General features: G+C 39.1%; 2 long non-coding RNA genes across 2 annotated transcripts; both read left to right on the top strand.

The window, feature by feature from the left end:
* Positions 1–31,282: 31,282 nt before the first annotated feature.
* Positions 31,283–32,061, top strand: LOC131233896 (uncharacterized). The gene is made up of 3 exons (XR_009165402.1): positions 31,283–31,400; positions 31,501–31,567; positions 31,687–32,061. It is a non-coding gene; the product is annotated as an uncharacterized LOC131233896 (long non-coding RNA).
* A 16,057-nt stretch (positions 32,062–48,118) lies between these two features.
* Positions 48,119–52,359, top strand: LOC131233091 (uncharacterized). Its single transcript, XR_009165085.1, has 3 exons — positions 48,119–48,313; positions 50,358–50,429; positions 51,668–52,359. It is a non-coding gene; the product is annotated as an uncharacterized LOC131233091 (long non-coding RNA).
* Positions 52,360–72,089: the final 19,730 nt, after the last annotated feature.

The following is a 72,089-nucleotide window of genomic DNA, read 5'->3' as shown; positions in this document are numbered from 1 at the left end:
TTCAGGGAGCGTCACAAGGATGGCCGGAGAGCACCATGTATGAATGGGTTTGACCTTGCAGGCGAAGGAAAAGTGAGTTTCTAAAGTAGGATGACTCCCCAGATCCCTGGTTAGATTTCAATAGTAACGCATGGGGGCAAGTCTCTAAAGTAGGAGACTCTCCATTGATAGACTGGCGACCTTAGATTTGCTACCTCAACGGTAGCCTTGCACGCCCCTTGAACTCTAGAGAGTTACTATGGCCAACCCTATGCGTAAATCCTATCGAGTTCGCAACCCTAATAGCTTCACTGGGCCCCTCTGATGGATCATGGTTTGTGAACTCCCTGGCCGCGATAAGCCCTGCGAACTCTAGATAGTTACAGCGGCCATTCGTGTAAGACCAACTCCAACTACTTATGAGCCTAAACTGTGTGTGCAACTAACTAGAATTGAAAACTTAGTCTCACCCATTTTGGATATCATTTAGGCAATGTTATTCTAACCATTATGATAACTTATTGCTCAAGTTCAAAATGATGCAATGATAAGATAAATATATACCAAATGAAGATATGACATTAAAATAAATAAGATTCATATAATATATAAAAAAGAGCGAGTCATATTTCTTATTCGAAATGTACTCCTAGTAAACTTAACCGAATGTATTTACTATTGTTCTATTTCGAAGAGGATAAGCTTTTGATGATAATATGTTTGTTCTTTTGAAGAGAACAATGGTGCTTGTTTGTCTTTTGTCTTCTTGATGCCTTAGGAATAATGTCTTTCACAACTTGCAAAGGAGGAGGAGGGTGAAATGGCGCAGAATTATCATCTTCTTCTGAAAGGTTTTGGGATTCATGGGCACTTTGCAGCGATATTCCAAAAGCTATCCAACCTTCATGAGTATTAGCCAATAGTGCTTCATGAGAAGTGTGTTCTGAAGAAATCGTTACATAGAATTTACCAAAACAGGGGGAATGGTCAGTTTCTCTATAAAAACCAATGTCTTGGTCTTCTTGATAACTCCCTAGTTGAGGTGGAGGAATGAATATGGCATGGTCAACTGAATAATATCTGTGCACCAAATAGTACTAGTGGACCCTCCAACGCATCCAAGAATAGGAAGAGTGAACTGGGTATCCTTGACTCGGGAGTATAAAATGAGATCCAGTGTTAACACTTAAAATTTGCCTCCATATCAAAGCCCAGTTATATGGTCCGATGCCATAGTTCCTCATAGATCTGGTAACAATGTCATAAGTCACCGGCACGGTTTGGTCAAACCCAAACTAACGAGCAAACCTACTTAGATAATAAGGTTCACAGCAAAACATGCTGCCTTCTCTTAAGGGAAGAGTACTCGATCTGATGGAAACAAGGAATGATTGCTCACCATGAGAGATGGAGTCATTATCAATAGCTTCTATGCCTTCTGGATGACTAGTGAAAGGAAAATGATGAAAGTCAACAGGATCACCATCTTCTATTTTACGAGTGATCCAACCGTTTGATTTTTCAACCATCTTCCTCAGTTGGTAGTGTTGGAGAGGGAGCCTATGAGGATCTGAATATGCTTTCGATGCGTCATCAAAAGTCCGAGAGAAGTATATTCCTAGCCAACCCACAAAGAAATGCCAAGGAACGTAGATTGGGAAAGGTTGGAGTGATGAATCTATGGGCTTGGAAATTATATCACCAAAAGCACGATATAAGGAACAAAAAATAGAAGGAGCTAATGAATACTTTTGACCCTCAACTATAGCACCAGTAGCTACGAAAATGGATGGTCTGATGACTTGTTCTGAACTGGGGAATATTACCAAACTTAACCAATAAGCTAGGAAGGCAGCTAATTCACAAGAATGACTATATTCGGTAGTGTTTGTAATATTCTCATGAATGGTTTTAAGATTCTGATGATAATAGCCTGCAAAGCTATCAAGATAAAAAATAACAAGGTAATTTTAGAAGAAAGATGAAGATTTAAAGAGAAAAGAATTAAGAAGAGAAAAGTGCACCATAGTTTGCGAGAGAAATGGGCCAACCATTCAAGAGAAGTGATATGTTCAGGATGGGGAAAATTAACCAATTCACCGAAAAGTTCCAGAGTAGTTTTCAAAACCTTGGATTTGTTGTTTTCTGTAGAAGCAAGAAACAATTCTTCATTTAAAGGGATATAGATGTCAAGGATGTTGCCCATGATAAGAAGACCTTCTATATAACAAAGGTCCCATAGAGTGATGCTCATCTCACCTAGAGGAAGATGGAATGAGTTGGTTATAGGGGACCAAAAGTTAAGAAAGCCTTTGAAGATAGTTGTGTTTCCATAAAAATGCTCTAATGTGGCTATAATAACATCATAAAGAATAACTTGTTCTAGAATGACCGCATGTTTTCGAGCAACAGTGTCACGCCCCAAACTCGAAAAATAGGCTCACAAAATTTTCGATTGCCGAATCTGGCACTGATAGCCTCCGGCATTCATATGCCAGACTCCGATCCTGAGATCCTATAAGGAGAATTTTTCAGTATATTTTTTTTTTGTAATGGAGCATAACTACAAGCATAACCAAGTCACAAAACAACATCACCACATATCCACTATATCCAAACCTTTAAGTACAATGCGGAAAGGGAAATACATGGTGATTAAAAGGTTCCAAAATAGTCTGATACGCGCTCCTGCCTCAGCACTGCTGCAATCCAATGACACCTGCACGCAACAGTTGTGCATAAGCTTACAAAAGCTTAAAGGGTGGTGTAAGTGTGCACGCAAGGTAAGTGATAAGTATACAATATCAGAGTAATGCAGAAATATGCAGGTAAGTCCATGAATACAATCAGCTGTACCAAAGCTATGTGATGCAAGGCATGAATGCTATCGGCCATACAAGGCCATGCGATGCGAGGCCTATGTAGCCAAATGTCATATGTGAGATGCAAAGCAAGCATGCCATATCAAGTACACATATCAGTACAGTTTCTCTCTGGGGTATCACTAGGGTCTAGTACACTCCACACTGATTGCCACTTCCTTAGTCGCACAGCCCAGCGAGTGAAATAGACCTCACTATCCGCCTGACCAGTAGTCTATCAATACCTACCTGGCTCATCAATAGCGGACTCATTTGTGAGCTAGTCAAACTCAGTCTAGCTTATAACCCCCTCACTTGGGCGGATAAGGCCACACCCCCTTCCAACCGACCACGACATAGTGGGCTATGCAGCCTACTGGTATTCGGCACTCAGGTGCTCGTGTATCTACTTGGTCTAGATGTAGAAGCATCTCTTGGTCAGGGTATCAGATTAGTATGTAAGATGTGGCATTGGAACTACGACGATGGTGCAGTCGCAATGGTATAAGTCTTGGATTAAGCCAACTCAAATCTACGAGGTATATCTTAGGGTCACGTGCAAACGTTAATTATAGGTCGCAGGTTGTCGAAATTTGTTAGCAAGGATCGCTGGAGTCGACGAAATAGTACGGACTAAGATACGGGCCTTACAGCTCTCCCCATCTAATAAAAATTTTATCCTCAAAATTTATACTACCATCGCAGCTAACCATAACTCATAAGGGAAAAGGAATATATCATCATATATGATCAAAACACAATACAACAAACAATCAAACATAAAAAAGATGGGGATAGTGCTCTCGAATCTTTGCCTTGCCCTCCCAAGACGCCTGATCCACACTATGATGGCCCCATTGCACCTTCACTAAGGGAATGACCTTGGTCCGGAGGACCTGCTCCTTCCGATCGAGGATACGAATTGGCTGCTCAACGTAAGAAGCGTCCTCAAGAACCTCCAACGGCTGCCAATCAATAACGGGAACGATGTCTGACCCACACTTCCTCAATATAGAGACATGGAAAACATTGTGGACGCCAGACAACTGAGATGGCAAGGCAAGCCGATAGGCCATGGCGCTAATGCGCCCAGTGATCTCGAAAGGTCCTATGAATTTCGGGGCAAGCTTGCCCTTCGCTCCAAAATGAACCACACCCTTCATGGGTGAGACCTTGAGATACACATGGTCCCTAACGACAAACTTCAAGGGATGATGCCGACGATCAACAAAACTCTTCTGCCGGCTCTGAGCTGTGTGCATCCTCTACCTGATGATGTCAATACCTATGATGTCTACTGCACAAGCTCGGGACCTACGAGACGCCGTTCTCCAACCTCGGTCCAACAACTCAGAGATCTGCATGGTCTGTCATATAATGCCTCAAAAGGAGTCATGCCAATGGTCACCTGATAACTGTTGTTGTACATGAACTTAGGCAATCGCAAGTGCTCATCCCAGCTACCCGTGAAATTAATTGCGCAGGCCTGAAGCATATCCACAAGGATCTGGTTGACCCTCTTGGTCTGGCTATCTGTCTGCAGATGATATGCGGTGCTGAGCTGCAAATCAATCCCCATCGCTCTCTGGAAGCTTTCTCAAAACTGCGACATAAACTTCAGGTCTCGGTCTGAAACGATCGAAACTGGAACACCATGCAGTCTCACGATCTCATTAACAAATAGCTTGGCGAGCCGGTCCACATGTCAAGTCTCACGAATCACAAGAAAATGTGTCGACTTCATCAGGTGATCCACAACAACCAGATGGAGTCATGACTACGCTGAGTCCTTGGCAAACCCATGATAAAATTGGTAGATATGTGCTCCCACTTTCACATCGGGACGCTCAACAGTTGCAATAGACCAGGGGGTCTCTGATGATCAGCCTTGACACGCTGGTATGTGTCACACTCGGCCACAAAACTGGCTATCTGACACTTCATCCCCACCTAAAAATACTGACGCCTCATTTCACAATACATCTTCGTCGAGCCACGGTGGATAGAGAACCGCGATCGATGTGCCTCGGTCATAAGATCTAGACGTAACTCAGGAATATCCGAGACATATAATCGGCCTCTAAAGTGAAGTCCACCATCAGAACCAATCTGTCAATCTGACTGACTCTCAGATGCTACCTCTGCCCGGTAACTCTGCACTAACTCATTTAGCTGTTGAGCCTCGATCACCCTTGCGACAAGAGAGGATTGAATTGATAAGTTCGATAACTGCACAATGGAAGACTGAAAACCAAATTTGAAGTCGTACTCTGCTATATCATCGAGCATCCTCCACTCGTAAATCATCATGTGTGCCACCAGGCCCCATGGCTGATGGCTGAGGGTAGCCGCCACCACGTTAACCTTACTCGGGTGGTACTGGAGCTCAAAATCATAGTCCTTCAGGAGTTCCATCCAACGCCTCTGCCTTATGTTCATCTCAGACTGAGAGAACAAATACTTCAAGCTCTTGTGGTCAGAGAAGAGCTCGAACCTCACCCCATATAGATAGTGCCTCTGCAGCTTCAGTGCAAAGACAACTGTTGCCAGCTCCAAATCATGCGTGGGGTAGTTCAACTCATGGACCTTAAACTAGAGAGATATATAAGCCACCGGATTCCCATGCTGCATCAGGACAACACCCAAGCCAACTCGTGAGGCATTGGTAAATACAATAAATCCATCAATGCCAGAGGGAAGAGTGAGGACAAGAGCGGACGTGAGGCGGTCCTTCAGCTCCATAAATGCTTGCTCACAAGCGTCACTCCAAACAAACTTGGCACCCTTCCGGGTCAACCTGGTCAACAGGGCTGCAATACAAGAGAATCCCTCAATGAAACGTCGGTAGTTGCCCTTCAAACCAAGAAAACTGTGAATGTCAGACGCGTTTGTGGGATGGCCCCACTGACGCATGGGATCAATCTTCAAGGGGTCCACTGCGACGCCCTGCCTCATCACCACATGACCAAGGAACTTCACCTCATCCTGCCAGAACTCGCACTTCTCTATCTTCGTGTAAAGCTGTTGTGCACGGAGGGTCTGCAACGTAATCTTTAGGTGTCACTCATGCTCCTCACGGGTCCTTGAATATATCAGAATGTCGTCGATGAAAACCACAACAAACTGGTCGAGATACAGATGGAAGACCTCGTACATCAACTACATGAATATTGCAGGCGCATCTCAAAATGACCATAGCGCATCCGGAAGGCTGTCTTCGGGATATCCTCATCTCGGATCCGAACCTGATGATAACCAGACTGCAAGTTTATCTTCGAAAAGAATTGCGCCTCCTGTAGCTGATCAAATAAATCATCGATCCTCGGAAGTAGGTACTTGTTCTTAATTGTGACCTTGTTGAGCTCGCGGTAATTCATGTAGAGCCTCAACGAGCTATCCTTCTTCTTCACAAGGAGTACCGGTGCTCCCCACGGTGAACTGCTTAGACGTATAAAGCCTAACTCGTGTAACTTGTTCAACTGCTTCTGCAGTTCCCGTAACTCTAATGGTGTCATACGATACGGGGCCTTCGAAATAAGCGCAGTACTAGGCACGAGATCAATCTGGAACTCAGTGTGCCAATGAGGTGGTAACCCCGGAATCTCCTGGAACACATCGAGAAAACCACAAACGATCGACATCTAGTTAATACTCAAAGCGACTGACTCCTCAGCGACACACGACAACATGCAAGAAAGATGCACTCCTCTGAGCTCAGCAATAAACTGGAACTTTGGCGTATCGGGTATACAAAACGTGACTGTCCTCATGGAGCAGTCAAATATGGCGTGGTACTCGGTAAGCCAATCTATGCCCAGGATGACATCAAACTCAGACATCGACAATACAAATAGATCAGCAGGCAAAAAGATATCCCCAATCAGAATGGGGCAAGATGTGCAAAATCGGTCTATCACTGCAGTCTTCCCCAAAGGCGTCGACACCGACAAATCCTCACTGGCAGACTCCATCGACAAACCAGTCGCTTGGCAGAAATCATCAGCCACAAAGGAATACGATGCACCAGAATCAAACAATACATGTGCAATGCATGCAAAAACAGGGAGAGTACCCTCGACGACCCCTCCTAATGACTGAGGGTCCTGTTGGGTAGCAGAAAATCTGCCCTGGGGCCTACTGGGGATGTGGAGGTCCCCTCTGAGGTCTCTTCTACTACTACTGCCGTTGTGGTGACCTGATCTGTTGCCTCTGCTACTGCGAGGGAGGTCCCGGAGGTTGGTGCTATGGTCGCTACTACTACTGTGGGGACTGTTGTGGAGGCTGAAACAGTACCCTCAGTTACTGTTGTTGCGGATGGGGACACTCGTGCCTACGATGTCCTGTCCTACCACACCCAAAGCAAGTACCTGAAAACAGTCCCGGTGGTGATGTTGGGGGTGCCACTGGTGCTCGGAACGCTGGGCAGGTCATGCGTCGCTGCTGTGGACAATGTTGCTGCTGGTGGGAGCTACCGAAGGGCACCTTCCTCTTCTGATCTCCCCTCAGGTCACGAGCTCTCTGTAAACTGGCCCAATTTGACTTATAGATCTGGGCCCTCTCCATAATCTGCTCAAATGTCAGAAGTATGTATCCGATCATATGGCTCCTGAGGCCAGGATGCAAGCCGTTCTCAAAACGACAGGCCTTCTGCCCCTCATCATTAATAAGGTACGTCGTGAATCTCGATAGCGCGATGAAACGTGCCTCATACTAGGACACGGTCAAGTCTCCCTAGACCAGAGTCTCAAACTCTAATGCGCACTACTGTCGCACATGGTCGGGAAAGAACTTCCAGTCAAACCAGTCTACAAAGTCCTCCCAGGTCCACATGAAATCGGCCGCTATCGCTTGGGCAACAGATGCCCACCAATGCTGAACCTCACCCTAGAGAGGAAATACGGCTAACAAGACCCGCTGTTGGGTCGTACATCTCATGGTATCGAATATCTTCTCCACCTCAGAGCACCATATCTTTCCTGCAGTAGGGTCTAGCTCACCCCATAAACATGGGGGATCATGCTATTGGAAGTCCTTGAGAAGGGCACTTGCACCCTCCTGCTCTGCCTCGGATGGCGTAACAGTGGGACGCTTGCTCTGCCCCTGAAGAATAACGGTCATCGCCTATAGCATTTCCTGTAGCTGGGCGGCACTCATAGGTACGGTTGTATCTGCACTAGTCTCAGGTAGAGGAGTGGCATCCTCAGGCTAGAAAGCAGGAATATCCGGTGGTGGAGCCGGAATCGCAGGTGGTAGAGCGGGAGTCGCAGGTGGTGGAGTGAGATTCTCTCGGGTTGCCCTTGTAGTCGGTATGTCCTACAGGAAGGAACAATGGCCTATCAGCCTTGAGAATTCTTGAAGGCATAAACATTAGGGGTTTATGTCAAAAAAAAATTGCTAAGTCATTCAGACTCAGGACCTATTCATTCTAAGTTCATAGTAGATATGTGATGTGATCCTTAGGTATTCCCAAGTTATGCTCTGATACCAACTTCTGTCATGCCCAAACTTGGAAAACGGGCTCACAAAATTTCTGATCATCAAATCCGGCACTGACAGCCTCCGTAGTGCCCCATTCTCGGCTCCCCGTATTCGTATGCCGGATTCCAATCCTAAGATCCTACAAGGAGGATTTTTAGTATAATTTTTTTTTTGTAATGGAGCATAACCAAGTCACAAAACAACATCACCACATTTCCACTATATTAAAAACTTTGAGTACAATGCGAAAAGGGAAATACAGGGTGATTAAAGGCTCTAAAATAGTCTAATACGCGCTCCTACCTCAACGCTGGTGCGATCCAACGACACCTGCACGCAACGGTCGTGCATAAGCTTACAAAAGCTTAGAGTGTGGTGTAAGTGTGTGCGCAAGGCAAGTGCCAAGTATACAATATTAGAGTAATGCAGAAATATACGGGTAAGTCCATGAATACAATCAACTGTACCAAAGCTATGTGATGCAAGGCATGAATGCTATCAGCCATACTAAGGCCATGCGATGCGAGGCCTATGTTGCCAAATGTCATATGCAAGATGCAAAGCAAGCATGCCAGTCTCAACAAGTACACATATCAGTACAGTTTCTCTCTAGGATATCACCGTGGTCTAGTACACTCTACACTGACTGTCGCCTCCCTAGCTGCACAGCACAGTGAGCGAAATAGACCTCACTATCCATCTGACCAGTAGTCTACCAATACCTGCTTGACTCATCGATGGCGGACTCATTTACGAGATGGTCAAACTCAGCCTAGCTTACAACCCCCTCACTTAGGCGGATAAGGCCACACCCCCTTCCAATCGACCATGACACAGTGAGAGACGCGGCTTACTGGTATTCGACACTCGGGCACTCGTGTATCCATTCGATCTAGACATTGGGGCATCTACTAGTCAGGGTATTAGATCGGTATACAAGACGCGGTGTTGGAACCGCGACGACGGTGCGGTCGCAATGGTATAAGTCTCAGATTAAGCTTATTCAAATCTACAAGGTATGTCTTAGGGTCGCGCGCAAACATCGATTATAGGTCGTAGGTTGCTAGAATTCAATGGGAAGGATCGCGGGAGTCGACGGAACAGGACGGACTAAGATACGGGCCTTACAAATAACACGGGCCCAGGCACTATAAAAGTCTTGGGGATGTAGGAGACCCTCAACTATGAAATCATCTATCCTCCAAGTGGTACAACTGATAAACAAATGTTGACGAGCAGTCTTGAAGAAATGAGTTAGAAAAGGTTGATGAGAATCATGGCAAGGTTGTAGAAATCGCATTTTGTAACCATGCCAGCTTTCTGATGCGAATCCTTTCCTTTTATCCGGCCTTCTAGGATTCGGGGTTCTCTCACGATCCAATTATCTATGAAGACAAGGCGACTTTGGTGAGTAGAAGGTTCGCTATTAGGGATCGACTAATGCCGTCGAAGATTCATGGGATAAGAGATAATTTTATCCAAGTAGGGGTGGTGAAATTTCAATAGTTTTTCATTAATCTCCACACATGTCCAAATATGATGAGGGAATTGTTCGTGTATAGAAGGAATCAAAGGATTCCCTTTTCTCGAGGTTAAAGTCTTTGAGGGATTCATGGTGATAAGGAAGAGAAGAGTTAAGGAAATTTTAGCAGAGTTTCGAGACAAAGATTTATCACACCAAGGGCGAATGAGTTGCACGGATGAGTTGCGCACGATAGTAGCATGGATAGTCTACGCACAAAGAGAGTCTGATTCGAAGATGGAATTTTGGGATGATGAATAGTTGAATGGACTAGTATTTATAGTCTCAAGACACCGTCAAAGAGTTGGGCGAATGGGAAAGTTACGTGGGTGAGCGAGTTGTGTGGATCCACGCAAGTCAAATTCACAATGACAGAGTTTGATCCTTTAAATTGATTTAGAAAAATCAAATTTTGGATTAAGGGGGCATCTGTTGGGACATAAAAAATGATCAAGAAAATAGAAAGGCATGGAAATATAGAGAGAAAGAAAGAGATAACACAAGTTGCGCAGGACCTGAGTTGCTCATGACTTGAGTTGCGCGGAATATAAGTTGCTCTCATTCACGCAACTCGTCCGAGTTTCGCGTATCCGCGCAACTCATCTGAGTTACGCTAGGATGAGCAAGTTCCGTTGAAAGGGACTAACAATGCGAAGTGGGGTCCATGACACAAGAATCGAGGGATCACACGTGCGGAAGCCTATAAATACCCCCTCACCCTCTCATTTGATGGATTGGATGTTCAGGAGATCAGTCTCTCTGACAGGTATTAGGGGACGGAGAGAAGGGAAGAAGGGAGACTACACAATTCACAGTGAGTTGGGTGGGTTTGAGCAACTCGCTGGCCGTGCAACTCTGGTATGAGTTACATAGCTTATCTTTAGAGCAGTTACTATGCTGAATTTTTTTAAAGTTAATCAAGCAATTTTGATATTTCTAAGGGATCCCAGTAGGGGAAACCCACACAACTTGTCTCCCTTGGAGATTTGATAAATATGCGTCGGAATGCTGTCGAAATTTACATTTTGATTATACTTGATTTCATGTATGTCTTTTTCTCTTTGTTAAGAGATTCTATCTTGGAATCAGGGGAATAAGAGGATGTAATGAACTCATGATAAATGAAATTGATGAACATCTCCTTTGTTTTACCCTTATCGATATTAAATAAGAGATTCTCCAAAATCAAATGCATTTCGTTTCTGGTTGAAACAAAAGCCCCATGTTTTTAGGACCCGAGTATATGACCTGTATCCCAAAAATCCAAGTGTTAACTTTAAAGGATGGTCAAATTCGAGTATACATTTTTTCATTCATTTAGAGTAAGAAGATGAGCGTAGAGTGGACAAATCAATGTAAAGGAAATTTTCATTTACATTTGGAATATACAAGAAGCTGCCCATAATGACTTATACAAACCAATGCCCCCATTCTTACAATTACAAACTGAAATAATATTACATGTGAAATAAACTAAATTACAACAATCTTGGGATATGAAATCCTGTAGCAATCTTTAGTAATTATAGCCATGCATCCTTGTCAATTATAGCCTGCTCCTCATCAATATAAACATGAATGTCACCTGGGCCACCTGTGTTACCTGTACGGTTATATATTTGATGGATGAGTGACCAACTTAGTGTGAATTCCCCTCAAGAGTACATACTGCCGCATTAGGTAAGCATAGTTATAAAATAAAGCATACAAAACAATACATTATGCAGGTCTTATTAAATACATGGATGCGTGAATGCAGTCATTGCCCTAGGGATGCACATCCGTGCGGAAGTTGGGCTCATCACCCATCCAATCATTGAACCTAGAAAAATCATCCAGTCAGAAAAATACATACATCATCTACAATAGCAATAGATACTAGTCTGTGCCATGTATGCATGATTAGTTAACCCGTTATTAGTCCAATTACAACCAACCAATTTTAATAAGCTCAAAAGTCATTACGGGGGCTTGTCACCAGCGTAGGCCAACAGCTCGGGCATAGGTCCCACACCACCATCCCCAGCTCATGAGACTACTATCTTAGGATGTTCGTTGGAAACCCGTCGACTAATGGCCAATTATATTACAATATATGGGGCTTACAATCATATGGTTGTATAGAAATGGTACATCGAGCCACATAGGTCAAATACCAAAACCAAGCTACATAAGGTAAATGTCAAAATTGAGCCACATATGGCAAATCTCAAAACTGAGCCACATAGGGCAAATGTCAAAACTAAGCCACATAGGGCAAATTTTGAAACTAAGTCACATGGGGTGATTACTAAAACCATGCGATAAAGACCATCCTTGAAAACCACTTAACACAACAACTCATGGATGGTAGGCCCACATCAATATCCAATTCAAACTGCCATTCAACAACCACTAAGTCGGAGGCCCATTATAATCACAATTAATCAGATTACATCCAAAGTATGAGTGTATATTTATAAATGGGGGTTTCCCAGTAGTGTACCATTTTAAGTTCCATAAGCAAACCACAAGTAATCCACAAATATGAGAAAATATGCAGGATAATTATTAAGCATGTTATCTAGGATATCAATTTCAACAATTTACACATGTACTCACAAGGCACAATTCAAAGTTAAAATAAAACTATCACTTATGCTAATGGGAAAAATGGAAAGCTCAAGGGGAAGAAATCATCATCTTATGTTTTGAATTGTCCACCAGTATTTCTAAAGAATGCGTGTTCCCTAAGAATCAAAACCTACCAAAAATTGTAAGGTTATATACAGCTAGATTTGAGCTTATGCACTATTTATGGTCAAGGTCTTAACCTAGGGTTTATATTACCTAAGTTTTAGAGTTTCATCCTTGGGTTTAGTTCTAGGCTTGGATTTAGGATTTTGAACTCTAGTTGGTGTACCATTAACTATGATGTAAATTTAATAATTACAAAATGACTATTAGCATTAGTGTTATTATTCATATTGGCTAACATAGTAATAACAATTGTTATGATGATAACTAATATTATGACCTACTATTAATGATAACATTTAAGAGTGACAAGGCAATACACTAGTATTTAGTAATGATATTATTTTATATGTAATAACCGATATCAGTGTAGGTAAGTTACTTATGGCCAATCCTACTTAATAATTAGCATATTCATGGTAATGAAACTAATAGTAATGTAGGGTAATCTAATATGGGAAGGGAGAGATACTCTATCCCTGGCTAGTTTATAGTTATTACTAACCCAGGAACTTAGTGTCCTATGTTGGATTTAGACCTGCAGCATGCTACTCATGTTTAAGAGAAATTTAAATGTAAGGTTGGAAGTTGCCTAGCCCCAATTACTTGTTGGTTTCGATGCTTCCAAGCTTGATCATGAACTTGATTAAGGGACTTAACGGAGCTAATCATTTCCATACCTTTCTTGGTCGTTTGCTATTTTGCTACATGTGATGTGGACCATGGGCACCCTGTGATGCATCTAGAATGTTGGCTTTACCCAAAGAAAATCCTAGCCCTTTGATTTGTAGCACTTATAATGAATACAAGAATGATGCCCAGGGCATGGTCCATTCACTGTAAGTACTATCAGTTCAATGGTTTGAATTATTGCATGAAGGGTCTCATCTTACAAACTTAAGAAACAAAAAGATAATAGGTATGCCTTTGAACATAAATAAAGTGAGATAGGGAGCAATGAAACAAAAACCCAATAGGGCAACCATGATGTTGCTAGACATCTACTTCCTATATCATTCATGTTTGGCTTGGCTATGTTGTTACGGAACTCACCCGAGTTAGGTCTGAGGGTGCACGAATAACCTAGGGGCTGCAACTATGATCGTGGTGACTCACGCAGCTATGATCGTGAGAGTCGACTCAGTGAGTCGAGCCAATCTGACAGCAACCCATGGGGGTTGTAGTGGTGATGTTTGAGTCGAGTTTTCATCTAAGAGAACTCAAATGTGGCAAGATGGTCTCACCTGAGCTGAGGTCGTGCAAGATCATGCTGCTAGATGTAGCTTTTGCTACAGTGAGTAGAGCAGAATCGAGTTGTTGAGTTCAGCTAGGGACTCGAGTTGGCTTCCACGTTTGAGGGCGAGCTATCTCGATCTAATATGGAAACTGCTAACTGTTGGAAACCTGACCTCCTGGTGTAATGAGCCAGCAACAAGGGGCTCAAAATATGCACCTGAGTGAGCTCGAGCAAGTTGTACCAGCAGCCCAGTCAGGCTAAGTTGGTGTACGAACTGCACCCGCTCTCTCTCTCTCTCTCTCTCTCTCTCTCTCTCTCTCTTTCTCTCTCCCTATTCTTTTCTTCATCCTCTTTCTTTCTTTCTTTCTTTTTATTCTTTTTAGTTAGAGAAGTCCAACCACCTCTGGACTTGACCCAGTCGCGACCCAACCGAGTCGGGCAACGTCTTGGTGCAGTTGAGTGGCACAATGGTGCAGCCACGCCAACCCTATTTTCTTCTCCTTTGTCTTTTCTTTCTTTTATTCTTTTCTTCCAAGTCTTTCATGAGGTTTGGAGTAGACCAAATCTGTACGACAACAAGGTTGCTCCCCTAGGCCGAACCGAACTCGGTCTGGCTTCAAACGAAGAGGATGATCCGCCATTAATGACAGAAAACGATTCGAGCCTTCCTTCTTCATTCTGATTCTTCTCAAGTCTATGTATGTGTTTAGGAGAGCTTCAAGAATATAAAAATCAGAGGTCTGTGATGATTTGGGAGGTGAGTTCGGATAAGGAACAAGAATGGCTAGTTTTTGCAAATCGGCTGTGATTTTATTGTTACTAAGGTAGAAACAGGTTTGGACGGCTAAGATGTCATCAAATGGACGCTCCAGATCGTGCCAGACGCCACTCACATGGATGGATGAGCTGGAAGAAAAATAGCTTCCATTTTTAGAATTATTGTGTTTTTAAGACTTCCAGAATCGCTGAACCGCGTGAAACTTGTGGGTTTTGGTCTCACGCATATCCTCTATTAGATGGATGGTTTAGATCATCATTGGAGTGGTGATGGTGGGCCATGGACGTTCCAAATGGATGTCCATTCGTCCTTTGTTAAAGGCAAAGAGAGAGAGAGAGAGAGAGAGAGAGAGAAAGCTCTTTTCCCTTTTTAAGGCAAGCATGGGTCAGCCCTCTCTGACTGGGCATCCCCATCCATTACATGGTGAGTGCACATCTCTACCATGCACTCACGCTGTGAGGTGTGGTCCACCATGATGTTCGTGGTAAATCCACTCCGCCCATTCCGCTAGGTGGGCCCTATCATACCCTCTGACCAAAGATGGGGCAAATCCAAGCTCCAGGTGGGCCATACGAGCTAATTCCTAGCTCTAACGGTGGCTTCCCATTGATCTAAGGGTCGGATCATCCTGAGATTGAACGACAACGGTTAAAAAGGGTCCAAGGGCCATTTAAGCTAGAAATCAATGGCTATCTTATGCATTATATGACTTATTATGCTTTTATAAATTTAATATCATGTTACTATGCTTTTTAATAAATATCATTTGTCATTATTATTATTTTATCATTATATTATTATTATCATCATTATTGTTCTTGTAGATTTTATTCTACTTTTCCCTAAGTTGCTTATATGAACCTTAATACATGGGTCTTAATGTATGGTTATCTTCTTATTTTCACGGTTAGATCTTAAAAGGTATTCGACGTTCTTACTGTTGAACTAGGTGGTGGGCTGCCCTACAGATAAATTCAGGACCTGATGGATGATTTTATTTATCCACTATTGTGATTGAAGACATAGAAGAAAAGTAGGTTTATTCGATGATGGGGTGGATGATCCTTTGAACTAATAGTTGAAATGGGTGGATCGCCTAACGGGACATTTGTAAACTCGGTGAACGGTAAATTTCGTGATTCAGGATTGTATATCCGTAATTTGGCTAGAGTTGTCCATCAGTAAAGTTAGGATCCTAAGAAAATAGGTCTCCTTAGTGGTATGAAGATCCATCCTAGGAAATCGATGGGTAGATAGCTTGATGTATGGATTAGAACTATTTTCAACAGTTGGATTTTTAGACTAGAATGAACGTTAATGTCCACTTAAGCCTGTCTTGCATTTATACTAAGTCTGGTTATACGGTAACACCCACGTATTGGAAAGTACGGGGTGTTACATATATCCAGACCGTCCATCGAACTCCCTGGCCCGTGAGGCGGATCCAATCTCTAGTAGGCCACACAAGTGGACCCACCCATGATGTATATGTTGTATCCATACCGTCCAGATAGCCTGGATGGCAGGGGCCGCAGTGACATATGTGTATTATGTCCACACTGTCCATCCTGCTGGACGGTGGGACCCACCTCAATATTTATATTTTATAGCCAAGTCATCCATCCATGGGGTATACCTAGATAACGTGGTCATTCTGGCCGTCTAAATCAGGTGAGATCAACCTTGATATATGTAGTATACCAACATGATCTATGCTTTATCCCCACCGTCCGTGGACGTGGACCCACCAGTGATGTAAGTGTTTTATTGTCACCGTCCACACGTGGACAGCGGGATCCACAGGAAGTACGTGTTTCATCCACACCGTCCAGGGACGAGGGACCATAGTGATGTATGTTTGTCCACACCGTCCATGGGACGTGGACCCCAGATGATGTATGTTTTATCCACACCGTTTATGGGACATGTGACCCACATGATGTATGCATTCTATATCCACGTTGTCCATTGTGTGTAAGGCCCTTAGTGATGTATATGAGGCCCATGTGATGAGGCCCAATGTGATGTATTTGATACCCGGGTATGAGGCCCGATGTAATGTATATATGGCCCATATCAGCCCATTATCATATAAGAGAAGCCTATATGATGAGGCTCAATGTGATGTACAAGAGGTCCATGTGATGAGGCCTGATGCAATGTATATGTGGCCCATATGTGAGGCACAATATGATGTATATTAGGCCCTTGAGTGACGCCATGGGTCCCACTATATGTTTGGCCCTATGAGGGCCACTCATTGGAAGCAATGTTGGTTAAATGTCCACATTAATGGGCAATGATGGTTAAATGTCCACATTGTGACCTTCTCTTAGGTCTTTATTAGGCCCATTCTCATCATTCCGGGTCAACCCAAATCATTGGGCCCCATTGATGTTTGCATGGTCCATCTTTTCATAATGGGATATCCCAAGATGTTAGGCCCCCATGGGTTGTTAGTAGGATTATTTCTTTTATCTTAGAGTCCATCTAGGACTTATTTAGGCGCCTCTTAGGGCGTCTAGTAGGGTTGTATGATAGTATGGAGAAGGAACCCTTTCTGGATCCTTAGGAATTTAGGTAGGCCACCTAGTCCCAACCTTGATGTGAGGAGAGTTCATCATCACCGTAGACAGATGGATCTATGCTATTAGATTTGGTATATCCACAGTTGAGGATTGACCCTCATGTTATAGATCTATTGTCCATCTATGGACCCCACCTTGTGTATAGGCCGATTATCGATGCTGACTATGAATACATGCTAGTATAACATCATAATACAAGCCATTGAGATGGTATGAGGCCCATTATGATTGTATTAGGCTCATTCTCATTTCCCCTTAGTGAGTTAACCCAAATTGATGGGCTCCTATTATTATTAGTATGATCTGCCTCGCCTTATTAGGTTATCCCAATTCTTTGGTTCCCCATAGATGCTAGTAGAAATACCCAAACCTAGAAGCCCACTCTTAGGCCCATGAGTAGGCCATCTAGACCCATCCTGGTTAGGAGGAGGATGCATCAGCACCTCTGGCCATAGGTAGAAGAATCTATGGTATTAGATTTGGTATATCCACTATTGAGGACCGATCCTCATGTTGTGGATTAGATCTGCTGTCTTTCTATGGACCTTGCCATATATAGGCCAATTATTGATTACGACTGTGTTAGTATATGCACTGAGTATGTGTTAGTATAGCATTATGATTGTATAAAGTCACTGTAAGGTTAATTATTATATGGGGCCCATCATGACCAAGTGAGGCCCGTTGTGATTGTATGAGGCCATTGTGATTATATGAGACTCATTATACTGGTATGAGATCCATTGTGATGGTACGAGGCCTGTTGTGATTGTATGCGGCTCATTGAGATTGTATAAAGCTCATTATGAATGTTTAAGGTGCATTTGTGATGTAAGAGGCCTATCCTGTGTGAGGACCATTATATGTGTGAGGCCCATTGTATGTGTGAGGCCCACCATAGGTAAGTGATTATTGCATACCGCCCATTCACCTATACGGGCCATGGGCCGTCTTATACTGGCCCACTATAATGTATGTGATTATAATCATGCTTGGTATACTTCATGATACAAGCCCATACGCATCATCCACGGGCTTATTATGAGGAGTGATTGAGCATAACATATGCCATTAGGCTTATTGTTTATGGGACTCCCTAAGAGACGGAGTTATCCCACATGAGCATGCGGTACGTGCAGGTTTGATGCATGACTAGATGGTATGACCCATGCATCTTGCATTTTGTGATATGACCACCATACGCCCTAGTGACATTAAGGTCGTGGCCTTCACAAGCATATTATGGATGGTCAGATGGGACACCGAAAATGTTTAGTTCTACATGGTGTGTTATAGATGTCCCTGCATGAAATTCCCTAAACCCTCTTGGTACCAAAGGATGCCCCAACAATTAGATCGAGTGGATATATATGAGCGAATGAGGGCCGTAAACCAGTAGGCCGCATCTACCACTGTGTCGTGGTCGATTGGGAGGGGGTGTGCACTTACCTGCCTGAGGGAGTAGGCAATGTTAGGTTGAATCTGACCAGCTCATAAATAAGTCTGTTATCGATGAGCCGAGCCGATATTAGTAGGCAGATAATGAGGTCTCTTCCACTTACACAGTTGTGCACTTGATGGGGTGACAAGTTGGCGTAGAGTGTAGTAGACCCCGATGATGATCCTAGAGATGTATGGTACTGATACGTGGACTTTTTGAGCAGAAGATGCATACTCAACATTTTAATCATTCATTCATTCATTCACTATCCACTTGAGCTGGTGGTGCTTAATTAATTTGTTATGTGTACCTTCACAATGGCTAGGATTTCGGTTGGGGCGCGCAACCAACCTAAGATTAGGAGTTTACCACATTGAGTCTGGCTATCCAAATTTAATGTATGAGACTAGTTTGGATAGAAGTCCCTTGTGATGGACCCCATACCCTGTGATACTACGTACTATCATCCCAACTTTACACTCCAGCATAGTCATTTCATTCGCACCGCATATTGCATTGCATTCTCAGCACATAGCATTTGGTTTACTATACTTTTGTTTTGCATAGCCTAAATAAAATTGATGGTATTATGGACTCGCTAAGATCTACATATTACATTATATGGTATTATGTTTATGCATTTATATAGCCTAGATGAGGCTGATGGTATTTCATGGCTCTTCATAATTGCATATTGTATTGCATCCTCGGTACCTGATATTTGGCTCACTATGATTTGTCTTGTATATTCTGATATTGAATGAGTTATAGTCTTGACAATATCCCACTTATGTTGATATTTGTGTGCTTGACACTTGCGCACACACATACACTGCCCTCTAAGCTTTTTATAAGCTTATGCACGATAGATACATGTAGGTGACGAGAGGATGCAGTCGAGCTGAGGCATGAGCATGTGGCAGAGCTTCTGGAGCTTTTGACATTTATCTTGTATTTCCCCTTTATGTATTGTACTCAAGTTTTTGATATTAGTGGATATGTGATGATGATGTTTCCTTTGTGATTTGGGTAGACTTGAGGTTATGCTCCTTTATTTACAAAAAATTTGACACCAAAAATCCTCCTTGTAAAATCCCAGGATCGGAACTTGGTGTATGGGCGCTGGGAGCCGAGAATGGGGTACTACAGAGGCTGTCGGCACCAGATTCAGCAATTAGGAATTCTGTGAGCCTGTTTTCTGAATTTAGGGCGTGACAATCACTTCAGCTTTATTCATTTCTTTTGTATTATTATCAGTATTTATGCTACTGTTATCCTTCTTTTTCAGCCCTCCCTTTCTCTTGTATAAAATCTCCCTGCCGAAAATCATATTTATTTATGCTTTTCCGCTTCTTTCATTTTCTTTTGCCTATTATGATCTCACCTCTGTTTATCATCTTCTGAATTATGAATTTTAGGGTAAAGAAATTTTCTGTGGGATGTCCCAATAGACAGTGATAATGGCAGAAATTTCTTTCCTTCATTTTTTTCTACTTCTTTGGGCTGTTTAAACGGGGGTAATACTATTGTCCCTATACTTAGCAGTTGTTTCATCATGGGGGCAACATCTTCCTTCTCAAACCTAAATCCTTCATGGGAATTAAGAGATCTTGGTCTTTTATCATTGAGTCTGCTTCGGTAATGATCTAACTCTTCCCTTTTCTCTATTCTTTTCCTATCATGAGGAATATCATTCTTCTTTTCTCAGTTCACAACATTGGCCATCAGTCTACCATGCCCTCTTCTACCCGTGTCGTAGTGAAATGCTTGCATTTTCTCAGTCATTAGTTCCAATGCGTGGGCCATCGTAGCTAGATCATGGAAAGTTCTTATATTGGCACTGATGAGACCAAATGCAATTCTAGTCTCCATAGAATTTAGGCATATTTTCACTTGTTCTTTTTCTTCAGGCAACTGTCTGCATGAATCCCCCAATGTCTTCCATCGATCTATGAACTTTTCCACTGGTTCGCCCTCTCTTTGTCGTACAGAAGCTAGTTCTGTAATGCTGACATCACGATCTGATGAGAAAAAGTTTGACATGAATGCATCCTGCATTTGTTCACATGTTCGTATCAATTCTGGTGTTAGGCTTGAGTACCATCGGAAGGCTTTTCCTGTCATCAAAGAATCGAATAGCTGTAAGCATTACTGTGAGACATTAGAGAAGCTACCCATTGTCGTGATGAAGTGCATGAGATGCTCATTTGGGGACCCATCACCATAAAATTTTTAGAAATCAGGGTGCTTGAAATTTGTTGGGAAAGGTACATCATCTACTTCTCTTAGATGTGGCGTTCTATATCGAAATCTTTCATTGTTCTCACACTCTCTTTCTATTCTAATAGCCTCTACAGCCATTCGTCGTACTTCTTCTTGGGTTATTACTCCTGTCACAGGAGTGGATCCATATGATCCCACCCTTGGTAGGTGAGAACCTTCAGGTTGCTGTTCTTGCTCATTCATGGAGGCCATCATTGGAAGAACTGTGATCTGGGCCACATTGTATGCTAGAGTAACCAAGGCTTCTCGAAGACTTTTGCATTCTTCCATCAGTGTTCTTTATGTTTGTACCATGTCGGCTATGCAATCTTCAGTAGTCAGCTGTGGACCTTGATCGGTTCCTGCCATACATACGGCGACTTTCGCATTGTCTAAAGAGGCAGTCGTCTAAGTAGAATATCTGAGTATGATAGGGCTTATTGAGAGAGGGGCTTGATTCAGATCTTCCGTACTCCCACAGAATTTGGTCGACTGTGATGTTTCTTGCTGATGCGTATCTTAAGGTGAAACAAGAACTACATTATTCATTGGTGATTTGCCTTTCTCTTTTATCGTCCATCGAGTCTTCATAACAGGAAGTGCTAGGAAGTCTTATGATGTCAAAGAAGGAAGAGATTTCCCTGGGTATAGAGCGGGAGGAGCAAGTTCAGGATTATTTTTAGTTGTATTTTGTGTTATTGGTCCCCTAACTTTATGTGGAGATGAATTCATCTTGACAATTGTTGTATTTCGGGCCCTTGTTCCTCGAGATGATACAACAACCCAGTCATTATTGTTCTCTTAAGCTAGTGGCGAGGCAGTTATGACTCCAGCCATACCTCGGGGCTTGTCATTTTTGCTTGCAATAGATTAAGCTTCATGATCTATAAGTTGATTCGTTACGTATTTGACCATAAACCCGGTCGCTATGAAGTAGAAATTCGTCCTCTTCATTGCATTTGCCATCAATCGTAATTTGAAGTTTTATATTGTAACCTTCAAACAACAATATAAATCACAATTAGTATTTGAATGATAAAATATTCTATCTTAGAGATGAAGAGGAGGATGTTCCCGTTGAGAGTCGCCACTTTTGCAATGGTGAGACGCCAAACTTTGATAAAGTTCTCGAAACTTTGTCTTTGTTAATCTTAAATAAGACAATGAGAATCCCCAGTGGAGTCGCCATTTTACTTCGACAAGAAACAAATGTATTTGGTTTGGAGGATTATCTTACTTAATCATAACAGAGAGAACAAAAAAAAAGAACAATCATCATGTTTATTCATTCTAAGTTCATTTACATCCTTTATTTCCCCTTGATTCTAAGATAAAAAATTCAAAAATACAAGTATTGAAAGAGTTTGAATATCAAATCTAGATGTCAAATCCGACAGCATTTCGGCTTGTAATTTGTTCATCTCATTGAGAGGAATATTGCGTAGATATGTTCATCTTATATCTCCTTCTTGAGCTCATATTCCTATATGAAGAGAAGATTTAATTCCATCTGATCACTTCGTCGCATAACACCATGTTGTTTCGTGGTCCAGCACAAAGTCTTCCTCTTCCTCTTTCTTCCTTCTCTTCTCAATACCTTCGAAGTCCTCTTCTTGTTTGGAGCTCCAATCTTCCTTGTAATCGTAATATTTATAGGCCTCCACACGTGTGAACCCTCGATATTCATGCTGTAGGGCCCACTTCTCATTAGATCTCAGTCACCCAAATCATCTTAACAGCACCAATGTTGTACAGGAGCGCACAACCCATTATGCCTTTTGCGCGGTCCAGCACAACCAACATGGTTTACGCGGGTTCGCGTAATCACCATGAATTCCCCTCTTTTCTTCCTTTCCTTTACATTTTATCTCTGCATCTACTTTTAATTTTCCTTTTGATTCATCCATGAATCTTCATTTTTATGTCTCAACACTTATTTTTTGCTACTAAATCTTAATGTTATTTGCTCCTTATATTCATTGTGCTTCGTTGATTACTTCTTCCTTTGTCAACTTTTAACAAAAAGGGAGAGAAATATTATATATTTTTTGTGATATGGATATGAGATCATCATTTCTCTCGTTTATGAGCACACATATATTTGCATGCACTCTATGAACTATATTTTTGCAGATATGACTAAGTGCTCAGGGGGAGTGATACAGATGCATGATCTCAAGGGGAGTAATATAGTGTTGACTCAAAAGATTTGTGTTGTTTGAGATGTTGTAATATGTTATCTTGAGTTGTATTGTTGTTTTGTCATGAAACTAACAAAGGGGGAGATTGTAAGTGCTTATATTTAAAGCACATATTAGTTTTTCAAATTTCATAGTCCGGTTATGATCATAAGCTTAACTAAAGACAGGCTATCAACTCGATCAAGTACCTAAAAAGAATAGACAAAATCTCAATTTAAGATCATTCATGATTCGAAGTTTAGCACACTTCGTATGAGTTAACCTACAAGTGGTATAAACCTAGTTGGACTATAAGTTAGGTGTAATTCACTCATGCATATTCTAAATCACATTTTATGGTAAATACACTAGTTAGGCCAGCCCGACGTCCGGTTCGGCCAACCTAACTACTTGGACCAACCATGCAAAATTCGAACAAAATTCAGATCTCATAAGATCTTCTTTTGCGGTATGTTCGGCCAGCCGAATCTAACTTCGACCAACCCAAGGAAGTTCGGTTAAGTTTCTAACAATGGAACGATTTCAGAATCCAGGCTAGTTAGGCTAGCCAAATTGGGTGTTCGACCAGCTGAACCTGGGCTTAGGCTAGCCGAAGTTTTGAAATATTTTATCCTGCAATTTTCATATTCTGATTGGAACGCTATCTTTGGAGTTTGGCCAACCGAACTACACAAATCCCTGGCTATAAATAGAGGCTTCCTCTTACATTCCAAATCATGAAAATTCATATTCTTTTATTGTGCTGTAGAGAAAGATCCTTCAAGCCTCTTTAAGCTATTTGTGTTGTAATTCGTATTTTATTATTAGCTTATGCTATTCTCCTTTTCAAAGTTAGATTAAATTATTTTGATAAGAGTAATCCATACTTTACTTTGAAACGAAGAAGAATCGAATCTGCAGAAATAGAGTTTCATTCATTTCATTGAAAATCTATTAGATTCGTTTGTATTGTTTTGGGTTAAACTTATACATCGCCTTCATCAATATCCCAAGAAAAAGATCACTGCACTTAAGCTGCAGCTACGACTTCGACTCGCTAAATCGAAGATAAGTACTATTTGTTTTTAATTATTTCAGTTTGAGTTTTTTTGAGATAGCCTGGAAATCTCAGCAAGTTTGTTTGTGGTGACCCCATAAAATCACAAAGCGGGTTTATTTGTGGTGACCTCGTAAAATCACAAAGTGGGTTTGATTCTGATAGTCATGAAAATCGCAATAACTGTATAAAGTTATTATGGTGACCCTGAAAAACCTTGAAATAGTGAAAGCCAAAATTGCGAGCGTAGTAATTTTGGGAGTGGAGTAGGTTGCATTAAGCCATCAAACCACTATAACTCTTTTGTACATTGTGGTGATTGGATATTATTAATTATGTTATTGTGCTTTTCTTATTCTTTATATTAGTTTGAGTTTTTTTTGTTTCAAAGACATCGTGACATAAGGTTGTCCTACCTAAATCTTTTAAGTGAAAGGTTGTCCTACAGACTATTTGATATCAATGATTCAATGCTTTACAATATTGTATTTAATTAATTCATTATTCTACATTGTATTGAATTATTTGGCATTGTCCTATTCACCCCTCTCCTCCTTTAGGGCATCTATAGCTCGTCCATAAGCAACTTGAAAGGACGAGCTATAGATGTCCTAGAGAGGGGGTGAATAGGACAATGCCAAATAATTTGATACAATGTGGAATAATGAATCAATGAAATACAATATTATAAAGTATTAAATCCTTGATACCAAATAGTTCGTAGGACAACCTTACACTTAAAATATTTAGGTAGGACAACCATGTTTCATGACATCTTTGAAATCAAAGTATCAAACTAATTTCAAAGAGTAAGAAAAGCACAATAGCATAAATAATCAAATTCAATTACCACAATACACAAAAGAGTTATATTGGTTTGGTACCTCAATGCAACCTACTCCACTCCCAAAATTACTACCCTCACAATTTTGACTTTCACTATTTTAAAGTTTTCAAGGCCACATTAACAACCTTATATAGTTATTACGATTTTCACGGGCTACCATAATCAAACCCACTTTGTGATTTTATAGGGTCACCACAAACAAACCCGCTTTGTGATTTTATGGGGTCACCACAAACAAACCCGTTGAGATTTCCAGGCTATCTCAGAAAAACCCAAACTGAAACAATTAAAAACAAACATACTTATCTTGGATTTGGTGAGTCAAAGTTGTAGCTATAGCTTGAGTGCAATGATCTTCTTCTTAGGATATTGATGAAGTCGATGTATAAGTTCAACCTAAAAACAATGCATAGGGATCTAATTGATTTTCAATGAAATGAATGAAATCCTATTACTGCAGATTCGATTCTCCTTCTTTTCAAAGTAGAGCATGGATTACTCTTATCAAAACAATTTAATCTATCTTTGAAAAAGATAATAGAATAAGCTAATAATAAAATATGAATTACAACACAAATAGCTTAAAGAGGCTTGAAGGATCTTTCTCTACAACGTAATAAAAGAATGTGAATTTTCGTGATTTAGAATGTAAGAGAAAGCCTCTATTTATAGCCAAGGATCTATGTAGTTCGGTTGGCCTAAGATTCAGTTCGGCTAGCTGAACTCCAAAGATAACATTTCAATCAGAATTTGAAAATCGTGGGATAAAATCTTTTAAAACTTCGACTAGCTTAAGCCCAGGTTCGGCTAGCTTAAGCTCAAGTTCGGCTGACCTAACTGGCCTAGATTTTAAAATTGTTTCATTGCTAGAAACTTGACCGAACTTCCTTGGGTTGGCCGAAGTTAAGTTCGGCTAGTTGAACCCCACCTTGGGCAGACCTAACCTACTGCAAAAGAAGATCTTATGAGATATGAATTTTATTTGAAATTTGCATGGTTGGTCCAAGTAGTTAAGTTGGCCGAATAGGACATCAGGCTGGCCTAACTAGAGTGCATTTACCATAAAATGTGATTCAAAACATGCATGAGTGAAATACGCCAAATATATGGTCCAACTAGGTTTATACCACCAGTAGGTTGACTCATATGAAGTGTGCTGAACTTCAAATCATGAATGATCTTGCTATGAGGTGTTAAATCTTCTTTTCAGGTACTTGATTGAGTTGATAGCTTGTCTTCAGTCGAGCTTGTAATCATAACTAGACTACGAAATTTGACAAACTAATTGTAACACCCTGAAATTCGGGGGTCGAGCATAACTCAGCTCCCGAGTTCCAAAACATCACTTATGCAACATATTTAATGATGGATGTATGTTGACTGTATTAGTGCATAAAACATGGAATAGATTAAGTCAAAACACAGATATAATTCAAGGATAAGTGAATGAAGCAAGTGGAAGACTTATAGAAAAATATGTGTACAAGTGTAAATCCCAGAAGTACATATACAAGACAGGTTGTATGAAAGTGTTATTTAACAAAATTATAAGTATCAAGTTACATCATTTAAATTTCTAAAAAATAATCCCAGAGATCCCACGCATCAGACCGAGGCTCGCTAAAACCCGTCTGAAAACTGCATATAGGAGAAGCAGGATTGGGAAGCTAAGATACCTTCCTCATGTCACCATCCAAACAGTGATCCATTCTAGGGTCGTCAATCCTAGACATCTCATATGATCATATATTTGAGGTCGTAGCAAAGGGCTCGTCACCAATCAATGCACACCTTTCATGCCCTTACTACCACAGTTCGGCTCGTCACCTCATTGCGGTATCCAGGTACGCTCGAGGTCACTACAAAGGGCTCGTCACCAATCAATGTAGGCCGACAGCATGAATATAGTGTCCCATACCACCATAATTGGCTCACGAGTTTAGTTGCTCACTGGTCACTACGGGGAGGCTTGTCACCTCAGCGTATGCTGACAGCTCGACCACAGTGTCCCATACCACCATGTCCGGCTCATGAGTCTTAGCGGATCAAGGTACCATGGTTATTAGGATTTCACTGGTAAGTTCGGTACCCTAGATTTAAGCAGTAACATCCAATACATGGTGAACATACATCAAACAATCGGGTTACTTGGCGAACTCGACTAGCACGAGCGCACGTTGAATTGAGCGACATAGAGTGCGCAAACACTCCGCGTGACCAAACCACTGCCGACAACTCTAATACGGCTCGGGTTCGTCTAATACGTCCTACGTGGTGAAAGCAACCTCAACCACGGATATAGAGTCGATTACCGATTTCCTGGACTAATGCATAGTCCCACACACCTTACACTACAACAGATATTCATATGAAATGTAAAACAGTAATGGAACAACAACTTAAATCATGGTACATAAGCACTTGAGGAATATCAACTTAACATAAATGCAAGCACAGGTAGTGCTTGAATTTAAATAACTTGGAATGTAACTTGCATAAAGGAAATCATGCACATCAATAGGAGTGTTGAGAATCACTTCTCAACGCCCGCAATTAGTGTAATAAATTACACTTTAGATTATTCATGCATTTCTACAAACACTTAGCATACATGGAGCAATATACATGACGTATGTTGAAATACATGCATTTAGACAAGGAGTTGTCATACATGCATCTAGCATACATACATGACAAATAATCATGGAAAACATAAGTGCATATTTTATACGTATACGGTACTTTATAAATACACATAGAATACACAAATCTCAATATAGCACATGCATATCAGGAAAGCAACGTAAACACAACATTTGGCATGCGAAATCTCATTCATAACAAGAATAAATCACTAACTGGCATTGAAAGCCTTGAAAACCATAACCTATACACTTAAAGTCTGCACTTTAAGCCAGAAAAGAAACACCGAACTGATTTAGACGAGTTGTCTTCGTCAACGGCGATAGGATACCCTAAAACAAGGATAGAAATGAGATACAACAACACCAAGACTAGTCTAAGCTCTAACACAGGTTAGGGTTAGATTAACTTACCCCAAAATGAACTCAGAATCGTCAGAAGAACGATTCAAAGTGAAGGTTCAAAGATGAAGAAGAACAAGGAAGAATCCAAGATGATTCACCAACTTATCTCTCTCACTTTCTCTCTCTTTTCCACTCTCTTTCCAAGCTAGGGTTAGAGAAAATTCGTATGGAAAAGAGAGCTAGGGTTTAAGGACTATATATAGGCCTCAGAATGATGGAAATAACCCTAGGGACAAGGTATACTTAGGTTATAACCAAAGCATGCCTTTCTCGATCCAACGAAGCACTTCTGGTGGGCCTATAACCACGAAAGGTCAGACTTAAGCTCCTTGACCATGGATCTAGGTCAAGCTGAGTTTTCATACCGACCGGCTCTTCAGATCAGCCGTGATGGACCACACTCAATTCAACGGTCACGGAATCTCGATCAGGTCCACAAGCACTAGGATATGCCTGGGCTAACTATCCTGATCAGAGGGTGAAATTGGGTCAGATAGCTTAAAATCGTCGCGCAAGCGACATGACTCAGATTTCATAAAATCTTATTAAATTCCAACCATTCTCACACTCTTCACTCCGAGCTCAAGTAAATCGACCCAGAACATCACATGGACTTGATTTTCAAGGTGATGGTCAAGCCCAACTCGGTGACCGCAACAACCTAAGATCATCGCCATCGGACTTTCAACGCACGGTCCAAGTCTGATCTAGATCTTCCAAAAATTCCTCAGAACAACTGGATTTAGCGATGGATCCCAGGTTTCAGAGTAACGTAGCGCTAACTAATCTACAAGTTTAGAGCCATGCAGATACAATTTAAAGTGATTGATGCGAATTTCACAAGCAATCGAGTATAGCGCTAATTACCCCAAAAACACTACTTAAGGAAAGATTAGCACAAAAATTCCAAGGTCGTTACACTAATATATGCTTTAAGTATAAGCACTTACACAAGTATATCTAGTGTAATCATCAAATACAACCAGAAAATATTTCTTTTTACCTCTACTCTCCTTTCTAGTTGTCCGACTAAATCCATATGGAGAAGTTCAAGAGGTCTAGCTGTGGCTAAGGAGTTCGCTTTCTTGTGACTACTCCTAATTTGACATGCGTCACAAACTTTTTCTATCTTTTTCAGTTTGGGTAAGCCACGTAAGTGATTCTTTTGCTCAATTTATATAGATCTCTATAGTTTACATGTCCAAGATGTTTATGTCATAGTTCAGTGTCATTTGTTTGGACCATGTAATATGAATGGTTTGTTGAACAAGAGTTATTAATTATATAGCAATTTTCAGATGTTCTGAGACCATTTAATATTACATTTCCTTTCTCATTTATAATCTCACATCCGTGATCTGAAAATTTTACATCATGCTTATTATCACAGATATGAGATATACTTAAAAGATTATGTTTCAATCCTTTAACATATAGCACATTTTGTAACATCCTAAATTTTCATTGCCAGAGTTTATACTCGTGCCTGAGAAAACTGGGTGTTAATAATTAAATGAATCTGATGCTTTAAAAATCGCACCATATTTTTTTCATTTAGATCACATCCAATTATATTCATGAAGGTAACCATTCACGAGAATAAAATCGACTATATTTATTATTTCATTTGAGTAAAAGAATTTAATAAATTATCAAATGCCCTCTCAATGAGAGCTTGTTACATTATCGAGTTTGCAGTGGAAATTTAAAATTAAATCATAAAACTATCTTCTTATTCATTCGGTATAATCTTTCATAGGGAGATGGTCCTCTAGGTTTTCAACTTGTACATCACCTGCATCATCTGAACGATTGGATAGGGTCAATGCCCTACTCATAGTGATGGTTATCCTTTAAGATTAACAATAATTGAAGAGATTCATAAAAGTAATGTAAGGGTCACTACAAAAAAAAACGATCAAAGGCTACGGACTATTGTAATTTTTAGCTACGGATATAGACCGTAGCTAGATTGCTACAGCTTAAAACCGTAGCTAAAAATGACCAAACCGTAGCTAAAGGGTTAACACCTTTACACGTTCATACAACCTAGGATAGCCCCATAAGGGACTCTGCGAGGCCCATTAAAACGTGTGTGCTCCATCTAATGTGTCTATCCATTTTGAAAGAGATTGTTAGGGCAAAAGCCTAAAAAAGGAAGTAGATCGAATGATCAAGTGGACCACACGGTAGGAAACAGTGGAGATTAATACCTACCATTGATTGATGGTGTGGTTCAATTAGACCTTCGATTTGCGTAGATGTTAAGGTCATTCCCTATAAAAAAGATTACAAAATTAATGGATGGAGTGGATATATCAAATGCATCACAATGGACCCTATAAAGCCCTTGACAAGACCGTCCATCCAGAACCCATCAGACGTTCGAATGTGGAGGGGCTACGAAGGATGGTACAATAGCTACGGTCTATAGGGCTTTTAGCTATGGTTTAAAACCGTAACATGACCATAGTAGGTACAAATGCGGAATCCACCCTGCCTTTTTATTTTCCCCCTCTCACGAAAAGTTTCATTTCCCTCCACCCCTAGGAAAAAACCCCCTTCCCTCTCTCGATCTTCAGCACCCCTTTTCTCTCTCTCTCTCTCTCTCTCTCTCTCTCTCTCTCTCTCTCTCTCTTTCTCAATCTCCCACGCCCCTTGTGAATGCGTTAAAACTTCTTCAACCTTCTATAGAAACCCTAACCTCAGATTCTTTCTCTCTGAAATTTCGAAAACAGAAAAGAAAGAGAGATTAAATAAGATCTCTCTCTCACAAAAATTGGATCGGAGAAAACGAAGTAGTCACTGCAACGGAACGATATTGTCGATGAGGAGCAGCTTAGCTTCTTCCAAACATCCTTTAAACCTCACTTCTCCCAATAACAAACACTCCATGGTTCTCTCATCTTTAGGGTTTCTCTCTCTCTCTCTCTCTCTCTCTCTCTCTGTTTTTTTCTATTTCTAGCGTTTTAATTTTGATGAGGGATTTGCAAAACATCATATGGATATTCCACCTCCGCTAGATGATGCCGGCAACACCAGTTGTACACTTCAAAGCGATTTGTCTTCTCTTCAAGAAGGCCCTTAGCTTCCCTCCAATCCGACCCCTGTCAGCATGCTGAAGGAGAAATCTAACCAGGGCACCGACAGATTGGTGTGAAGGGTGAAGATTTTCCAAATTTAAAAATGTTTTTCAGGTAAGAATGTTTGTTTTTATTTATATTGAAGTCTCCACTTTTATCTCCAAATAATATTTCTTGGAGATTAGCGTGAAGTGTGAAGATTTTCTGTTTCCTTCTCATATCAGAAGGAATCCTTTGCAGTGCTCTCGATAGAAATTCATTCCCACATGAATTCCAATTTGGTTTCAGTACATCTACATTTCAGGTATACTTCACATTCCAAAAAAAAAAAAAACTCTATTGTTGTTGTTGTTGTTGTTTTCTTTTATAAAATGTTGTTTTTTTCTTTTTTATTTAAATTTTAGGTGGAAGGAGTAGCTCTTGAAGATGGGAGGGGTGTAAGCATCTGGGATACTTTCTGCTCTCTTCCTGGTAAATAACCAAAATGCCTTTTTCTTTTCTATTTTTTTGTGGGTATTTTACTATTTCTTCTCTTGGGCTTTTCTATAGTTATTACAATGACTGGTCTTAGATTTTTTTAATGTTTTTAGGGAAGATATTGGGTGGAGGAAATAGAGATGTAACAACTGATATATCATTGATACAAGGTATTTGCACTTTATTTGAATTTGAGGGGACATGAATTTCCTATTTGGGGCCCACTGTGATGTCTATGTGGCATCCACTCCATTAATGATCACAAGAATTGCAGTGTGGTATTGAATTTGTTGAGTTGCTAGAGGATGACCCAAATTCAAAGGCTAAAGTCTTAATATATACAGATGTATTCGAGCAAACCCCTCATGAACATGCCCGGTCCAAGAATCAAGTTCCACTCATCAGGTGGGACGTGGCTGTATGAGAAAAGTGAATCAAGTGCCACCTGAAGAGTGTTCCAAATCCCTCTTACAGGCGCTGCATTTAGTTACAGAGGGGCACATTAGATCCATGGTTCTTGAGTCGGTTATGGTGCTGTTGGATTTCTTAGGGATGTCTTTCGAGTCAATGACAAGAGATTGGATTCTACTGTTTTTAGTTAGATGTCTCTAGGTTGTAGGTCTGCCCATCATTTTCTTTCCTGTTCTTCTTTAGCTTTTTTTTTTTTTTTTTTGCTGTTGCTTGTTTGGCCTCGAGTTCTCTTCAAAAAAAAAAAAAAAAAACATTGTAATTATGGGCTGTTTGGGTTAGATATGGCCCATTTAATGGCTATGTTGCAGAGGGGTCCTTAACTCCTTACACATTTCAGTAAGTGCAACTGTGCAAATGATAGATTGGTACTTTCATGCAAATAATCATTGAGAAGTTTGGACTCCAATTGGGGGATTCAAGAAAATCCAGATTAATCCTTAATCTCGATTTTAGTAGGCCCCATACCCTCCCATTGCACCATTAGAAAAAACTAGAAGAATACTCTTCTTTCACTATCCCCCAAAATCGAGATTAAGGATTAACTCTCTCTAAACTAGGAATAAATACTAGGAAAACTAGTATGCGGATATAATTTGATGTACAAGTTTTTTTTTTTTTTAAATGAAGATTAACCTAAATTTTTTGCTTGAAAATAAGAAACTAAATATATTTAGCTAGAGATCATTAAGATATTATTCAGGTCTTGATACATCATGACGCCACCATTCCTCCAATGTTTAGCTAGAGACCGTTAATTGCACAATGATTCTATTCCATTGCTCCTACAGGCATGCATGTTTGTGGATTTTAATGCTTTGTGACGGACTAGAAGTTCTGAGGATAACAATATATGGGTCCCTTGGGTTCCAAAATATCATCTAAAATTACTGAGTGCCCTGATTAAGAAAAGAGCAATAGTTTGTCTTTTAGCCCATCAAAAAGGTGGCAAACCATTTTTGTCATCACATGAAGGTAATTAAACAACCAAAAGGTGCCCCACCTTCTTTGTAGATGGGGTAGATGCAGAGTAGTGATCTTTGCTTTAAAAGAAATAGTTGAGCATGTAAATTACCTTTAGAATGATAGTTTGGCAATGAAACAGCCAAAAGCTACCTTTTAGTTGTTGGAAAGAAAAAAGAAAAAGAAAATACCTGTAGAATGATAGTTTTACAGAGTTTTTGTGTGTGTGTGTGTGTCTGTGTGTGGCTCATGGTTGTTTTGCCTTGTTCCAGTCCAAAGAGACCAACGAGAGATGGGAAACCAACTACAGAGAGAATATCTTCCAACAACCATAATGTTGAGATTGCCAATCCATCAAGTGCTGATCAAAAGCATCGTAGGCGGTTACAAGATGCTTTGCCCCTTGAGGCTCCACTAGCACCTTACTTTAAGACAAGGCCTGATGTAGTCAACAAAGGATCAAAAAAGAAGACTGAAGAACCACCAGATGCCACTAAGTGATCTTCCAACCCAACTGAAGTACCCTGCTCTCAATCTTATTTCCAGGTTTTGTGTCTGTTTCTACACCATTGCTACAATCATCATCATCATAAGCATCTTAGCCTTTCTTCCAGCAATTAAGGATCGGCTTTCAAATGCTATATTATGTTCTTTGGAATCGGCCACAGTAGTCTCATAATTGCCATTCACGGTCATATAGTGAATGCTTTAGATGTAAATATTTTAAATTGACTCATTGAGTGGACTTGACCCAGCTGGACAACTAGTCGAGTTTATGGGTTTTTGAAATACATTTGCAATCCATAGGACTACGGTTAATATTATGAGAGGAATTACATGATCTTTGGTGCTGGGACATGCGTACACTCATCCTTTGCTACAACCTGTTGTTTAAATGTGCATGTCTTCCTTTCTCATGTTTGCTCTGTGGTCTGACAATTGACAAGTACTTCCTTATGTGACATGGATCCTACTACTCCCACAAAATATATTTAGTTTCCTATTTTCAAGCAAAAATTTAGGTTAATCTTCATTTTTGTTTAACTTGTACAGCAAATTATATCTGCATACTAGTTTTCCTAGTCTTTATTCCTAGTTTAGAGAGAGATAGCCTATAGATGAACAAGCCTATATATTGGCCTCATAACTATGGGCTCATATGGACCCATAGGACCACTATCTATGCTAAACAACCCAAATGTGTGGTCCTATGGATCCATATGAGCCCACGATGTAAACTTTTACTCAACTAATTACATCCACAGGCGTCATAGATGAATCAGCATATACAACAAAACTAACTGCATATGCTACTAGTGGATCCATAAACAGATCATACTGCTTATTAGGCCCCACGGGCTGATCTAACAGCCGTTGACTATTTGACCCAACTTTGATTGTCGTGTGTCTACTTGTATGAATGGTGGTCTAGATGCAACATTGATGCTCTATTAAGATCATGGGAAACAAACTCTACATAGGCTAGAATGAACTGTCAATTGCATGAATCTTCTACATAAATTTGTTTTTTAAGAGTCTAGATTCCTAAATCAGTTGGATCTTAACATAACATATTTAATTTTACCTTTTGTTGCTACTCTTACTCCCACAACCACAACCACTTCTTACTACATGGAGTATAATTATGTGCTAAAACTTTCTCATCCATGAGATTATAACACTTGCTAGTGGTACTAACACTTTCTCATCCATGTGATTATAGTACTTCTAATTAAGTTGCAACCCTTTAAGATAGCAAGACCACAAAAAAGACACTTAGCTAAGCAACCCATGTCAATTTTACCTCTCTTATGATCATGGGTACACGAAACAAGGATATATGATCCTTGACCATGGGATATGCACACTATCCTTGTTCTTCAATTCGCACAAGTAGGGCCCATGTTTCCATGGTTCAGATTGTTAATCTGATTGACCCACCACTGATGAACAATGCCCCAAAGTATCATTGGAAGATCCTACCATCCAATCTTTGACCTTTTATTAGATGAACATCAACCATTCTTCGGTTTCTATTATTAACTACTTATTTGCAAGCCCTCAACTGAAGGGCTGCGATTGTCTTGTTCTTCTTTAGCTTGCCTTTTGTTGTTGCTTGTCTAGCCTCGAGTTCTTCTCTTAAATTATTATTATTATTATTATTTTAAAAAAACATTGCAATTCTGGGCTATTTGGGTTAGATATGGCCCATTTAAAGACTATGTTGCAGAGGGGTAATGTATTATTATTATTATCATTGAATAAAAATTCTTTTTTCATGTTTCTTAGTTTAGTTTGATTTGGTAGCAGATTTGCAAAGAGGGTTTTTTCATGGTAGCTAACATTTGGCAAAAGGATTGTTGGTGTCTTTCTCACAATCCATACATACAAATACATGGTATTATTGATAGATAACAATTTCAAAAAATTACAAACATATTATAATTATATAATAACGAAAAAAAGAAGAAGATAAACTAATTTTTACCTCAATAGTTGTCTACATGTCCCATGCTTGTTTAACATGGCCATATTTATTTGAAATAGAGGGCTTCTTATATAGAAAACTAGGTGGAGTTGATATTTCGTTTCTTCTAATGACAAGCTACTTGAGTGTATGTGAAATCCAGTTAAGAGTCATCCTACATAGATTAATTGCATTTAACTGATCAGATGAAAAGCTATCTACAATAAGGCCAAGTTGGAAGTTAACTAAAGTCAATGCCGGTTACAAACTGACAGTATGAAGAAACTATTTTGTATAGTTTTATCTTGCTTAAAACCATCTTTCTTACTTTGTTGATTTTTTCCTTATGTTTTCTTCTTCTTTCTATTGAAACTCGACACCAATGGCTAAGAATGACTTTGGTGTTAGGCCTATCTTTATTTAAATTTGTTGTTGTTCCTCTTCTTCTCATGTATTTATTTATTTATTTATGTCATTTAAAACGGGTAACGGAAGCATCAGCCAATCCAAGCTATGCATATTCATCAACGGACTCGGATTGGGGTTGGAATTGGAATTACATTACTGTCAAGCATAATTCAAAAGCCTATAAGCTTAGCTTGACTTCATGATTTAATATTTAAGTTAGATAATTGAAAAATGTTTGGGATAACATGTGTGGATCCTGGTTGAAGGCATTACTCTCCCCACTAGAGATGGGAGTTTTGAAGTGCCATAACTTTTACTAATGGACAACTTGACCATGTGAATGACTCTACTCAATTCAACGACTGAGTTTAGCTGAAATGGTTTATCTATTCTACTTTTGCAAATTTAATTGGTATTATTATACCTATATTAGTTGGTATTTTTGAATAGTTGAATGTTTATTTTGTCTTTGGTTGTTACAGATTTTGCTTGTTTAGAAATGAGAAGATCATTGTATGCTCTCGAGTATTGTCTTTCTTTTTTATGTCATCTCGTCGTCGTCTTTCTCTATAATTTAGTTCTTTAGTTTCGGGGCATAGCTTTTTCATATGACTACGTTGTTTGTATGATCAAATTAATTTTCAGCCATGTGCAGTAAGCTTTAGGATCAAAGTGAAGCTGAGAATACGGTGTTAGTTGATGGTAAATTGATAACCAGTAGAGGCACATCCATGGAGTTCTCGCTTGTGATTGTTGAGAAGCTATTTGGCTGCGAGAAGGCATTGGATCTTCTATCAATGAGAACTTTAAATCGACATATAACTATTATGTTGGCATTGAACTTTTGTGAATGAATTAAAATGATTGATTGTGTTTGATTGAATTAATGAATGATTTAGCTATGAAGTATTGATCTAGATTAGCTTATATGAGTTGATTTATCAAGGCATGTACTACAATGGTAAGAGATGCCATTATTATATTTTTATTATTATTTTAAAAAAAAAAATAAGCATTAGCTACGGCTATTAACCGTAGCTATTTATCTAGAAACCGTAGTTGTTGCTAATTTCAGCCTATTGCTATAGTTCTCGTTATAATTTTAGATACAGATATAATCCGTAGCTGTATATACTTTAGAGCTATGGAAATTATGCTACAGATTTAATCTGTACCTATTGTTTTTATGGCTACAGATTAAATCTGTAGCTATAACTTCCAGACCTATGGCTACGGTACCAATGGCTACGGTCGTGCTACAGACATTAACCGTAGTCATAGGCCTTTAGCTATGGTTTTTATTCATAACCTTTTCCTAGTTTTTTGGTAGTGGGTTCTAATACGCCCTGTACTCCACAACTATGAGAGGTATCAATATGCGTGTTCACAACCCCAAGTGTAGGGTCGTGATGCAGTAATAATCTCAGTGAGACCGAGGTCGAATCCACAGGGACTAATCTTGTATATTTCTGAAAGTAACTAGAACTAGAACTAGAAGAAGATGTGAATCTAAATCTGAATTAATTGAGAGAGTAATTGTGAATAAAGTGATTAAAACAAACAAATTCAAAGGTGGTAACTAGGGTTTCCAAAGATCTACTTGTAGAGATCAAGGAGCCCTCTTACTTGATTCAAGTCACACGATTGGAATTGGAGTCTTGTCCTATCCAATTGGAAGATATATAATTTAGATCAATCTAAGCTTTCCTTAACCTAATTCTCAATGGAGGAGAATTGTGATAATTGGGAGAGATTCCATCTCCAAACCATGCCCATGAGATGATGGCTAATAATAGGATTTACCAATCCCACAATCTCAAAATCAGGAAAAGAAGATACTCAAAGCTATTGTAGATCTAATGTAATTTGAGTCACAATAAACCATTAAGAATTGAAAGTATTCCTTTAAAATCAAACTAAAATCAAAGAAGGTTCAACATAAACATGAATCAAAGTAAAATAAACATCTAATCACGTTACAAGCTTCACCTCTTAGCCCTATCTAAGAGGTTTAGCCAACCATAGACATGAATGAACTAAAATCTCTTAAGAAAAGCATAAAAACAACCAAGGAAAAGGAAGAAAAACTCTGGCGATAGCTTCTCCACCTTTTACTTCACTCACCAAACCCTAGAAGATGTCTAGGAACATCCTAAGGACTCCTATTTATAGTTTTTGCAACTCCAACTTTCACATCGAGTTGGAAAATTCTGAAAATCGCTTAAAATTTACGCAATCCGTGTGCTGTCTGTGTAACCTTAGACGAGTCAAGGAAAACCTTCGACTGGTTGAGGGTTGACTTCGACTAGTAGAGGGTTTACTTCGACTAGTTGAGGATGATGGGAAGTTAGAGGATTTTGTTGTTGGAGTTCGAGTTGAGGATTCTTCGACTATTCGAGCAGGAGCCTTAGCCTGGTCGAAGGAGGGCTTAGACTAGTTGAAGCAGGAAAATTTTTAGGGTTCCTTTTTTTCACTTCAAGTCTTCAATTCTCTTCATTCCTCAGTTGGTTTTCTTGGATCTTTGGCATGTGAATTCTTTATTTTTGATCATCTAAGATCCAACCTTTGGCTTGGTGATTTTTGAGCATTAAATCCATGTTTTTAGTACCCTTTTCAATTTAAGTTCTTAAATTCACCTTGCAACACAAACATGATTAAAATAGGACATTAAGCATTATCATGTTCATAAAACCAAGTAATAAATGGGGTCTAATATGCAATATTTGACCATCATCAATGCGCAAGTAACCTGCATGAGATGCATGCCTAACAAAGTATATGCGGTTTATCACACTTAGCGATCACTACAACATGGAAAATGATTTAGAGTTATCCGTCTCGCCCCACATCCCATTCTACAAAGATTTGTCAGCGTGTCCAACGTTAACGTGGATTTACGTGGTTATCCTAATGCGACACATCACATGACTTGGATGAATTATGTGACACAATTTGTTCATGGAGTGACTATTTGCAACATCCAATCTCGGAAGTGATGTACTACATATTGCAATTACTTACATCAATTTATGCACCACTACCCAAAATTTATGAAATTACGTGTTGGCTAAGGGGGTCGCTTCTGAACTGCATTACATCCACAATATTTATTTGATCGTTAGAAGTGGGATTTCCAACATAGTACATGTACTAAAGAAGAAATAAATTGAATCATGGGAGTTTTGGAATTCCAAGACACATGCCCAAGCCTTAAAGGTAGCTGGCACAAAGGTTAACATAATAGAGGAGGAGAGTAGCAATGGATAACTCAACAAAAAGGAGAGTAGCAATGGATAACTCAATAAAATAAGATAGTTGCAGTGGCTAACTCAACAAAAGAGGAGAGTAACAATGGATAACTCAAGAAAGAGGAGAGTAGTAAGGGCAAACTTGACAAAATTAGTAAAGGCACAAGTAAGGCTTGTATCCATCACCCCACATCAAATAATAAAGATCACTCGTAATTAATATCATACCATAATTCCTAAAGGGTAAATAATTGTTAGTGGTAAATTAAACAATTGCAAGGAAAAATCATAGTAGCATGAAAGCAAAGCATGTAAGAGGCGGGATAAATCATATCAACTTAAATCAAGGTAAGCTTAAAGGAATCCCTCACCTCTTAAATCAGATCGTCCTCCCTCAAGGCTAGATGTCTACATATATACCTTAACATCAGACTATACCCTAAATCACATGGTTTGAACAGTTAAGATTAAGTTATCTTTGAGTCTATGATTTGAGTTTAGGATTAAGTTTAATACATTTTTCATCTCTTAATGACTACATACTTAGTTTGAAGATTTTGAAATCATCTTAAAGTCTAAAATTATTCCGGAGAAATTTTGAACGATCCACTAACCTTTGACGAATTCAGACTTGACTCAGATCCAGACTCGACCTGTGACTCAACGAGTCAGGGTTTGGTGTGCAACACCCATGCTTTCTTCCTCTCTTCTTCTTCCTCTTCTTCTTCTTCTTGTTCTTCTTGTCCTTGTTCTTCTTCTTCTTTAAGGTGGAAGAGAGAATTTGGATGGGCCATAACTCAACCCATTTAATCCCAACCGAGTTAACTCAGTCTAACACTCTCGCTCGTTTCTTTTCTCTCTTTCTCTCATTACTGTGTTGTCTCTAATAGTTAGATGGGAGGGAATTTATAGGTGCATGAGTCTCTAGACTCTTCTTGTGAATTCCTTATGCAATCTTTGTTGCGCAGCCAAGAAAAATGGAGCAGCGTGATCACTGTCCGCAGGCTTCTGATCTCCCTCTACATGTCTTCTTCTTTCCTCCATGGGTTAGGTCGGTTTTGGACGTGCCACTGTGTGGATGTCTTGGATTTTTTGGTTAAATCAAAGACCTAGAGTAGCAGTCTATGCGTTGGAGACAACTTCTTGGAACAACAATTCCCACAGGCTATGGTTTATTCCTGTGATGGAACGCCATTCTCCAGATGTTTCTTCCCTATTTCACTGGCTTGGGAAGGGTCGAAAATCCCTTATCCAAGGCTTGGATGGCTTAGATTGGAGCTAGGTTACTTAGTTCGGACGCCCTACGCGGAAGGCCTTACAAGTGTGACTGATTTCTTCGTGTCGTTGCCGTTTGCGGAGGGAGTTGGACTCTAATTCTATTGCGGAGATAGGTGAGGTTCACTGTTCTATTGTTGTGGTGTGATCTGTTCTGACCACTAGTTTCATTCTACCATGTTAGGGTGTGGGCTCAAGTTCAAGGTGAATCCGTTGATCAGGTGGCCCACGCATGAAACCATGTGATGGGGTGAAATCCATAGTTGTGCCATTTTTGTCGCCCCCTATTATAGTGTGCAGAAAGTGCCTAATTTGTTCAAAATGGGTGGGTCCACTTGTGATGATATTCCAGGAGTTCCACACCCTTCACCATCTTTAGCATGTTGTGCTCATCCATGGCCCTAAGACTAGAGTGGATCCGATCTTCGAGTGGGCCACATGATTCGTCGATGTATAGGGTGGTGTTGGCTGTTAAAGAATCCTTCAATCATGCATGCATTAATTGCCATGCATTTGGCACTTGCTAGTTACAAGTTTTCCATTTGTTTCTCAAGTGACTTCTGATGTCCATTGCATTAGGGTGTGTCGTTCGAATGTCCTAAAATTTTACGGATATCTCTTATTTTTCATCCTCTTTCTATCGGTTTAGCTCGGACCCCGATCTCTCAAGGATGAGCAGGATGTGTTCCTAATGGTCCACATTGTTTAGAGGTCTAAGACGTCACTTTTATTCATTTAAAGGAGAAGTTAACTAGTAGTGTTGGTGTGTTCCTTACGATCTTCGTACTTGATAGTTCGTTCTATTGTTTGGATGGCCCGGTTGGCGGATCCAACTCTGATAGACGGTCAAATGGCATGTTGAAAATAGAAACACTGGTGGTTAGTATTCTAGTCATGTATCTAGGTGATTCTACAATCAGTTTTGTAAATAGATGAACATAAGTGGGTTTTTAGAGCGATCAAGGGGTAAAACATGTGTATCATTAGATTCGGGTGTCTTATTCACATGTATAAGTTTCTTAAATTATAGTTCTGATGGTGGGTTATGAAAGTGTCCTGGTTTGTCAATTAGCGTGAGTGTTGAGTTGGCTAGACAAAAAAGCTCTATAGGAAGATCATTCAATCATCTGCCTTAATCGAATGTGTCCCTGAATTCACCACAGGTAAATCTAAGCCTCACATCCCATGTCCCAAAACACAAGGTAATTAAAATTCCTAAAACTGATTAGAATATCATAGGGTTTGTGGATTAGAAAACTTTTTCAAAATTTCAGAAAATCTCTAACTTTTCTACCTCTGTCGATTTATCAATAAATTGATCGATGTAATCGATAAGTGCTGTCGATGTCCTCGAAGTTCACTCAATAATATCGAATGAGGACATTAGTTGTCCAGCAACCGCATATACTTCTAGACAGAATTATCGATGTATCGATATCTGTATCGATATCATCGAAAGTTGAATCTCGAGTCTATTGAAGTTGACTCGATAAAATCGACAACAGAGATATTATGTCCCTGTTTTTCTAAGGAAAATCATAAAATCTTCGATATATCGAAGTTCTCCTCGATATCCTCGGAATTCAAATGCCGATGATATCGGATGGCCTTCGATGATATCGGTCTTGGACACATAGTCAACCGACAATATTTTCAGGTGGTTTTTATCTTGGATTGAGGGTCACTCGATAAAATTGATATTCAAATATCAATGATATCGGGGCTGGGTGGATTGCATCGAGAATGGACATAAACTGTCCAGCAATCTTAACTGGAAAATCCTTTGGATTTATCGATGCATTGACAAGACTACCGATATCACTGACATTCAAATTTCGATGATATCGAGTGTGCCTCGATCATTCCTTTTGACCTGAAATATTTTCAAAGGTAAATCTCTCTCATTTTCAAATGTCGAGGAATCAATCCTTGTATCGATGAAATCGGAGTTCGAAATCTGATGACATCAACGCGTGTTTTGATTTCCTCGACCAGTTGGTAAAATGTTTCAAAAGCGTATGACATTTGAGTTTGTCATCGAGCGGCCAGTTGATGAAATCGAGAGTATACGCTCGATGATATCGACCCTGCTCGATGATATCGAAATCTGTCATAAATGTGACCATTTTATATCCGTTGGAACCTTTTACCTATATATAGAGAGCTTGTCTTTAGTTGCTAGTAGAGAAAGAAGAGAGTGCTTTTGAGTGTTTAACCTTAAATCATATACCCAAAGCCCTTTCTCTCATAGAAGTGCATCCTCCAATCCACCCTCATCATTGATATTCAATAGAGTGGATTGGGGAATGAACTTCTGTATTCAAGGATCCTCCAGCTACCATCTTAATGGCTAATCATTAAGCTGGGATGCCTTGAATGCATAAATGATTGGAATCACTTTATTTCCCTTATAGAAAAACCTTCAATAGAGTATGATTCCATTACAACCTTGACCCAACCCGTCATCATGCATTGGTACATCTTCTGAGTTGCGGTTCAAGGAAGCAGAAGATTCTTCATCAACAAATGAGGAAGATCTTCGACAACGCGCTGAATAGGGCTCTTCTACTTATTTGTAAGTCAATAGAGTTTAGAGGACCCTTGTGATCGTTCTTTTGTAGGATTGGGTCTAAGGTATTTCTCACCCCTTGCAAATCCTTTAGGAGGCCTCTGGCAGGAGTGTATGTAGTGGGTGTTTTGTGTTGACCCTTGCTCTGTGGAGAGCATAAATATTAGGTCCTTGTAGTAGTCCTTGGCCAGTGTGCCTAAAATTGGGTGCGTTGTGTTGACCCTTGCTTGTGGGAGCATAAACAAGTGAGGTTCCTTGTGTGGATCCTTGGTCAATGTGCCTAAAATCGGGTGCTATGTGTTGACCCTTGCTCGTGGGAGCATAAACTATTAACTTAGGTGTACGTTGTACTAGTTAGAGGTGAACCTGATTTAAAACCTCGGGTTTGAAGTGAACCATGTGAAACCTCCTTAGTGAAATCTGGTACACTCAAGGGTTAAGTGTTGTTGTCAAGAGTGGAGTTGACAAGTAGTCGAACCACTATAAAAATGACTATGTTTGAGATTGCTATTGTCTTACATTTGCTTATGAGATTTCCTTAAATACTTTCATATTTGACTATTTGAGATCACACTTCACACATACACAGTCATATCTATCATAAACTAATTTGTATATTGTTCATCTCTCAAATAGTTTGTGATTGGATCCTCTACCGGGCTTGGAAGCTAGTAGAGTTACTCTGGAGTAATCCTTATGCTTGCTATTAGGATTAGATTGATAGGATTTTAAATTGTTGTTAAATTTTATAAAAGTCTTATTCACCCCCTCTAGGACATATTGGCATATTCCTACTTCAACTAAGGCGGTCATTACCGTAATTTCATGTTAAGCATATTCATAGGTGATGAATAAGATGAACAGATCATAATCTCAACTTGATGTGTGTATAAGTGGATTATAGAGATTGAGTATCTAGTTTACTATGATCGGGTAGTCTAAAATCAAAGTGGACGGTTAGATGTCTCTATCTAGCAGCGCATATTTGATTGAGTAGCTGGTTATGATAGACAAGTGAAAATATTTTTAGTTGATGATGATCCTATCTTAAAATCAACTGTCATATGGCATGATTTATGAATGAAGATTATTCCTAATAGTCAAATTCGTGTTGGAGAATGATATAATGCTAGGATAGCTGGATTGGTATCGTACACATGTACATAATAAGTTAAATTTCATGGTAACATTGGATAACTTTCAATACTCGAGTATTGAAAAGTTTGAGGTGTTACACATTTTTAAAGAGAGGCAAGTTAGGAAATTGTGCATTACCTTAACCAATTATCTTGCAGTTGTCACCATTTACTTTGTTGATGTTTGAGAATATTGCCTTATCACATGTCATGTGTGTCGATCATCCACTATCCAAGTGCTATCTTGAATGGTTAATAGCTTTGAAAGTTGTGTGGGCAACAAGACACTTAACCTTTGGAACCCATTTCATTACGGTTCTAGGTTTAGGAGGATCTCTTATTTTTCATTGTATTTGAGAGTTAGGATTTCTCCTTTTTCCATATACTCCTGTCTTATCCGAGTTGGATTTTAATAGCTCTTTAAGCAAGTCTACAATTTTTTAGCTAAGGGATGTTTATTATTCTTTTGATGTTTATAACTAATGGCATTATTATTTATTTCAGAGAATTGAAAAGGTTTTGAGTTTTTGAAGTCATTTCTTATATAGTTAAAATCTCTTAGAGTCTTTCCTTTAGAGCTCGAGGATTCTCCTCTTACAAAGATACGATCAGAATCCCTGGTTTTCAAAGAGTTTTTTTTAATATATCCCGGATCATACTTGTCACTACATCGCCTCGATAAGGTTAACAGTTTTTCAAGTTTTTGGTCACTAAGGGCATATTTCCAAGTGTCCTTTGAACTTCGAAGGGAAGAAACTTCAAGTTTTAGTTTCTCATTTTCTATTTTAAGTTTTTGCAATTTAGAAGACTTAAAACTCAAATCTAATTTTGTTTTTTCAAAACAATCGAAAAAATGAGATTTTTAGAAAAAAAAAAAAACTTTTTCAAGTTCTAATTTTAGTTTAGTATAATTTTCTTTTTGAATTTTCAAGTTTGAATTTTCAAGTTGACAGCTATTTTACAACTCACTTTGTATAGGGCATTATAAGCATCTTGAAGATTATCTTCATTTTCAGGGTCACTTCATAGAGTTTCATAGTCAGACATATCACAGCTCTCTGAAGAAGTGACTCTTGTTATTGTCATAAAGGCTTTCACATCGTTTGCATTTTCTTACTCTGATTCATCAAATTCAGAGTTAGTGTCAGACTATGATGATTCATCCCAAGTAGCTATCATGCCTTTTCTTTCAGATTTATCCTTTTCAGGACATTTAGAAGCTAAGTACCTATATTCATAACAGTTAAAGAATTGACTCTCCTTTGTTTTAGATTTCCAAAATTTTGATTTTTCTTTTCTTTTATCAGATGGTTTTTGAAAATCTGTTCTTTTCTTATTTTTGAAAATTCTATAAATTTTTTTGGCTAACATTGTCATATATCTTCGTTTTCTTCAAAATCAGAATTTGCATTAATTTCTTTTAGATTAGATTTAGAAGATTTAAAAGCAATGGAATTAACTTTAGGAGCTTTGAAATTCAGCTCATAAGTTTGAAGAGAACCAACTAACTCCTCAACTTTCATAACATCTATATCCCTTAACTCATGTATAACAGTAACCTTTGAATTAAACCTACCAGGAAGTGATCGCAGTATTTTTGCGCAAACCTTGCTTTCACAAATTCTATCTCCAAGACCCCACATGGAATTTACTATGTCATTTAATTTCATATAGAAGTCCATAAAAGACTCATTTTCTTCCATACGCATCTCCTCAAATTTGGTTGTGAGGATTTGAATTTTAGATTTTTTTTAACTATTATAGTTCATTCATGTGTCATTTCAAGAATATCCCATGCTTGTTTAGCTGTATCACAACAAATAATTCTTTTGAATTCATCAGGCAATAGAGCACAAGTTATAGCATTTAAGGCCTTTACATTTGCACTGCTTTCACTTTTTGAACCGTGGTCCAAAAAGCAAATGTGATTTATTTCATTAATATGGTCTCATCACCAGCTACTACTTCCATTATAGGAGGGATCCATTTAGATACAGTGGATTGCCACACACTTTCATCAAGGATTTGAGGAAAATCCTCATCCTGGGTTTCCAGTATGAATAATTTGAGCCATCAAAGGGAGGTGGCCTAGTAAGGATAAGTTTTCGAAATTCGACATGTTAAAGCTCTAGATCTACCTCAAGGTGGTAAGTTCAAAAAAAAGAAGAAGAAGAGTAACTTGCTCTGATACCACTTGAAAAGTAGAGCTTAAGATGTCATAAAGGGGTGAATAGGACAATGCCAAAAAATTGAAATAAATATTAAATATGTAAATAAAGTAAAGATCTCAATTGCTTAAGTATTAAACCGTTGATTCCAAATAATTCGTAGGACAACCTTCACCTAAAGTTTTAGGCAAGACAACCTTATTTCACAAATTTCTTTAAAATTAAAACTTCAAACTTGTAAGAATAAATTAAAATATTAAAACATTCACCACTCCATTGAAATTAAATACGATCAATCCACCGCAAATAAAATACAGGCATTCACCACATGGTACAAAGGGTTATAGCGGTTCAGTGCTTTAAAAACAACCACACCTACTCCAGTCCCAAAATTACTTCCCTCGTAATTTTGGCTTTCACTATGAAAAGGTTATCTCAGGTTCACTTTAATAACCTTATACGATTCTTGTGATTTTCACAAGTTATCACAATCAAACCGAAACTGAGATTTTACAGGCTATCTCAAACAAAACCTTAACTGAGATTTTAACAGGCTATCTCAGAAAAACTTAAAAGAGTTTAGAAGATATACTTATCTTCATCGTAAAAGACGTATCAAAAGCTTGTAGCCGGATAACTTATTTCTTAAATGTAGATTGTTCCTTGTTCAGTCAGATAGAAAGGGTGTAGGATTCTATTGATTTTAATTAAGTTAAACCCAAAGGCTACTTAAATAAATTCTCTTAGATCTCAAAAGAGGAGTATAGTTTACTCTCTTTAGAACCAAACTTGAAATATCTGAGATAAAAGGAATTGAAAAAAACTATATAAATTAAATTATAAATACCGTTCAATAGCTTGTTAATAACTTGAGCTTATGTCTCCTGTAGAAGGATTTTGATAATTAACTTATATAGTTCGGAATGAGAGGAGAACTCAATTTATAGGCAAAGAAGTTAGAACTTCGGTTAGCCTGAGATAGGCTTCAACTAGCCTAAGTTCATCAGATTCTATTCAACAGATTTCGGATTACGCGAGATAAGAATTATCCAAAATTTAGCTAGCCTTAGGTGTACTTTGGCTGGCCGAACAACACAATTCGGAGAGCCGAATTCCAAAAGTCAAAGCTACTGAAATTTGACCCAAACTTTCTTGGGCTAGCCGAATTTTAAGCTCGAGCTAGCCAAACCAAAACTCGGGCTAGCCAAATTTACAACAAAAGTTGTTATTCGATTCGGGCTTGAAGTTGAGCTGGCTGAACAAAAAGTTAGGATGGCCAAACACTACCAAAAAATCAAGTAAAGGCTACGGACTTTAGAAGTTTTTAAGATGCTACGGATTTAATCCGTAGCTAAAAACTACTTAATCTATAGCTAAAGCCTAGCTTCCACCGGGATATTATTAGAGATGGATGGTGCTTAAGGGGCTCATTGGAATATATGTGTTTTATCTAATCCGTTCATAAATTTTAATATATAATTTCAGTGAATGAGCCCAAAAAGTAAGTAGATTGAACGTCTAATTGGACCACACCATAAGAAATAAAAAATAAATAAATTTCTATTATTAATATTTTATGTGGTCCGCTTACAGCTTCGATATAACTCATTTTTTGGATCAACCATTAAAATGATGTTTTAAATTGAATGGACGGATTAGATAAATAACATACATCACGGTGGGCCCCACATGACCTAAAACTAAGCACTTAAAAGTGTCATTCATCACCGCCCCCAAAACACAATCCCGCGTGCAACCCAAATTCCTCAAATCTCTCTCGCGCGCCCGTCCCTCTCCCAAAACCTAAATTCTCTCTCTCTCTCTCTCTCTCTCATGTCGCCGTTAGGGTTTTTCAGTCATCCCTCTGTATCTGTCTCTCGCCGGAATACGCAGATGGCCGCTAGATTTTTCCAGCCATCCCTGTCGGCGTCGATCTCTGACGCATCAACCACTATAGAGGTTGTTCCGCCAATATACGAGGAGTTTCCCCATCCCTCCTCCTTTCCTATTACGTATCCAGCTCCACTGTAGAAACGAGGTATCATCTCCACTTTCAACCTTTTTTTAAAAAAATTCCAGCTGAGATCATGATGACAAGTGGGTTAGTGATTTAATTTTGCTGCTTGAATGCATGATTCGTGCTTTTAATTGAATTTTTGTCTTTGACAGTGTGAGTTGTATTCAGTTTCCTTCATGCTTGAAAATATTGGATTGCCCATCATTGTTTCCCATTTTACCCTTTTTATTATTATTAGTGCATTTACTGGGGTTTTGTTATTACTAGTTATGAACTATACCATTTGGTTTTTGAGTTATCTCTCTCTTAAAAAAAAAACTAGTGTTTGTGGTCACAAGGGGTTTTTTATTATTTTATATTTTGAGTTCTGTTTGCTTTTTTATGAATTTTTGTTTTCTTCTGTTTGTTTAGTAAGGAAGGTTACATTTATATATGATTTTTTTTTTTTAATTTATGGAATTTTATCTACCACATTAAAAGATCACTTGGGGATTAGACATTTTTGGCATATATATATATATATATATATATATATATATATATATATACACATATATATATATATGGGATTTTTCATTTCTTTGAAAAATAAACAAGAATACCCATTTTCCTACTTGACACATTCAGTCATATATGCTGATGGTACTGTATTTTATTGTTGTTTTTTCATGAAATGGTGTCTTAATGTAGGACACATTTGGGTTATTTTCCTCTTCAAAGACTGAACTAAAATATCCATTTGCTTGCATCCCTTGCATGTATGTATGTATGCATGAATCTGTGGATTTGGCACTTTAGGTGGTGTTGGACACATTTGGGTCATTTCTCCCTTCAAAGACTCAACCAATCCCTTTTTGTTGCATGCATGCATGCATGTGTCATGTATGCATGTATAGTTGTGGCATTGTATTCTTTTTCCTTTTCATATAGTGATGTCCTAATGTAGGATTTTTTGGGTTATTTCTCCCTTGAATGATTGAAGTAAATGCATTTAACCAGCCTGCATTTATGTATGTATGTATGTTTGTATTGGTATCTTTTGCTTTTTCATACAATGGTGTTCTAATCTAGAATATTTTTAGGTTATTTCTACCTTGGGAAAGGCATTTTGTATGCTCTTTCACAGAGGGTTCCCTTAATTTAGATCAGTCTGAAGAATCATGGATCTTCTTTTAGAGGGGCCGCTTTTTTCAACACCAATTTCATCTTCTTATATTTCACAAGATTCATAGATGTATGAAATTGTTACAATTCTCTGATTTTAGATGGAAATGATGATCTATACGCTGAGCTTTGGCATGCCCAACTGAATGTGTATATTAAAAATTTTAAATTATGGGAGGCATAAGAATTGACATGTGCTTTATGGGAGGCAGAAGAATTGACAAATATCCATTGTGTGGCATCTGAAGGTGTGTGGAAATTCCTTTTTTAAGGCTCTTCTATTTTGTTTAGTTCTCTTGTCACTTGATTGCTGAATTGCATGTGGTATGGACGTGCAACGCTTTTTTTTTTTTTAATCATGGAGATGTGTCTTGGAAGATGCTTCCTTTTATTGTATTTTGGTGAATCTGGAATGAAAGATGTTGTAGAATCTTTGCAAGCAAGTCTTAGCAGATTGGCATGCTATGTTGGAGAATCCTTTTCATGGCTACAGGACGGGCAATGTCTTCCCTTACTTTTAGGATGTCTCTTTCCTTGAATCCATTCCACCCGAGAGTCCTTTTATGCAAGTTGATCTTTTTTTCCCTCCCTTCCTTTTTGGTCATGTTTTGTCTTTTTTCTTGTACTTGTAATGGAGGCCTTCTCATCTTCTATTCTTCTTCTTCTTTTTCTTTAATATGAGATCTTTCAAAAAATAATAATAATATAAGTTGAGTAGCCTTCCAGAAAATGCTCCTTGGAGTTGAGATAGTAATTTCTTTAAAAAAAAAAAAAAAAAAACATCAAGGATCTAGGACACAATGCTTTTGAGAACTTTAATATCAACTAAGAGTTTTACCTCTTTCTATCTGCATGATGTAGAAGTTGAATGGATTTTGATGTTATTCCTACATTTCCACAGGTATGGGATTAGATTCATCAAGCAGGTTATTATGTTGATGTTGATACAACAGACAAGAGGATCCAAAAGAAGGTGCATGTACTATTCTATTAAAGACCATTTGTGCAATACTTAATTTCTCAGTACGTATTTGATGGTAACTATATTTTTATTGATAAGCTATGCTTTTGTGGATCAATGAATAAATAAAATACTTGAAAATAATGTACTTTGTTATTTTTCTATTATAAGTGGAAATGATGTTATATAAACTAGTAAATTAGCTTCAACATGATAATTATGAGGTTCACCCCTCGTTCTTCATATATGTTGACTGCAGAACATTGGTCATATTTGTCCTATCATCCATTTCTCTCAGGCACATCTGGCCTAAGCTTTGGCCCAAGTCATGCTCATAGTGGAGCCAACCAATAAGTTGAAAATGTGGGGCCCACCTGCAGTATATGCATGGGCAGATGCACATTCAGGATTTTCAGCGCATGGACCATCCATGTTGAGACCCAGCATTGTATAATTGGATCACTGATGCATGGGCCTCACCTGTTCATGCTGAAAACCCAAGCTCACTAGACAAGCTCTTGGCCCAGGCATTTTCCTTGTTGGCCACCATCATTGCCATTGTCATAACTTTCCGCCAACTATTTGAGATTGCCTTTGATCTTTTCCTTGTTCTTCTGGGAAAAAAGGAAAAGAAAAGTGAGAAAGGATTAAATCAGTTAGTTGAAATTTGTGAACATATGGATAAAATACATGCATGCTTGTTGGTGCTTCCTGGTGAAAGGGAGACAGTTGCATTGCCTTAGCATGTAAGCATTGGCACATGTATCATTCAATTATATGATAATTAACTAACATTCACATGCCTCTGTTTAGTAGTTGACTACGATTGGACTATTCCAATTATCTTATCAATTTGATGTCGCTGGATAAATTAATCTTTCGATGAGTAGAATGACCTGACTCTAGGACCAAGTCATCTATGTGGTGAGCCCATATGAAAGATGGCTGGGATGTCATGTCACACACAGTTTTCATAGTCATGGTTCCGTTAAATTCAGGTTCAGTTTGCAGTTTGGATTCTTGAGGTGCTTAATGAATCCAATTCATTGAGCTTAGTTCACCATCAGTTTGTTCAGTTTGTAGTATTGATTTACTAAGTTTGTTTACTCTGTTAGTCATTTTGTGAAGTTCGTAGTATTGATTTACTAAACTTGTTCACCATGGGACCCACTTGTACAAATTGAAACCTGAAATTGTTATACCCTGCTTATTAAAATCCTGTTATTGACTAAATGGTTGTTTATGTCTAGATAAATCAGACACCGACTGGCAGTAACTGGAAAAAAGTTTTACAGATGCTGGAATTTGAATTCGAATGCTGGGAATTGTGATCAGATTGCTATATTTTTTTACAATTCTGGAAAACTATTTTCTTATAAAGGTATTTATATTGGAAATAGTCTAAGACTCCTAACAAATTAAATACAATAGAAAAAATAGCAATTGAAGTAAATAGATGTTCAATATCACTTTTATGAGGAATCATCACAAACAACCAGTTGCATGTGAAGTTCACATGCAAGCTTGCTCATACGCCAAAGTGTCATGTGTAGGACATCTGAGCGATGCATAAGGTGGGATTCACTATGACAATCACCTGCTGCAAAAAATTGGTTAGCCTGCTCATCAGGAAGCCACCCTATATGAAAACAATGAGTGTTTTTAATTGGAACTGTTAACTGTCTGATTCAACGTGCATGTCTGTCTTTCCTGATCAGTGGATTTTTCTGATTTCTATGCCAAGTGGCCTTCATCTTATGCATAACCTGATGTGTCATACACATGACGTGAACGGGGTTTCATCTGAAGTTCACATGCAACTGGTTGTAGGTGATCATTCTTACTAGTATTGAATTGAATTGATTGTAATGATGGTTGTCTTTGAATAATCCTGGAAAGTTCGGTGCAAGAACTCGCTCAGATGTTTGTCTAAGAGCTGGCTTTGAAGGTAACATTTGTTTAGCCCTTATCAGCAAATCTTTGGCTGATAGTTGTATCATCTCATCATTTGACACGTTGTGGGTCATCTTACCATGCTCATAACTGTCCTTTGTTTATCTACAGATTTTTGTTGTTGTAAGCATGGGGTCTTGTTCATTTTCATATGTACTTGAGGATTAATGCTTCTTGTTTTTTGTTCATTTATTTATTTATTTAACTTTTCAATGCAGCAAATAACAACAAAAAATGCTCTGAACCATGAGTGGTCTGCCCAAATCAAAAGATTTTATGCCAGCAGTTCCAGTTCAACATGCCCAAAATAGGTATTTGGATGTACAACATGGATTTTGAACATAAACTGCTTCAAATGATTGGGCATATCAAAATGTGGGTGCAAATATCAATTCTTCTTTCCCATGCTTTATGAAATTGTAATAGGTATTGACTGTTGTCATTACATGAAATCCAAGAATTTTCGTTGTTATATACACCCGCTATTTTCCTATTGGTATGATTTTGATAGATGAACACTTGTAAACTTCGAAGGAAAAGTATTTTTGCCTCTTATTTTTATGGTCATGATTTCAAATCTACTCTGCTTACTAGCTGTTTTTACTACTGTAATTCAGATTGCGGATGTGTGGTCATGTGGAGTAACCCTCTATGTCATGCTAGTGGGTGCATACCCTTTTGAGGACCCTGAGGAGCCCAAGAACTTTAGCAAGACAATACAGGTTAGTACTTGGCTTGTCATTACTGCCACACAAAATGGTGTATTCAATCAAAAGGTAGAGGTGACTAGTAGCTCCCATTCATTTCACTCTGTCATGTATGTAGGTTCTTTCATAGGTTTTCCTACATTGTAACAGACCCTCACTGCTATTCATGCAAGCTGGTCATTCCTATTGCTGCTGAAGAGATATTGTTGCTAAGATTTGCCAGATGGGCAATGAGATTAGAGCTCTAGCAGGCCATAAATCTCTTGAAAAAGGGCTGAAATTCAACACCCAACTCAGGAATTCCATTGCTTGTAGGTGAGTCTCTTCTAATACTCCTTCAGGATTGCATCTTTCTTTGGTTTTATGGAGTGGGTGCTGATTTCCTTCTTGGTTTTTTTTTTTGGTGGATTTTAGTTAGAAGGGTGAAAAGATTGCATTTTTGATTGGTGGGTTGTGATTGTTTTCTTGCATTTTGGAATCCACAAGACTGCACTTTTTGAATGGTGGGTTGTGTTTGCTTTCTTGAGTTTTCTCTTGCAAAACTGGAAATATTGCATTTTTGTTGTAGGTGGTGTTGTTCACTTCATTCTCTTCTTGAAGAAGTCAAAAGATTGCATTTTGATTGGTGGGTTTCTTGATTTTTCTCTTATAGGAAAAAAAAACACTTGCAATTCGTATCGTGTGTTTGTTCACTTGCTATTCTTCTTACAGAAGATGGAATTTGGAATGATGGATTGTTCTTTTTCACTTGGATTTTTTCCCTTCTGTGTTGCAAATTGGCATTCAACTTTTACATCCAAGAATGCACATGTGTAGTTCATCAAATAATACATTATGTGATATCGTGTGCATGATATCTATGTTGTAATTACAGTTATCTATAATAATAATAATTTATTCATTATAATGCATTCACAATAGTTATCATTGTGGTTACAGTTATTCATTATGTGGCAGGTTTTCAGGTTAGATGAACGAGTTTCACAACAAAACAGTCTGCGGTTTTAAGAAGCAATTCCCAGGATGTATGTTTGTTTCAAGGGCCATCTACACCTTGGAAGCATACAATGGAAGGTAAGGACAACCCTCGAGTTCCCTTTTTTGAATCATGAAAAGGTATTTGTGCTGAATCCCATGCATTGGCAATATTAGGCATGCTCATGAGTAACACATGCATAATTCCATAAAAATTGGAGTAGACCCGGATGTGCGTCGGAGCTATTTGGATGTTGAGCGGAGGTCCCTAGAAGGTGGGAACCGCGGTTATGACCATGATGAAGCTGTCCATTTCCTATGAACAACATTGGAGTGGCCTGGCCATTTGGACAGGCCATGTTTATATCTGTATTTGCTTGAAATTGATGGAGGAGACCCAGATGTACGTCGGAGCTATCCGGATGAGCAGGGGTCCCGAGAAGGTGAGAACCGCTGTTATGACCATGATAAAGCTGTCCATTTCCTATGGACAGCATTGGAGGGGCCTGACCAATTAGAGCAGGCCGTGTTTATATCTGTATTTGCACGGACCACACCCTTTACCTAAACCACACCCCAAACCTATAACCTAAACCTATTCTCAATTCCCTAAAGCTATAACCTATAACCTAAACCAAAACCTAACCTAAACCAATAACCTTAACCTAAACCTAAACCTAAACCTAACCTAAACCTATAACCTTAACCTAAACCATGCCCTAAACCTAACCTAAACCTATAAACGTGAACCTAAACCTAAAACCTAAATGTATTCTCAAATCATTAAACCAAAATCTACACCTAATCCTAATCTCAACTCCTTAACCTAAACCTAAACCTAAACTTGAAAACCCAAACCTAAACCCGATCCCAAACCTGAACACGATTTCTTAAACCTAAACCTTAACCTATTCTCAATTCCCTAAAGCTATACCATATAACCTATAACATAAACCTAAAACCTTAACTTAAACCTAAAACCTAAATCTAAATATATTCTCAAATCCCTAAACCTAAACCTACTCCTAATCCTAATCTCAACTCCCTAACCTAAACCTAAACTTGAAAACCCAAACCTTAAACCCGATCCCGAACCCGAACCCGATTTCCTAAACCTAAACCTAAACCTTAACCAATTCTCAATTCCCAAAAACTATAGCCTATAACATATAACCTATAACCTAAACTTAAACCTAAACCTATAACCTTAACCTAAACCTATAACCTAAATCTAAATGTATTCTCAAATCCCAAAACCTAAACCTACACCTAATCTGAATCTCAACTCCCTAACCTAAACTTAAACCTAAACTTGAAAACCCAAACCTAAAACCGATCCTGAACCCGAACCCCATTTTCTAAACCTAAACCTTAACCAATTCTCAATTCCCAAAAACTATAACCTATAACATATAACCTATAACCTAAACCTAAACCTAACCTAAACCTATAACCTAAACCTAAACCTAAACCTATAGCCTTAACCTAAATGAAAACCTATAACCTAAACCTTAACATATAACCTATAACCTATAACCAAAACTTATCACCTATAACCAAACCTTAACCTAAACTGAAAACCTAAATGTATTCTCAAATCCCTAAACCCAAACCTACACCTAATCCTAATCTCAACTCCCTAACCTAAACCTAAACCTAAAATTGAAAACCCAAATTTAAACTCAATCCCGAACCCAAACTCGATTTCCTAAACCTAAACCTTAACCTATTCTCAATTCCCAAAAGATATAACCTATAACCTAAACCTAAACCTTAACCTAAACCTAAACCAAAACCTATAACCTAAACCTTAACCTATAACCTATAACCTATAACTTAAACTTATAACCTATAACCTAACGTTAACCTAAACCTATAACCTAAACCAAAAACCTGAACCTAAACCGAAAACCTAAATGTTTTCTCCAATCCTTAAACCTAAACCTACACCTAATCCTAATCTCAACTCCTTAACCTAAACCTAAACCTAAACTTGAAAACCCAAACCTAAACCTGATCCTAAATTTGAACACAATTTCCTAAACCAAACCTTAACCTATTCTCAATTCCCTAAAGCTATAACTTATAACCTATAACCTATAACCTAAACCTAAACCTATAAACTTAACCTAAACCTAAAACCTAAATCTAAATGTATTCTCAAATCCCTAAACCTAAACCTACACCTAATCTTACTCTCAACTCCCTAACCTAAACCTAAACTTCAAAACCCAAACCTAAACCCGATCCCGAACCGAACCCGATTTCCTAAACCTAAACCTTAACCAATTCTCAATTCCCAAAAACTATAACCTATAACATATAACCAATAACCTAAACCTAAACCTAACCTAAAATTATAACCTTAACCTTAACCTAAAACCAAAATCTAAATGTATTCTCAAATCCCTAAACCTAAACCTACACTTAATCATAATCTCAACTCCCTAACCTAAACCTAAACCTAAACTTGAAAACCCAAACCTAAACCCGATCCAGATTCCGAACCCGATTTCCTAAACCGAAACCTTAACCAATTCTCAATTCCCAAAAACTATAATCTATAACCTAAACCTAACCCTAACCTAAACCTATAACCTAAACCTAAACCTAAACCTATAACCTTAACCTAAACCAAAATCTATAACCTAAACCTTAACATATAACCTATAACCTATAACCTAAACTTAGCACCTATAACCAAACCTTAACCCAAACCTATAACCTAAACTAAAAATCTAAATGTATTCTCAAATCCGTAAACATAAACCTACACCTAATCCTAATCTCAACTCCCTAGCCTAAACCAAAACCTAAACTTGAAAACCCAAACTTAAACCGAATCCCAAACCCGAACCCGATTTCCTAAACCTAAACCTTAACCTATTCTCAATTCCCAAATGCTATAACCTATAATAAAAACCTAAACCTCAACCTATAACCTTGACCTAAACCAAAACCTATAACCTAAACCTTAACCTATAACCTATAGCCTATAACTTAAACTTATAACTAATAACCTAACATTAACCTAAACCTATAACCTAAACCTAATACCTAAACCTAAACCTAAAACCTAAATGTATTCTCAAATCCCTAAACCTAAACCTACACCTAATCCTATTCTCAACTCCCTACCTTAAACCTAACCTAAACTTGAAAACCCAAACCTAAACTGGATCCCGAACTCGAACCCAATTTCCTAAACATAAACCTTAGCCTACTCTCAATTCCCTAAAGCTGTAAGCTATAACATAAACCTATAACCTAAACCTAAAACTAAACCTATAACCTTAACCTAAACGTAAACCTATAGCTTAAACCTTAACCTATAACCTATAACCTATAACATATAACCAAACCTTAACCTAAACCTAAAACCTAAACCAAAACCTATAACCTAAACCTAAAACCTAAATGTATTCTCAAATCCCTAAACCTAAACCTACACATAATCCTAATCTCAACTCCCTAACCTAAACCTAAACCTAAACTTAAAAACCCAAGCTTAAACCCAATCCCGAACCCGAACCCGATTTCCTAAACCTAAACCTTAACTTATTCTCAATTCCCAAAAGCTATAACCTATAACATATAACCTATAACCTAAACCTAAACCTATAACCTTAACCTAAACTAAAACCTATAACCTAAACCTTAACCTATAACCTACAACCTATACCTTAAACTTAAAACCTATAACCTAACATTAACCTAAACCTTAACCTAAACCTAAAACCTAAACATAAACCTAAAACCTAAATGTATTCTCAAATCCCTAAACCTAAACCTACACCTAATCCTAATCTCAACTCCCTAACCTAAACCTAAACCTAAACTTGAAAACCCAAACCTAAACCCAATCCCGAACCCGAACCCGATTTCCTAAACCTAAACCTTAACCTATTCTCAATTCCCTAAAGCTATTACCTATAACCTAAACCTAAACTTAAACCTAACCTAAACCTATAACCTAAACCTATAACCTAAACCTAAACCTATAACCTATAACCTTAACCTAAACCTAAACCTATAACCTAAACCTTAACTTATAACCTATAACGTATAACCTATAACCAATAACCAAACCTTAATCTAAACCTAAAACCTAAACCTAAACCTAAACCTATAACCTAAACCTTAACTTATAACCTATAACGTATAACCTATAACCAATAACCAAACCTTAATCTAAACCTAAAACCTAAACCTAAACCTATAACCTAAACCTATAACCTAAATGTATTCTCAAATCCCTAAACCTAAACCTAAACTTGAAAACCCAAACTTAAACCCAATCCCAAACCCGAACCTGATTTCCTAAACCTAAACCTTAATCTATTCTCAATTCCCAAAAGCTATAACCTATAACATATAACATATAACCTAAACCTAAACCTAAACCTAAACCTATAACCTTAACCTAAACCTTAACCTAAACCAAAACCTATAACCTTAACCTAAACTAAAACCTATAACCTAAACCTTAACATATAACCTATAACCTATAACCTATAACCTAAACTTATAACCTATAACCGAACATTAACCTAAACCTAAACATAAACCTATAACCTAAACCTAAAACCTAAAACTAAACCTAAAACCTAAGTGTATTCTCAAATCCCTAAACCTAAACCTACACCTAATCATAATCTCAACTCCTTAACCTAAACCTAAACCTAAACTTGAAAACCCAAACCTAAACCCGATCCCGAACTTGAACCGATTTCCTAAACCTAAACCTAAACCTATTCTTAATTTCCTAAAGTTATAACCTATAACCTAAACCTAAACCTATAACCTTAACCTAAACCTAAAACCTAAACCTAAAACTAAAACCTAAATGTATTCTCAAATCCCTAAACCTAAACCTATAACCTACATTATTAACATAAACTTATAACCTAAACCTATAACCTATAACATTAACCTAAACCTATTCTCAAATCCCAAAACTATAACCTAAATCGAAACCTATAACCTAAACCTAAACCTTAAGCTACAACCTACAACCTATAACCTAAACCTATAACCTATAACCTAAACTTAATTCCCTAAACCTTAACAAATAACCTAACCTACGCCTAAACCTATAACCTACACTTATAACCTAAACCTAAACCTGTAACCTTAACCTATACGTAAAACCTAAACCTAAACCTAAAACGTAAATGTATTCTCAAATCCCTAAACCTAAACCTAAACCTATAACCTACAGCATTAACATAAACTTATAACCTAAACTATATGGTGAGACCATTCCTTGGGAAGTGGGTACTTGTGGCTACCGATGGTCCTCCTTGCGGAAATCGTCCAGACGTTTATTTTGGCCCTACAAACCATATGATGAGACCATTCCTTGTGTCAATTTCATTCGTCTTTGAGTTTTTATTAATTCATTAAGGAAAAAAAAGAAAAAAAAAAAAGAAAATGGCTATACATGATGCACTTCTTTCACTTTATTTTTCTTTCCCCCAATGGTCATTCTGATTTATGAATGCCATGACTATTTGTAGGATGATGGAATATATGAAGTTGTTGCAAGAAGTGACTTTGTCATTACTAAAGTTGCATTTTGAGACAACTCTTCAAAGTACTACATAAATGATCGTGGAAGTAATTTTACAGAGGTCACTAAAAAATTGAAAGGAAATAGAGTGGACTTGGACAACAATCGGTTTTTGATTCTTCAGGTGGGTGATGGCTGAAAAAGGCCTATTTACTTGTGAAAAAAATATCATACCGTCAAAATATATCTTCTCTTTCAATTTTTTATCATTGAAATTTTAGGGTGAAGTCGAGCAAATTTCTCTAATGAAGCCAAAGATTTATACTTTTAGCATTATTATAATTGTAATTGTAATTGATTGAATGAAGGATTGTAATTTATTATAATTGTAATTGATTGAATAAAGGATTGTAATTGAATGAATAAATGATTGTAATTGATTGTAATGGAATGAATGAATGAATGATTATGCAGCTGGTAATTGAATGAACAAATGATTATATATAATTTTTTTAATGTGCGAAATAGCCATGGATATTGATCGTAGCCGATAATCCGATAGCTGTAGCCATTATTAAATTTGGCATATTGCAACGGACTTTTAGCTACAAATAATATCCGTAGTTGTTTATACTTATCGCTAAAGATATAATTGTTACGGATTATATCCGTAGCTGTTGTAACCTATAGCTACGGATTAAATCCGTAGCTATAGGTTCTAGACCTATTGTTACGGCACCTACGACTACGGTCATGCTACGGACTGGAACCATAGCCATAGGTCTAAGGCTACGGATTTTATCCGTAGCCTTTGCCCCCTTTTCTGGTAGTGAAATCCCAGGCAAAAAACACATAAAAATCCAAAATTTAAACATTTTGAAAGCACCTAGTCCTAAGGTTTTTCTAGGGTTTTATACCACCTGAGATGTATCAAATATTTTTTCTTCTTTGTTGTCTTGAAATTAGTCTCAGACTCCATCTTAAATTTGAGCTTAATCTTTTCTTGAACATTAGCCGATCTTGAGCTTAATCTTCTCTTGAATATAGATCTGTCTTAAGCTTGATCTTCTCTTGAACTATGAGAAAATCAAGCTTAAGATCAGAGAAGATCAAGGGCACCATCCAATTATCGTTGAACTAGGAGACCGTTCATCTTCACCTTCCATAGTTCAAAAATAAATTCCCAGAATATTTTTATACATTGAACTTTCGATTAGACGCCATCAATCTACTTCCCAATGTTAGCTCCAATACCACTTGTTGTGGAACCACGGAAGTACACAAAGATAAATCAAGAAAAGTACTCCAATCGCACAACTAAGTTTGAACACAAACAAAGTGAATTTTATATGGAAAAACCCTTGTAGGAAAAGCATGGCATAAAGCAACAATAATGCACTATGAAAGCAGAAAATTACAAGAGATAGAGATTACACATTCGAATAAGCCTCAAATCTCCCTCACAAGCTAAGTTATGCCCTTGAAACGTTATGAATGAATTAGAAAGCCGTAAAACACCTTTAATCTATCAAAAATCCTGATTACACTTGATATATATATGTATAGCACGTTATATTATAACAATTGAAATATGAAAAAATCCCACACTTTCGCAATTCCACGAGTACGCTCGATGGCACCTTCGATGGGACTTCGATGGTATCAATGATTTATTGATGACATCGAACACCTTCAATGAAATTGAGCAAAACACAAAAACATCCCAACGATAAAACATGGATTTTCTATATTTTTCTAATGTCATCGGACATTTGTCGATGACATTAACATTTGCTCGATAACATTGAGTGGCCTGTCAATGGCATCGAAAAACCCTATTCTTTATAAATTTAAGACATCAACCATACATTTCAGTGGCCCCCATGAAATTTTTTAATAGTGGGGATTCTATTTTACTGTTTCCTATGGTATGATTCACATAAGATTTGGATCTGCTTCATTTTTTTATATCATAGTCTAAAATGATCTTTCCAAATGGTTGGATGGTGTGGATTTAAGGAACCTCAGTGTGATATAGAGGGGGTCGCAGACAGTTTCATGGCCAAGATGGATCAGAAAAGGCCCGATCGGAAGTGGAAGTGATTTGAACTGTCAGACTTAAAACGAATGTATCTCGCAAACCGGAATGAGCTATCTAACGTACCATATATGATTTTGGGGTGGGACAAGATACTTTAGCCACCTAACCTATTACATCGGGTTTCCCATGACGAATTTACGAAATAGCATCAGATCGACAGTCAAAATCCTGTTTTAATTTCTTTTTTACTATTTATAGTAAGTTTTAGTTTGAGTATAACTCTTCATCTATTGGGCTTTAGGAGTTGCACCCAACAAGAAAGTGCTTAGAATAATTAGGAGAAGACCATTGTTCAGCTAAATAGGACACTTACTATTTTTGGCCAAAAACCATGCGCACTAGTAAGAATCATGACCATATATAAATAGTAAGTTTAATATTTATAGTAACTTGTGAATCTAGAAATTTTAGAATGGCTTCGTATCCCTATTTAAATGGGTGTAAACTCATTTATTTATTCATTAATCAAATTATGAATTTTATAGAATTTATTTTCTATTTTCCTTGTTTTTTCCTCGTGGATTGAGAAGCCTTTGTGAGGAGTCTAGAGAAGCTCTATGGATTTGGAGTAGTTATCCTTGAGGAAGACAATGATTGACTCATCACATTCATCCCTGCATAATTGGTATTAGAGTGAGGACTCCCCTTAGGCTGATGGCAAAAAGTGAAGGTATGAACCAAAATCCTATTGACGATGATAAAGGGATTCACTATATTTTAGAAAGAATGGAAGTTTTCCACTAGGAGAGTCAGTTAACTATGCAAGGGTTGCAGGCAACCCTCGACCGTCTTGCGGATGCGTTACTTCCACCCCGATCCCTAGGCGATGCTCAACTGCCTGTGGTTATTGTACGTCACAATTCCGATTTTCGTAGATCACTACTAGTGGTAAATTGTAGGGCTACACCAGATGATTCAACCTCTAGCAACGAGGACCATAATGAAGGCTTTGCCCGACTACCAGTTCATAGAGGTGATCATCTAGATCGTGCTGAAAGAGACTATCGAGGTAAGGTCAAACTTCCTAGCTTTAATGGTTTATTACACATTGAAGATTTCCTTGATTGGCTACCCGAAGTGTAAAGATATTTTGATTACATACACATGCCAGAGCATAAAAATGTGAAATTAGTAGCATTTAAATTAAAATATAGTGCTTCTGCATGGTGGGAGCAATTACAAATCTCATGTACCCAACATAATAAGGCGCCCATCTCATCATGGCCACGGATGAGATGTGTTCTTCGATCACGATTCTTTCTAAGTGATTACGAGAAGAAATTGTTCCAGCAATACCAAAACTGCCAGCGGGAGAATCGAACCATCACAAACTACACCGAAGAATTTCAATAGTTGGCAACGTGAAATGATCTATCAGAAATAGAATCATAGAAGGTAGCACAATTTATAAGTGGATTACAATCGACGATTCAGGACTGAGTCCAAATGCACCCAGTTGGGACCATAGATGAAGCAATTCAATTGGCAGGTAGGGTAGAAATGTAACTTGTAAGAATTCCTACTTGGCCTTATCCTTCAACTCGACCCCCCATGACAAGTCCCACACAGGATCCAGTACGGGCACGAGGAAAAGAACTAGTAGGAAGACGTCCTTAACCTCCTTCCACCACAAACCATGATACGGTGAGCGGCTCATCTTGGCCTCAACATGTAATACCCACAACAATGGGCCTAAGTTGGATTCTAAATCCTTATGTTCGGCTAAGGCCAAATAATTATTACTGATATAGCCAATTGGGCCACTTTTGTCACGCCCCAAACTCAAAAATCGGGATCACAGAATTCTCGATCGCCGAATCCGGTGTCGATAGCCTCTGTAGTACCCCATTCTCGGCATCGAGCGCCATACGCCAGATTCCGTTCCTGGGATCCTAAAAGGAGGATTTTTCAACATACATTTATTTCATAATAAGCATAACCACAAGTTTACCCAAATCACAAAGGCACCATCATCATCACATATCCAAAAATATAAAGAGTTGAATACAATGCTGAAAGGAAAATACATATATAAAAAATCAAAGCTCCAGAAGATAGTTGCACACTCCAAGCTCAATGCTGCTATGACCTAATGCCACCTGCATGCATCTATCGTACATAAGCTTATAGAAAGCTTAGAGGGTGGTGAAAGTGTGTGCGTAAGCTAAGTGTCAAGTATGTAATATCAGAGCAATGTGAAAAAATGTTGGTAAGTCCATAAATACCATCAGCCTTATCCAGGCTATGCGATGTAAAAACATAATAAGCCAATATCATATATTGATGAAGCAATATAGATCAGCTATGCAATACGGAGACATAACAAGTCAAGTATCATATACCGAGGATACAATGGAATATGCAGTGCAAATGAAATGATCGAGCTGGAGTTTAAAGTTGGGATGATATTACGTCATATCGCAGGCTATGGGGTCCATCACAAGGGACTCTATCAAACTAGTCTCATACCAAAATTTGGATAGCCAGATTCAATATGGTAAACTCCTGATCTTAGGTTGGTCAAGCACCCCAATCGAAATCCTGGTCATTGCGAGGGTACACATAAGAATTAATTGTGCATCACCAGCCCGAGTGGATAGTTAATGAATGAATGAATGAGTCAAATGCTGAGTATGCAACTCCTGCTCAATAAATCCACATATTAGCACTGTACATCTCTAGGATCATTACCGAGGTCTAATACACTCTATGCCATCTTGCTGCCCTATCCGAGCGCACAACTGGGTAAGTGGAAGAGACCTCACTATCCGCCTGCCAATATTGGGCCCGGCTCGTAGATAGCGGACCCATTCCTCAAGCTGGTTAAATCAACTTAGATATTGCCCCCTCACTCAGACGAGTAAGGTCACACCCCTTTCCAACCGATCACGACATAGTAGGAGACGGTATACAGCCCTCATGCATTCATGTATCCACTCGGTCTCGGCATTGGAGTGTCCTCTGGTACCAAGAGGGTTTAGGAACCTTCACCTAGGGATATTTATGGCACCTCATGTCGAAAAAGATTTTCAGTGTCTGATCTGGCCATCCACGACATGCCTATGGAGGTTACAACCCTGATGTTGCTAGGGCGTACGGCGGTCATATCACAAAATGCGAGATGCATGAGTCATACTATCCATCATGCATCAAACCTGCGCGTACCGTACGCTCAGGTGGGGCAACTCTGTCTCTCAAGGAGTCCCATAATAATCCACCTAATGGTATATGCAATGGTCAACCACGTCTCATATTAAGCATGCAGATGATACGTATGGGCATGTATCATGATGTTATGCTATCACATACTTATAATCGGCATCGATAATCAGCTTATATTCAAGGCGGGGTCCATAGATGGACTTCAAGATTAAAACAGTCCTACTAGCAACCAATAGGGGCCTAACATTATGGGTTATCCCAATATGAATAGACATGTCATGCACATATCAATGGGGCCCAATGATTAGGGTCAACCCACTTAGAGAAGGATGTAAATGGGCCTAACAAGACCTAGGGGAAGGTCACAATGTGGACATTTAACCATCATTATCCATCAATGTGGACATTTAACCAACATTGCTCCCAATGAGTGGCCCACAAAAAGCCTAATGTATAGTGGACCCATGGCCTCACAAAAAGGCCTAATACACAACATGATGGGCCACATACAATCTCAATGGGCCTTATACAAGGATCTCATACATCAAGTGGGCCGCATCACATGGGCCTTATACATCTCATCGAGCCTCATATGTAATCACAATGGGCCACATACAATCTCAATGGGCCTCACACAATCACAATGGGCCACATACAATCTTAATAGGCCTCATACAATCACAATGGGCCACATACAATTTCAATGGGCCTCATACAATCATAATGGGCCTTATACAATCACAATGGGCCTTACACAAGGGTCCCATACATCACAATGAGCCTCATATACATCACACTAGGCCTCATCATATGGGCCTCACATATCACAATGGGCCACATCACATGGGCCTCATATATATCAAGTGGGTCGCATCTCATGGGACATATATACATCACATTGGGCCTCATTAAATGGGCCATAAATACATCACATTGGGCCCCAGACAAGGGCCACAAATGCATCATAATGGGCCTCACACAAGGGCCCATGGGCTAGGCACAAGGGATGGATGGTGAGTGCATCATATACATCATAGTGAGCTTGATGGGGCTGAAAATAAATGGGTAGGAAGGTCAATATACACATCAAGGTGAGCCTCACAAATCAGCCCAATGGTCTGAAAAAATAGGTGGACAGAGTGCCTACAATACATACACCAAGGTGGGCCTGTTGCACTATAAAATCGGCCCTACCAGTTGGATATACAATGCATACATTATGGTGGATCCCACTGTCCCATGCACTAGACGGTGGGTGAAACATGTGCATCATATGGGCCCCATATATAGTCCATGGCCTAGAAAATGGGTGGATAGTGTGCATATAACACACACATCATGGTGGGCCTCACAAGTCGATGGGGCCCACAGTCCTAGGAGGGTGGATGATCAATGTGTATATCACACATACATCCTAGTGGGCCACACAAAGGAGCCCCACGGTGAACGCTTAGCTCATCTATCTGCTGGTGGGCGTCCACCTGATTATTTGGATCTCCTACATCTGAACTGGAACCACACCTTGGAGTGGGCTCGGGAGGATCTGGAGGAAGGTGTGGGAGCCCCACCCATCAACTATGAGCCTCACAATGGATGAACAGCATGGGTAAACAACATATACACTCGATGGGTCACTTGCTGGATGCCCTAGATATAATACATACGAATGGTGGGCCTCACACATCACCTATGGGCCCCACCAACTGATGGCCAGCGACGGTATAGGATATATACAGCGAGGGGGCTACTGCTGGGCTGTCAGCCCAACTGCACCACTTGGCCTAGTTAGGGCGTCTAATAGATGAACAACCTAGGTAAATTACATACACATAGTGGGCCTCATGCGTCACAATTTGGGCCCCACCTATAGATGACCAACGAGGATATACAATACATAGCAAGGTGAGCAGCTGGTGGATAATCAGCCCACCAGCGGCCAGCCCATTAGTTAACTGGCTCTGCTGGATGGTCAGACTAATGGACGGCTAGATAAAATGCATACTTATGGTGGGTCCCACTGAATGTGGGCCACCCGGGGAGGTGGGCCGGTAGCTGGGCCTCCCACAACATCTCAGTGGGCCTAACGAGGCTCCATAAGGTGGTCGTTAACCCCACTGCTGCTTGTGGTGCGGTCCAATTGAGATTTAGATTTGACTCATATCTTGGCCCACAGCCTGACGAGTCTGGATGGACGGCCTGGATCAATACTAGAGAGGTGGGCCCCACCTAGACGTGGGTCACCAGAAGGTGGGCCCTGCCTAAGTGGGCCTCAAAATAGATGGGAGGCAAGGATAAAACATATATATCATGGTGCATCCCACCGTCCATACAGCTAGATGGTGAGGATAAAACCCATATATATTAGGGTGGGTCCCACCATCCAGATGTTGGACGGTGAGGGTATTTAACACATGCATCGTAGTGGTCCCACATCCTACAAACAGAGGACGGCTAGGATATCCAACACATACAACAACGATCAGCCCACATGGCACCCTCTGGATATGGACGATGTGGATAAAGAATACATACATCAAGGTGGGCCCCACCTCCACACATGCAACACGTGTGGGGTGGGTCCCACACCTAAAAAAATGGACGGACGGTCTGGTATATAACACATACCTTGTCATCAGACCCACAGAACATGTTATCATCAAATCAATAGCTATATAGTTGGAGTGAGGTACGCCAGCCAATTAGCTTCCATCTCACCATCCACATATGGATGGTGAGGATAAAATAAATATATCAAGGTGCGTCCACGTCAGCGTAGCCCACTAGAGTTCTAAATCAAGCTAGTATTTGTGTATTACTTGTGTCCAGGCCTGCTGGATGGTCTAGATAGTATCCATTCAGCAGGTCCTGGCCCATCTGGCCCACCCTAAAATGATCTGAAAACTGGATGGGCAGTGTGGTTGTGGACCACATATAGCAGGGTGGGGTCCACGTGAGTATGGCTCACTAATTGGAACAAGATATATATGTCTCTCCCATCATCCAGGCCTGCTGCTGGACAGTAGGCCGGTCCATTAATCTGGCCCATCTAGCCTGTCGGGCACTCCATTGGATAGACGATGTAGACCACATATATCAAGGCGGAGTCCATTAGGGTGGGCCACACAGTCCCGGGACCAGGCTGATATTCGGGTTCCCATCCAACCAGGCCTGCATGGCAGCTAGATGTCCAGCAATATTGACAGCAAGGCATCCTTGCTGCTGGACGGTCTAGATCATCCTCACATTCATCAAGTGGGCCACATAATATGGGAAGGAGATAGAAAGGGAGAGAGACGTGTGTGTGAGGGAGGAGCTCCGCCACTATGAGCTCCTCACCAAACGTTACCGCACATACATTAAATGGGTCCCACTTGTCCAAAAAATCAAGATCTACTCTAGAAACACCCACCTATCCTTCTTCCTCCCTAGCCTTCCAATGCTCCCAAAGTGCTACTTCAATGGTGGAGATGATGGTCCAAGGGTTGGATTGAGTGGGATCTTGCAAGGAAGGGGCTATTTTGATGGGGTTTTTTATCTCTAAGCTTGGACGTCCAAAGGCTCTTTTGGTTGCTAATGGAGAAGGTAAAAAATGGTGAAGAGAATGAGAGGGAGAGAGAGGGTGATGGGATGAAAGGGATGGGTGAGTGATGGATGTGAGTGATGAGTGGTGTGGGTTGTGTTGACTTTGGGTGAGAGAGGGATGGATGTGATGGGATATGTACTTAACTTGTACATCAATTGATTAATTTGATATTTGGTAGAGATTCCCTTAAGTTTTGCAAATGTGCGGTGTTTTCCTCGAAATAAATGCGGGCCCATATCTCCTGGCCTGGGTATCGCATCGGTGCACGAGACACGGCATTAGGACTACGGCGACGGCGTGGTCGCAAGGGTACAAGTCTCGAGTCGAGCCGACTCAGATATATGTGATGCAACTTATAGTCATGTGCAAACAGGTCGTGACAGGGAGGATCGCGGAAGTCCATGAAATGGTACGGACTAGGATACGGGCCTTACAACTTATCAAACACATGTCATCAATGTCCCACAACACACTTGACTAAAAATGAAGGGGGGGCACTTAAGGTGAGGTTGTAGAAGAAGACCCTAACTTTGATGAAAGTGAACAAGCCACTGACAAAGGAGTAGATGGCGATGAATGGACAGGCGAGGGTCATGGTGATTCTCTAGTTGTGAAACGGTTACTGTACACCCCACAGAAGGAATTACATTCGTAGTGACACAATATATTTCGTACGCGGTGTACCGTCAATAGCTAGGTCTGTGATGTAATCATAGATAGTGGCAGTAACGAGAACGTCGTCTCAAAAGTGATGGTGGACAAGTTGCAGATACCAACAACAAAACATTCTTCCCAATACTCAATTAGCTAGATAAAAAAAAGGCGAATGAGACTAAAGTAACTGAGCAATGCATTTTCTCATTTTCAATAGGTAAAACTTATAAGGATCAAATACTTTGTGACGTGGTCAACATAGAAGCATGGCATATGTTACTCGGTCGACCATGACAGTTAAACCGTAATGCGACCCACTGAGGATGAGACAATGTTTACATCTTCGTCATGGATTATCAAAAGATAATCCTTGCCCCTATGGCACCAGAGAACCACCTAAATCTTCTAAAGTGAAGGGAAATTCTCTCTTAACCATTAGGGATTTCATGAAAGAATCCAAGGAAATCAACGAGGTATACGCCATAGTGGTGAAGAGCAAGGAATTGGAGCCCTCAAACATTCCTCTAAGTTTAAGGCTATTGTTAAATGAATTCAAAGAAGTCTAGCCTAAAGATTTACCCAATGGATTGCCCCTTATAAGGGACATCCAACATCACATAGACCTCGTCCTTGGTGCTAGCCTGCCCAACCGCCCTCACTATTGGATGAGTTCAAATGAGTGTGAGATACTTCAGGGGTAGGTGAAAGAATTGATCCGTAAGGGTCTTTTGAGAGAGAGCATGAGCCCATGTACTGTACCAGCCTTAGTAGTGCTCAAAAAAGGGAGCTGGCGCATGTGTGTCGATAGCCGGACAATCAATAAAATTACTATCAAATAACGATTTCCAATACTGCGGTTGGACGACATGCTCGATATGCTAAATGAGGCCAAGGTGTTCTTTAAGCTAGATATGAGGAGCGGATACTATCAACTTTGTATCCGACTCGGTGATGAGTGGAAAACGACATTCAAGACCAAGGAAGGGTTGTATGAGTAGCTGGTCATGCCCTTCGGTCTATCGAATGCACCAAGCATTTTTATGCGTCTAATAAATCAAGTGTTAAAATTGTTCACTAACCGATTTGTGGTGGTATATTTTAATGACATCCTGATATATATCCAGGATGAGACAGATCATAGGGAACATCTCAGGTAGGTGTTGCAGGTCCTACAAGTTAACAAGTTGTACCTCAACTTGAAGAAGTGTAGTTTTTTAAGGGATAGCCTGTTGTTCAAGAGATTTGTGGTAACGTCCATGGGCATTCATGTGAACGATGAAAATGTGTGAGCCATTAGAGAATGTCCGATCTCGAGAAATTTTCATAAAGTGAGGAGTATCCACGGGTTGACGACCTTCTATCATCGATTTGTGCGGAATTTTATCACGATAGTCTCACCTATTACACATTGCATGAAAAATGGACCGTTTCAGTGGACTGATGAGACTAGCAAGAGCTTTTATGAGATTAAGTATAGGTTGTCCACAACACCAGTCTTGGTTCTTCATAATTTCAACAAGTTGTTTGAGGTTGATTATGATGCTTCGTATGTTGGAATTGGAGGAGTATTATCACAAGAAGGCAGGCTGGTAGCTTTCTACAATGAGAAGCTCAGTAAAGCCCAAAAGAATTGATCAACGTATGAGCTTGAACTATACACAGTTGTTCAGGCACTACGACATTGGCGGAATTATCTGATTCAAATAGGTTTGTTCTGTACACTGACCATCAAGCATTAAAGTTTATTAATAGTTAGATTAATGTGAATCATGTGTATGCTAGATGGGTCACGTTTTTACATAAATTCATGTTCACTCTAAAGTACAAGTTAGGGCAGCAGAACAAGGTGGCTAATGCACTTAGCCATCATACATTACTACTTGTTACAATGAGCAATGGGGTGGTTGGCTTCGACTGTCTCAAGGAGTTGTATGCTAAGGACGAGGACTTCAAATATTCTTAGATGAAGTGCCAAGAAGGTTAACTCAATGACCTACATATACAAGACAGTTTCCTCTTCAAAGGGAACCGATTATAAATCCCACAAAGTACTTAGAGGGAACAAATTATTCAAAAGCTACATGGAGGTGGTGGACACCTTGGGTGAGATAAGACGCGAGATTTTGTGGAAGAGTGGTATTGCTGGTTATAATTGGTACATAATGTGGGAAAAACAGTACAATGTTGTCATATTTGTCAGAACTTCAAGGGGCAATCTCAGAATACGGGACTCTATACCTCGTTACTTATGCCTGACGGCCCTTAGGAGGATTTATCTATAGACTTCGTGCTTGGTCTCTCATGAACACAACACAGAATGGATTTGTGTTCATGGTGGTAGATCGTTTCTCCAAGATGGAGGACTTTATCCCATGTAAGAAGACTCTCGATGCAACACACATGGCGAATTTATTCTTCAGAAAGGTCATGTGGTTACATAGGGTTCCCATGACCATTACTTCTGATCGTGATACGAAGTTCATTAGCCACTTTTAAAGGACTTTGTGAAATTCAATACACGACTTCAGTTCAACAACACCTACCACCCACAGACTGATGGGCAAATTGAAGTTATGAATTGCACGTTGGGAAACCTCATTCGATAAATTTTAAACGAAAAACTGAAGCAGTGGGATTTAGCCTTGTCTCAAATGGAGTATGCATTCAACAATATGGTGAATCGCTCGATAGGAAAGTCCCCATACCAAATTATTTACGGTCGAGTGCCTCGCCACACATTTGACTTGGTCCCTCTGCCCAACTTCCTAGGCATGAGCATTGCAGCAGAAAATATGGTAGACATGATCATAAGCATTCATGCGTAGGTGTAAACTAAGGTACATGCGTCGAACGAGAAGTACAAGAAGCAAGCGAACAAGTATGGGTGACAAAAAGTGTTCAAGATGGGCGACCACATTATGGTCCATCTACGCAAATAGAGATTTCCTACTGGGATGTACAAAAAATTGAAGAATAAGAAAATTGGACCGGTGCCAATCATCCGAAAGATCAATGATAACGCCTA

The sequence above is a fragment of the Magnolia sinica genome, chromosome 18, assembly GCF_029962835.1.
Source record: "Magnolia sinica isolate HGM2019 chromosome 18, MsV1, whole genome shotgun sequence".
Lineage (NCBI taxonomy): Eukaryota > Viridiplantae > Streptophyta > Magnoliopsida > Magnoliales > Magnoliaceae > Magnolia > Magnolia sinica.
Note: the sequence above shows the minus strand (reverse complement) of the source record. Positions and strands in the feature narration are given on the sequence as shown.